Here is a 57,763-nt window from a genome sequence, read left to right as displayed (position 1 = left end):
TGCATTGGAAATACAAACATTACTCCAGTCAATGGGAGGCGTGCTATTTCCTGTTTAACCAACCAGTATTTTCCTAATGCTATTTTATTATTATTATTTGTACCGCACTGGCATATTCAGCAGCACTTTACAGAGATTATACACCATTCACATCAGTCCCTGCTCCCACTGGAGCTTACAATCTATCAACATACTTTTAATGGTCGATTTTAGCAGGAACCAATTAAGCTGCCTGTATGGTTTACAAAGGAAACCCATGCCAACAGTAGGGCCAGATCCCTACCAGGTGTCACCTCAATCTGCATTCAAATTTATACAGAAGAATCGACCACCTAAAAATAAAACCCGATTTCCCTGCTAACTTGTGCTCACAGAGGTTGTAAAGTTGCTTATGCTATTGTGGGCAGTATCCCCAGAGATGTGTGTACCTTATACTGCTCGGCCATGCCCCATCATGGCTTCTTGTACAGTAATTGCAACACTGCTGGGGAGCTAAAAAATAAAATAAGGAAGGCTGTTGACAGATAGTCATAGAACAATGAAATCTGAGTCAATGTTGAAAACGCAAGGTAAAAATGTTCATATGGGACATGGTGGTAAAGACTGGTCTGGGTGCAATAAATACACTAGGCAAATTCTGTTGCTAAATATGGCTAGTTTAACAGGTGGAAGGTGTGAGTGAAAGCACTATGTCTATCTCTCTAGCTCATTTTCTCTCTCTTTCTGACTACATATCTGAGAATTGAGTGATTCCTTATAAAAAGGGCAAAACTAATCTTTTTCATTAAAGAAACAGAGATGGAAATAGAGATGGATTAAACATAACGTATTGTGAAACATCTCCCTTGTAGGCATAGTAAAGTCATTTTTAAGGAAGCTGAGATAGTACAATGGGGAGTATTTTACCATCATGTTTATTTCCTGGCAGGAAGTGCCTAACAGACGTTTATTGGCTTCCTGAAAGGAAATGTGAGGCTTCACTAGAGAAGAATAAATGGTTGACGTAGAAAGATTAAGTAATACAGTGTTGCACCAGAAATATCAGGCCAGCCTTATGCTAGATCTCTACACTACAGCATAGGGCAGCAGTGTCTGAACTTTTTGGCTGGGGAGCAGGAGTAGTGTTAGCAGGGCCCAGCAATCTGTGGGTTCAGGCAAATACTAGAGGGGCTGCTGTAAGATGCCATAGACAGTCACTATTTATTGGGCTGCAGGGCTGTTTGGGCATCTGTCTATTTTAAATGCCAGGGCCTATTTTACATCCCAGTCCAGACCTGCTAGATATTCTTGGAGCTATCACTGATACACCAATCTACTATATGTTGTTGGAGTTTTTATCTTGTTATGGCCCTGAACAAAGGCTTGATCTTGAAGAGGGATTTGAACTAACAAAAAAGTCTGACAACCATTGGTGTAGGGACATCCCGTGACAAGATATGACAAGAGTGCTGGCAAATACATTGCAGCGTTCTATTATTGGCAGAAGCCCCATTAGTACTGAGGCTGAGAAGTGGCACAGTGCCCCAGATCTTTGCTTTATCCAGTAGCTGAAGGCAATGGAAACATGATTCATGATGTAGAATAATACACACCCAAATACACGTAAAAGGCTGAAAGACAGGAACGTGAAAAGATTCATTAATTTTAAAAAAAATCTATATATTTCTGTGGTTTGGCAGAGGAAAAGCAATTCATGAATACACAGTAGGTAAAATACATAGCTTAGCAATGTTTAGTGAGACTTTATGAGACCCACTTTAAGATGAAAATCCCAGTACAGACACAGCCTCACTTGTGAGTAGGGTTGCCACATCACCACTTTTACTGCCAGCCACAAATTGAACCCACAATTTTGATGCATGCTGCATGGCTGCACAAAAATCAGTTCAGTCTGCAGCATGCCTCTAAATTAATTGATATGCAGGACGTGAATTCAGTATTAAAGGGGTAAGGAGGCAACCCTACTTGTAAGATTAACTTCACTTCTAGGGAGGCTGGAGTAGAAGCTTTGTTCTCATTGATGGTTGTGAACATAAGAATTTCTACTAGATTTTATACTACAGTACAGTACTGCAATGGAGGGGTCATTATATATGTGTGCAGTCAGGGTCCAAAGTATATTGGGTGCAATCTGCTGGGTTTTATTGGGCCTTGGGCTCTGTTGGGTTCTAGAAAAAATGCTGTACTTCTCTGTGCTTCAAATCAGATTGCAAAGGCCTTCTCCCATGAACCTAGCATTGCCTGTAGGCATAAAGACATAAACCTCCTGCCTTCTAACTTGCCCATCATTCAGGCAAGCAAGTTATAGAGTGATGCACATGATGCATTTTTATATGTTTGACTCTTGTTCACAGTATATTAAAACAAACAGATGCATGTTTAAGTCACAAAAACACACATAAACCCAATATATGCATTTTGCCATATTCAGCATGCATTAGCTGGCTAACTTATTTCAGATAAGGACTTCCATTACTACCAAATATTCTAGGGCTAATCCATAATTGCAATGTGCAGCACTACGTCCAAAAGTGGGAGCAAAATTGTCAATGTCCAAATACGTTATTTGCTGGCGCCTATATGTGCCCCTATGTGTTTGCACCACACTGTGCACCGATATGTCACTTCTGTCTGGTTTGCAGGATAATGCACAATGTGCAGTGTGTTCTGGCACAAGGAAGCCCCTTACTTCATATCTGTGTTGCTCTGGCAAGTGCACCCTTTATGTGCTGTGACTATAGGTGCTCCCACATCCATCAGTTCCACTGGTACTTTCTTTAAAGGGATACTGTCATGGTTTTTATGGTATACTTTTTATTTATAAATTACACTTTACATAGTAAATAATTCACTCTACCATTTACAATTTTTATCTTGAACCAACAAATGTATTTTGAGTATTGAGTTTTCAGAAGGAACCAGTGCTACATATTAGAACTGCTTTCAGGTAACCTGTTACTCCTACTATCACGTAACTGGAGGAGTCCCAAGACGGACTTGCATTTCTTACTATTGAGTGCTATTATGATACCTACTGGGAGCTGCTATCTTGCTCCCTTCCCATTGTTCTGCTGATCGGCTGCTGGGAGGGGGGTGATATTATTCTATCTTGCAGCACAGCAGTAAAGTGTGACTGAAGTTTATGAGAGCACAGGTCACATGGCTGTGGCACACTGGGAAATTAAGAATATGGCTAGGCCTGTTTGAAACTGTAAAATTAAATATAAAAAAAAATCTGTTTGTGTTTTTGAAAATTGGATTTCAATGCAGGAAGCTCTATTAATCGATGCATTTGAAAAAAACATGTGTTCCCATGACAGTATCCCTTTAACTTACCCACCCATTTAGATTGCAAGCTTCACAGGTACAGGGCCTCCTTCCTCCAGTGTCTCAACATAGCTGTTAATCTTTGCTGTAATTATATGTAATATACTGTAAATACAAGCTACACAAAAAATAAACATGCACAGTATATTGAAGTGAAACCACATTGCAGCATCTTCTGTTGTCCTGTGCTGCCCCCTGATGGTAAATTTGCAATTATTCTCTTCAGGCTGCAGTCACCTGATATAAGACAGCCGTGTTGCCGTGAACTTTCAAAATGAAGTGTTTTCTTCAAATACTCTAACACCACATATTTAATAAGCTTCTTTGATGGATCAGATACTGTAGCAATAATAATAACAAGCAGCAGAGAAACTGACATAGAATCATTATTTTGAAAAAAATTAAAAAAAAAGGGCCTTAACTTTTAGAACAAGGTAACAAAAATCAGTGCAGTCCCACAATGTCTTTTGTGCTCCTTAATTGGTCTTTTAATCAGTGGGCTACATTGTTTCAATAGTCAAAGCCAGCAGTGAAGCAGAGATCAGAAGGCAGATATACTGATGTCAATAGCAATCAAAAAAAAAAAAAAATAGCTTTTAAACCATTGGTTTAATTAGCTTTAATTACACTTCATCTGAATCTCAGCTCCTAAATTGTAGCATGTAAATGGTCTCTGCAATTATTGCTCCTCCTGTTATTATTAAATACACTTTGTCAGAATGTTATTGTTGGGTTTACAACCCCTTTTAAATGCATCAAGCTGTCTGCCATGACTAGTATTACAGTTTTGGTGTTTTAATATGTTATACATAAAGATGAATGACTAATGATTGCCTGCTCTAAATAATGCATCTGTATTACACATGACTGTACAGGTGAGTGGCTTTTATATTTGCATTGATGGGGCAAACAATACTGGACTGGACCCCTGCAGGGATATTTGGGCTAAAGGTAGGGCTTTCTTCTTGATGCCACACTATGGGGCAGATTTATTAAAATGTGAGTTTAGAGCTTAATACATAAAAACTCACCCACAATCTATTCATTCCTATTGGATTTTAGAAGTGTATTCATTAAGTGAATCTCATAGAAATGAATAGAATGTGGGTGAGGTTTTATGTATTAAGCTCTAAACCCACATTTGAATAAATCTTCCCCTATGATTGAGCGGCAGTGGAGCAGGCGGCTGTGCTTGTGACAGCCAGCAGGTGTCACTGTTCCCTTCCTGCTCCAGGCGAGGCAGAGGTAACAGGACAAACACTGAAGGGAGGTGCTAGGCAATAGGCCTATAGCACCACAGCTGGGTTGAAAGTACCATGACTACTTGAAAACTGCTCCCCATTCAGATAAGTAAAAACATGCTACCCTTTGGCAAGCACTAACAATATCATGCAGGAATTCTTGGGAATGTGTATTTGGTATTTTTACCTGTGGATTTCTGTCAGTTCATAGAGTTGCCCTGGCACTAGGCTAAAAAAGTACAGATTTGCCTAGATGGATAAACATAGCTTAGATATCAAGGCCAAAACACAGGAAAATATGTCTAGCCTGCATAGCAGTAGTAAAAGCAGGCACCCCACTGAATGTAAAATATTACAAATAATTTTGTAATTTTTTTAATTTTAAAAACAATATGGAAGACAGGAAACGTTTTAGTAAGTAGCTACCATATACCGGTAAGGCACCTAAAATGTAAATAGTGCATTCTAATTTTTATTTGTCACAGTTTAAAGAAAAACTATACCCTAAACAATGTAGTTCTCTATATTACATAAACAAGCTCATATGTAAAACCCTGCTTCATCTAAATAAACCATTTAGTAGTATGTGCTATTGGGTAATCCTAAATAGAAAATTGCCATTTTAAGAATTAAGGGCTGCCTCCTGGGATCATAGGATTCACAGTGCACAGAAATAAGCCAAGGCACACATACCATGCTAGGCCCCATCAGTCAATGTTGGATTTGGCCCACATTCAGATAAGCTTGACGAACGGACACGTCTATTAGCGTTAATAAATGTGTCAATTCATTATGAATTTTATGTTACATTATAAAATACATGATTTGCTGGGAATTCTATACATAGCATAAATATAGAGGAAGCAGGCCACTTAGCCACAGAGGGCTTGGGTCTGCTTCCTCTGTACAGGGGGGCCAAAGGGGTGGGGCGGGTGATCTATTATTTTGTGTGTGACCCACTTGTGCGGACCCAGAGTCTGCCTCCACCCCCCACCCCCTCCCCTCACTCAGGATCGAGCGCATCCATTTATTTCACATACGGAGCACTGGGAACAGGACGTGCTGTATTTGCTCACATACGGGGCACAGTCCACAGTGCTCCGTATGGGAGAAAAGTCCAGGTGCGGCTGGGTGGTGTGCTGCCCTTAAATTTGTGCCACCCTATGGCCCAGACATTTGTGGCCTCGCTACAAATTGGGGCCTGGTGATGGTATAACCCACAGTCTACTAAGTAAAAGCAGTCCTGTGCTCCACCAAGGAGAAATAGAGTTTAGGTTAATAATATTCCCTAGGCTACAGCCGCATTAGTGTAGGGACCACAACTGGAAAGGTATTCAGGCCATATTTGTTCCTAAGAGGCTGTCACTGAAGGGGATCCACGTCACTGTGGTGTCCATCCTGTTGGTGAGACATGACTCCTATTTTATCCATCTCCAGTCTGGCTGAGTGTGTGAGTATTTTCTCTCTGCCTGCCTTCTGATTCAGAACCACTTGTGCCCATTTCTTCTATTATTTATACTGTCACAACATCAGAGGTTTTGAAGGGAAATCATTTAACCCCGAATATATTGGCTACAAGTGAATACAGGGTTAATGTTTAAAGTAGTGGGGCCCTATACACCTTGCCCACTGGCCACTGCCCACGATCCACTCACCCAAACCTAGCCCCTCTGACTGTAAACCTTGATTGTTTCTTGGTAGTCCAAGCACCTTGAATCCACCGAGCCCCTGACTGAAGTCCTGCCTGTTCCTCCTGCAATGGGCCACTGAGTGTATATGAATTTAAACGAACAGTAACACCAAAAAATGAAAGTGTATAAAAGTAACTAAAATATAATGTGCTGCTGCCCTGCTCTGGTAAAAGTTGTGTGTTTACTTCAGAAATTCTACTATAATTTATATAAATAAGCTGCTATGTAGCCATGGAGGCAGCATTTCAAAGGAGAAAAGGCACAGGCACATAGCAGATAACAGATAAAACACTATTGTATTCCACAGAGCTTATCTGTTATCTGCTATGTAACCTGTGCCTTTTCTCCTTTTTTCCAGCTTGAATGGCTGCCCCTGTGGCTACACAGCAGCTTATTATATAAATTATAGTAGTGTAAAGCTGGCCATACACGCACCGATAATATCGTATGAAACCTCGTTTCGTACGATATTCGGTGCGTGTATGGCAAGTCGGCGAGTCGACCGATATCGCAGGATGCTGCTGATATCGGTCGACTCGCCGATCGGCCCGGTTAAAATATTTTGATCGGGTGCCATAGAAGGCGCCTGACCAAAATCTGCCTTCAGCGCTGAATCGGCAGAAGGAGGTAGAAATCCTATTGTTTCTACCTCCTTATCTACCTGTTTCAGCCCTGAAGGTTAGTGGCGGATCTGACGATCTTTCGTGCGACCGATGGTCACACGAAAGATCGTCAGATCGCCACGTGTGTGGCCACCTTTACTGTAGCAAACACACCAGTTTTACCAGTGCAGGGCAACAGTGCATTATATTTTTATTACTTTAAAGCTCTTTCATTTTTTTGTGTTACTGTTCCTTTAATGGAAGCCAGTGGGCTTATGGCATAAATCCTGTTATGTGGCTTGATTTGTTTCATGCTCCAATATCCAAAATACACAATAAGTTGGAGTGCTCCTGCCATGAGGTGCAGAGCTCCACAAGTTACTATGGGAGACCACTCTACTTATTAAATTAGAAATTTTTATTGCACTCTCTGCACTATTTAATGCAGCCCCCCCAGACCCCCTCTGATGCTAGAAACTTGAGTGCGAGTTGGTGAGGTGTTGGGGTGTCATTGTGAAAGCCGCCTCAGGAGGGCGCAGAAGCAAGAATCTCCCCCACCCCTGACAATTAGGAGTGTTTGAAAGAATCATGTTGTATTTCTAACAAGCTCATCTGTCGTACTATCTGGGTTTCACAGTTTGCAGGTCAGTTGCAGGTGTGCGTAAGGTATACATGGGGGGGTGTTATATGGCTTAACCTATCCTGTATCATAATAGTGGGGAAGTATGAAGATGGGGACAAAGGTCAGTGCAGCTACATTCCCACTGTATTAATGGGTTACTATGGATACCATAAATATTTAAATTTTCTATTGTAATACTTCTAATTAGGAGCAAGTCAGTTGTGCAATAAACAAACAGTAGGTTCTTATGTTACAGCTCAATAGTTTTGAAGAGGAATCTAGGAAACTGCAGCACTGCTGTTAACTATAGCAACCATTCAGTACTCTGGTTTCATTTTCTCCCTTGTAGCAGATGTATCAAAAATTGCTGATTGGTTGCTACTAGTAACTGCAGTTTATTACCAGTGTGAGTAAATAAGCCCCAGAGTCTTTGGGGCACATTTACTAACCCACGAACGGGCCGAATGCGTCCGATTGCGTTTTTTTCGTAATGATCGGTATTTTGCGATTTTTCGGAAAATTGTCGCGACTTTTTCGTAGCCATTCCGAAAGTTGCGCAAAATCTGGCGATTTTTTCGTAGTGTTAAAACTTGCACGAAAAGTTGCGCCTTTTTCGTAGCTATTCCGAAAGTTGCGCAAAATGTTGCGATTTTTTCGTAGCGTTAAAACTTGCGGGAAAAGTCGCGCCTTTTAAGTTTTAACGCTACGAAAAAAATCGCCAGATTTTGCGCAACTTTCGGAATGGCTACGAAAAAGTCGCGTTTTTTCGCGCAAGTCGTAATGGCTACGAAAAACTCGCGTTTTTTCGCGCAAATCGTATTGGTAACGAAAAAGTCGCGACAATTTCCGAAAAGTCTTAAAGGCGCCGAAAAAATCGCAAAAAAATACGAAAAAGTCGCAAAATGTTCGTTTTCCAATCAGAATTTTTCCAATTCGGATTCGGATTCGTGGGTTAGTAAATGTGCCCCTTTATGTTATAATAACATATATCTATTTCTGCTATCTTTCTTCTATTTTGTTTTTTCCAGTAGGCTCTCATTATATAGTTGGAGGTACCAAATGCTTCACGTGCTCCTATTACATGTGTAAAAAGTTTTCCCTTCGGTGGAGGTTTGCTTCCAGGAATCTGAAGCTGGTCAATCGTAATCCTTTTACACAGGATGGAGGAGGAAGTGAACCAATACTTACTGTCCAACAATGATAACAAAATGATAGAAAAAGATATTTTTAAATCATAAAATTTACAACCAGAACGTGGCTGCCCTTTACAGGCACATACTTACTTTCCAGAGCACCAATGGGATATGCATTTTTCATTGAAATCCCTAGTTATGTTTAACCACATCTTCCCATTTTCTAGATACCTTAACGTGGTGATTTACCTTTAAGTTAACTTTTAGTATGTTTATAAAAAAATTAACAGTTGGTCTTTATTATTTATAGTTTTTGAATTATTTGCCTTCCTCTTCTGCCACAAAATCTGACCAAAATCTCCCATGTAGTTTATCCCCAAAACTGCTAGGAACCTTTGAGTTACTTTTTTTTGCTTTCCAGACATTACAAAGAGTGTGTTGTAACTGATGCTTACTATGGTGTATTATGGCATAGAAAAAGGAAGTGAAAATCTTTGTGAGGAAGCACAAAGCTTCAATTTCCATGCAATGCAGCCCCAGGAACAAAAAGTAGGCCTCCTTTATCTTGCTAGTTTTGACAGAGTCCCTACTGCTATCCGTCTGAAAGTGCTGAGAGGGGTCTGTAGCTTTTCTGAAACATGTGGACAATACCCAGTCTACTTTAAGTAGACTGGACAGTTCCTGTGCTGTTTATGGTGGGTCACCATGATCCCCCTAAACAACATTTTGCCCAACAATGAAATAAAGAAATTTAACAAGGTGTATGACAGGTCTGAAATAAAGTTTCTGGGTGAAGCTGATTCTGCAACTTAATTTAGGTCCCCTGAAAAAAGGGTTGAAGAAGGAAAGGGTTAATAACAAGGGGGTGCCAGTTTGTTAGGTGCCCCCTTAAACGGGCCTGTGGATGCAAAACTTCACTGTACAGCAGATCTAGTAAAGGAATTTTATTAAACCAGAAAAAGTAAAAAACGGTGGGTAAATATGTTGCTGTAATAGAAACAGGTTGTACCCAAAAGTGGGAAAAATTCATACAGGCGGAATTTAGCTTTAGTGTCTGCACATAGGCCGACCCAGAGCCTGTCAAACCAGACACAGGAGCAAGCAGATCACTGTTTATTAGGCAGCATTTATACGCAAGCCAAGAACCCTTAAAGGAGAAGGACAGGCTAAGGCACTTGGGGGTGCCAAGTGACTTTAATCGCTTACCTTTTACCCCGGGCTGGGGCCCCTGTTAAGAGAAAACAGCACCGGGGTAGCAGCGAGCGCTTCCTTCTTCTGTGTTGGCGGGCTTGTGCATTAGAGTGAAAAGCGGAACTTTAACAAGAAAGTCGGCTTTTCACTCTAATGCGCATGTGCCGTCCCAGGGATTTCGCCGGCAGAAGAAACGCGGAAGAAGGAAGCGCTGCGCTACAGCTACCCCGGGCTGGTGCGGTTTTCTCCTAACAGGGGCACCAGCCCGGGGTAAAAGGTAAGCGATTAAAGTCACTTGGGGGTGCCTAACATTTTGGCACCAAGTGACTTAGCCTTTCCTTCTCCTTTAAAGCATGGATATCTACCCAACCAAGCGTATGTGCATTTAAAGGAGACATATTGGATAAATGGGAAAAAACCCTAATTTTGTAGGCAATTATGAATAATATATGGTGCTGGTTTCACTTTGTGCTAAAAATTAATCCTATCTGTGAAAATGGGTCCCTATAGATCTTATCAGTTCTCTGTTGGAGTTTGAAATGAAGAGTGGGCGTGTCCTAACGGTCCCTGCCAGAAGCACAGTAGGAGGAGGAGAGCCAATCACAGCCCTGCACTCACACAAGCAAAGACAGGTTTCAGTTCCCTGTCAGGTCAGCCTAGCTGCTGATTGGTTCCTACCCTACAATGCAGTGTACTGAGAGCCACTGGCTACCCTACACATCCAGAGAATTCAACCAGCAGGAAGTGGAACAGATGGGCGGGACTAGTGGGGTTTGGGGGAATTTCTCAATAAATCAGTCTGAAACACAACTTTTTTAAGCACAATCCTTCTTTATTTAGAGGAGTATAATTCACTGGTACATTCATCATTTTTATAGGATATGTCTCCTTTAACAATAACCCTATTTCATAGCTCCCAACATTTGAAAAATAAAAAGAGGGACAAAAAGATTTGGCGCATGCAGCGCAGCAAAATTTTTGACCACGCCAACTTTTGTGGCCACGCCCCAATTACCACACCCCATTTGTTTTTCAAAAAATACTTCTTTAATATAGTTGAATTGGTGGGATCAGATGCAAAATGTGCTATACCCTCATACTGTACTACCTAAGGAAAACAATATAGCAACTCCTACATATAAAATACAAATATAGAGAGAAGGCAGTCGGGTTATAACTATGTACCAGTTTGACCCCCCATACACAGTGCCCCCAATGGCCCAATAGACAGTACCCCCCCATTCACAGTGCCCCCATAGACAGTATCCCCCATACACACTGCCCCCCATAGAAAGTGCCCCCAATTTCCTCCATAGACAGTACCCCCCATAGAAAGTGCCCCCATAGACAGTACCCCCCATAGAAAGCACCCCCAATTGACCCCATAGACAGTGCCCCCATATACAGTATCCCCCCATAGAAAGCACCCCCAACTGACCCCATAGACAGTACCCCCCATAGACACTCCTTCTTCTTCTGCGGCTCCTGCTGCGGTGGCGACAGGCCCTTTTATAAGGTTGCGCCCCGTGGGTACGTGTGATGTCAATTCGCAAGCAAGCGGATCTTAATGTGTATGGCCACCTTTAGAGTGGGGAGTTATTAAGTGGACCTGTAGCTTTAGGATGTATAGAAGCTGATGATACTCAGGGTGGGAAAATAATAAGAGCTGACGTGTACACTACACTTGGTAGGGTTCTTTATGCTTTTGAATAGTGATGAGCGAATCTGTCCCGCTTCGCTTCATCGGAAAATTTGCAAATCTTTCAAAAAATTTGCAAAACGTCAAAAATGTCACACATCAAAAAAAATGTGTCGCCCGCGACTATTCTTTTGATATGCGACTATTTATTTTGACGCGTGACTATTCTTTTGACACCCGTGACTATTTATTTTGACCCGAGACTATTATTTTGACGCCTGCGACTATTTATTTTGATGTGAGACTATTCTTTTGATGCCCGCGACTATTTATTTTGACGCCCGCGACTATTTATTTTCACGGAAGACTAGAATAGACAATTTTTGGACATGTGGAGAATTTTTCCGCGGCAAATTTTTTCATCCGTTTCGCGAAACAAATCATCAGGGGTAACAGACAGTGGTTGCATAACTAAGGGGGGCTGTACAACTGCTTTGTTCCCACAAACCTTACCCGGTTCCATTAGGGGCCTGATGCCAGTGGAGGGGCATTTTTCTGCAGGCCAAGAATATGCCGCTTCACTAGCATCGGCCCCCTAACCTGCAACGCTCAGAACCCCTGTTTTGGCCCAGATGTAGGCACATGTATGGGAGATCAGCAAAAAAAATGCATTATTACAATCTATATAGAAAAGTACAATGATATTATTTACAAAATTTATTGAAATATATAATTTCTTTATTGAACAATGATATAGACATTTATAACAGCATCATTTACAAAATACATGGAAATATATACATCTACATTTTATAAAAATATCATTATAATATTTAAAAATTATATAACAAAATAGAATAACATTTATACTATAACGTTCAAGTTAGGTAGGAACCAGTGTGCGACCGCTGAATGTAAAGTCTGACTCTTATGATATAGCAGGAACTCCCAGCACTTCCCGGTCTTCACCGACGCCCTTTTGGGGCCCCGGAACTTTCTGCTGCGGGCCAAGCTGGGGTCCTGCAAACTTTCAGAGTTCAGATGAAAATACGATGCACGTTACCCAGCCATACCAGAAATACAATTTTTTTTAGAAAAATAGAATATAAATATAATTTCAATTTTTTTAGAAATATATAATTACATTTTTTATAAATAATATGGAAAAATAGACATAAATTTTTTTAAAAAATAGAATAAATTATATGATTTTAAATTTTTTTATACAAAACTAAAATTATATTATTTCCAAATTTTATAGAAAGATAGAATATATTATATTACTGTAACATTTTTTATAGAAAAATAGAATTATATTATTTCCAAATTTAATAGAAAAATAGAATAAATTATATTATTTTAAAATATTTGTTTGAAAAATAGAATTAACAATTTTTTTTAGAAAAATAGAATATATTAAATTATTTACAAATTTTTTTAGAAAAATAGAATTATTTACAAAATGTTTTGAAAAATAGAATAAATTATATGATTTTAAAATTTTTTATAGAAAAATAGAATTATATTATTTCCAATTTTTTTTTGAAAAATAGAATAAATTATATTATTTAAAAAAATTTTTAGAAAAATAAAATAAATTATATTGTTTGAAAATATTTTTTTGAAAAATAGAATTATCAAATTTTTTTAGAAAAATAGAATATATTAAATTATTTACAATTTTTTTAGAAAAATAGAATTATTAAAAAAATTTTTTTATAGAAAACTAGAATTATATTATTTAAAAATTTTTTTTAGAAAAATAGAATATAAATATAATTTCAATTTTTTTAGAAATATATAATTACATTTTTTATAAATAATATGGAAAAATAGACATAAATTTTTTTAAAAAATAGAATAAATTATATGATTTTAAATTTTTTTATACAAAACTAAAATTATATTATTTCCAAATTTTATAGAAAGATAGAATATATTATATTACTGTAACATTTTTTATAGAAAAATAGAATTATATTATTTCCAAATTTAATAGAAAAATAGAATAAATTATATTATTTTAAAATATTTGTTTGAAAAATAGAATTAACAATTTTTTTTAGAAAAATAGAATATATTAAATTATTTACAAATTTTTTTAGAAAAATAGAATTATTTACAAAATGTTTTGAAAAATAGAATAAATTATATGATTTTAAAATTTTTTATAGAAAAATAGAATTATATTATTTCCAATTTTTTTTGAAAAATAGAATAAATTATATTATTTAAAATTTTTTTTAGAAAAATAAAATAAATTATATTGTTTGAAAATATTTTTTTGAAAAATAGAATTATCAAATTTTTTTAGAAAAATAGAATATATTAAATTATTTACAATTTTTTTAGAAAAATAGAATTATTAAAAATTTTTTTTATAGAAAACTAGAATTATATTATTTAAAATTTTTTTTTAGAAAAATAGAATATAAATATAATTTCAATTTTTTTAGAAATATATAATTACATTTTTTATAAATAATATGGAAAAATAGACATAAATTTTTTTAAAAAATAGAATAAATTATATGATTTTAAATTTTTTTATACAAAACTAAAATTATATTATTTCCAAATTTTATAGAAAGATAGAATATATTATATTACTGTAACATTTTTTATAGAAAAATAGAATTATATTATTTCCAAATTTAATAGAAAAATAGAATAAATTATATTATTTTAAAATATTTGTTTGAAAAATAGAATTAACAATTTTTTTTAGAAAAATAGAATATATTAAATTATTTACAAATTTTTTTAGAAAAATAGAATTATTTACAAAATGTTTTGAAAAATAGAATAAATTATATGATTTTAAAAATTTTTATAGAAAAATAGAATTATATTATTTCCAATTTTTTTTGAAAAATAGAATAAATTATATTATTTAAAAATTTTTTTAGAAAAATAAAATAAATTATATTGTTTGAAAATATTTTTTTGAAAAATAGAATTAACAAATTTTTTTAAAAAAATAGAATATATTAAATTATTTACAATTTTTTTAGAAAAATAGAATTATTAAAAAAATTTTTTTATAGAAAACTAGAATTATATTATTTAAAATTTTTTTTTAGAAAAATAGAATTATATCATTTTAAAATTTTTATAGAAAAATAGAATTCTTTACAAATTTTTTACAAAAATAGAATAAATTATATTATTTGAATTTTTTTTATAGAAAAATAGAATTATATTTCCAAATTTTATAGAAAAATAGAATAAATTATATTATTTTACAATTTTTTTTAGAAAAATAGAATAAATTATATTATTTTAAAAATTTTTATAGAAAAATAGAATTATATTATTTCCAATTTTTTTTGAAAAATAGAATAAATTATATTATTTAAAAAATTTTTTTAGAAAAATAGAATTATATACAAATTTTTTAGAATAGAATAAATGAAATTATTTAAAAATTTTTTTTACAAAAATAGAATTATTTACAATTTTTTTTGAAAAATATAATATAAATATAATAATTTTAAAAATGTTTATAGAAAAATAGAATTACATATATTTTATAAATTATATGGAAAAATAAAATAAATTATATTATTTTAAAATTTTTTTTTAGAAAAATAGAATTATTTACAAATTATATAAAAAAAATTGAATTATATTATTTTAACATTTTTTATAGAAAAATAGAATTCAATTTTTTATAAATTTTATAGAAAAATAGAATTCAATTTTTTCCAAATTATATAGAAAAATAGAATAACATTTTTCCAAATTATATACAAAAATAGAATTACAGTTTTTATAAATTATATAGAAAAATAGAATTACATTTTGTTACAAATTTTTTTACAAAAAAGTAAAAAAATTATATATAAACATTTATATAAAAATATAATCATCTTCATAGAAATGAAGGAATTTTTCTTTGAACGTCTTCTTCCTCCGAGAAGATCGGGTCATTATTAGTCAGCTGGGGATCTCTGAATTAGGAGGGAGAGGAGTGTTAAAGAGAAAATACAACCTCTTGAGCCCAATTAGTTGGGCCTATGTAGAAATAGCACATTAACACTATCTCAACAGATATAAATATCAATGTTTTCCCTGATTCCATAGGTTAAGGGCTCTGGCACACGGGGAGATTAGTCGCCCGCGAACAGGGAGTTTTGCCGCGGGCGACTAATCTCCCCGTGTGCCAGAGCCCTAAAGGACACCAAGATAACTCCAACGAGCTGTTTCCCAAGACCCCTTATGCTAAGTGTGTAATGAAACCCCTCCCCTCCCTTTGTTACATTTTTTCTTTTTATTTGTATAAAGGCAAACTCCTTACCTGGACTAAAGAATTCACAGGAACCCAGTTTTCAAGGCAGAAGAGCAGGACAATTCAACTGTTCTAATGCCTCTTCAAATGGGGTCCTGTGGGGTCGTTCTGCTGGGACACCAGCGCCCGGTAAGCGAAGCCTTACTAACTCCACTCGCTCTGGAACACTTATTTGAGGAGTGAATGGCGCCTGCATTTCTTGGCTCAGAAGGGCGTCCCAGTTAAATCCCTGTAAAACAGCAGGAATACTTTATTAGCACTATCTGTTATTTAACATATACACATTCTATAAAATTCCAAGTGATAACTGCCCTGTGAAAGTGCGCAAGAGCTCACACAGGGAATGGAACTCGTGGATCTAAAAAGACCCCCCTGTTAATGGCTGCCACTTAGGAGGAGTAAAATATTCACCTACCCTGAATAAAGAGCTTTCCATGACTTCTTTAGCGTCTGTTTCATGTGACCCGAGGCGAAGTCTGGCATCTTTTTTCAGCAGCTGCAAAGAGAAAAATGTATCATATTGAGGAGCATAAAGCAAACTCATGTACGCAGGTGGGTGTGCCAGAAACCGGTACCGTATAGACAGTGTGGGAGAGAAATTGTACAAAAAGAAATTGCTCAATAAGAAACATTTGGCATTTCTTGAGTGCGCAGTAAAAAATAAAGCCCCAAAGTTTATAAATGGAAGTGCCAATGTGAGCAAGATTACACTAACATTAGGGGGCAGTAAATGATCCCTGGACAGGGTTGGACTGGGCTACCGGTACACCGGAAAAATACCCGGTGGGCCCCAGTGATCCAGACCCGACCCTATTGCCGCTTCATCTGACCTCCGATGTCCTCCTCTGACGCGTTTCACATGTGCGCGTTCAGGGGAGGACGTCGGACAGGGGGCCCGTGCAGGAGGAAGGGGGGTTAGAGGTGAATGGCAGGGGCCCCTGTGGGGGACGCGGTAGCCCCGGTGGGCCCTGCACCCCCCAGTCCGACCCTGTCCCTGGATTAAACATTCAAACAGCAGGCTGCAAAATCTCAACAGGTACTTACCCCTTGTAATGTGACCTTGATGCTCAAAAGCAGATCTGGAGGAATTTTCGGCTCTGTACATATAATTTTGTCCGTCAGGAGCTGCCTGTCTGCTTCGTAGAAAGGAAACTACAAACAGAAAAAAATATTTGTTTTAAAAGCATGAAACAAAAAAATGGCAACAATATCAGTAACTGGGTACGGTCCTGTAATGCTGCACTTTATACATGAAGCTGTAGGCTCAGTCACCATTAAACCCAACCCCAACATGATGAGCGATGTAAAAGGTTAGACTTAAGTACAGGAATAGGACCCGTTATCCAGAATGCTTGGGACCAAGGGTATTCCGGATAAGGGGTCATTCTGTAATTTGGATTTCTATACCTTAAGTCTACTAAAGAATCAATAAAACATTAATTAAACCCTATGGGATTGTTTTGCATCAAATAAGGATTATTTATATCTTAATTGGGATCAAGTACAGGTACTGTTTTATTATTACAGAGAAAAGGGAATCATTTAACCATTAAATAAACCCAATAGGGCTGTTCTGCCCCCAATAAGGGGTAATTATATCTTAGTTGGGATCAAGTACAGGTACTGTTTTATTATTACAGAGAAAAGGGAATCATTTAACCATTAAATAAACCCAATAGGGCTGTTCTGCCCCCAATAAGGGGTAATTATATCTTAGTTGGGATCAAGTACAGGTACTGTTTTATTATTACAGGGAAAAGGGAATCATTTAACCATTAAATAAACCCAATAGGGCTGTTCTGCTCCCAATAAGGGGTAATTATATCTTAGTTGGGATCAAGTACAGGTACTGTTTTATTATTACAGAGAAAAAGGAAATCAGTTTTAAAATTCTGAATTATTTGATTATAATGGAGTCTATGGGAGACGGGCATTCTGTAATTCGGAGCTTTCTCGATAACAGGTTTTCGGATAAGGGATCCCATACCTGTACTGGGAGTGGATGGGGTTCAGCTACACAGAGGGGATACTATAATGGGGCTTATACAGATAAGTCCACCTTTCATCCAGGTTGGACACTAAGGGGCACATTTACTAACCCACGAATCCGAATCCGAATTGGAAAAATTCCGATTTGAAAACGAACATTTTGCGACTTTTTCGTATTTTTTGCGATTTTTTCGGCACCTTTACGACTTTTCGGAAATTATCGCGACTTTTTCGTTACCAATACGATTTGCGAAAGATTGCGAGTTTTTCGTAGCCATTCCGAAAGTTGCGATTTTTTCGTAGCGTTAAAACTTGCACGAAAAGTTGCGCTTTTTTCGTAGCGTTAAAACTTAAAAGGCGCGACGTTTCGCGCAAGTTTTAACACTACGAAAAAATCGCAACTTTCGGAATGGCTACGAAAAACTCGCAATCTTTCGCACAAATCGTATTGGTAACGAAAAAGTTGCGTCAATTTTCCGAAAAAAATCGCAAAATACCGATCATTACGAAAAAAACGCAATCGGACGCATTCGGCCCGTTCGTGGGTTAGTAAATGTGCCCCTAAATGTAATAAATGGAAAAAAATATTGCAGTAACTGAGCTCCTATTATGTTTAGGCCAAGCAGTGATTCCCTGATTCAGTTAATAAATGGGCACTTACCTCGCCAATAGCCATTCTGTAAAGGATCACTCCAAGAGCCCACCAGTCCACCGATCTGGTGTAGTTTCTGGTGAAAATTTCTGGAGCCATATATGGTACAGTTCCACAGTGGCCCCAGATATCGTCCCTGTAGCCAATTCCTTGAATACAAACAGAAACATTTCATTAGTAGATTTGTTGAGATTAAAAGATCATTTATCTAATATAAAGATTAACTTGAAACCTGAACTATTGGTTTTATAAAAAATGAGGAACGTCACCGCCATGTTGGCGTGAAACAAAGAATCTGAGGGCAGGCTCTCATTAGTGAATTTGTATCTGCATGGTGACTGGAGTCTTTATGGGGCTTTAAACATGACTGTAACAATACTAATAATGCTGGATAATATACTCCTGCATTATCCATCTAGTGGGGCCACTATGCTGCGGACCCTGAGAAAGTGCCTACAATATAATGAACTCTATTAATTATGAACATAAAGTTCTAATATGAACCCGTATGTCCAATGTCATTGTACACAGCCATCTTACCTTCTATGCTAAGACCAAAGTCTGCTATTTTGGCATATCCTCGGCCATCCAGAAGGATGTTTTCTGGCTTTAAATCTCTGTATTGAGAGAACAGACACTGTTAGCCGGCCCAATTACCATATCAGACATTTCTAGGACTAAAGGAAATTCTCCACTTACCTATGAACGATCTTGTTTTCATGTAGGAACTTCAGCCCGAGGACAATGCAGGAGGAGAAGAACCTACAAGGGTCAAAAAGAGAAAAGTCACCTTTTTATGAATGCAATATTGAGTATTTATCTATACGGGTAAAAACCGGTAGCAATTGTTGGGCCTAGGCCCTCACTAAGCCTTTGCTTTGTTTCATGGTAATGAAAGCACAACCATGGCAATAACATGTTCCTATATGCCCTCGCTTGATAAAGGAAAAGAAGCAACCGCCCATGTTCACTGTATTGATTGGACAGTAATTACAATACTATTTATGTGCAGTGTTATGGCTACTATAAGGCTATCACTTGTGTGACCCTCTATAAAAGCCCAGTAGTACTTACGTAGTTCTCTCCAGCGATATGGCACCTTGTTTCAGTTGGGACTCCAAGTCCCCTCCCTTAGCGTAATCCATAGCGAAGCAGATATGTTGTCTGGTTATGAAGGAGGCGAATAAACCGACAACAAAAGGATTCTGCTTCTGCTTTGCCATAAGAAGGATGCGCTGCTCCAGAAGAATGCTGCAAAATAAAGCCATGAAACATTTATAGAAGAAAATTACATAGGTGGGACATCTACACCATGAATGTAGTGAATGTAACTCCCATTTATACTAATGGCACTATAACACGTATACAAGTGCAAGCACAGAATATAGTGGCACCATCACCCACCCTGTGCCCAAATACACTAATCAGGCCCTTTGGTTGGTTCTAAGGTTTAGGGTGAAATCATTTCACTTTGACCAATGGGAGGTTACTTGTTGCATATTTATAATTAGCCAATCCTACTAAATCCCTATAGTAATAATTAATTAGGGGCATAACTATCAATATCCCAACAACTTATCAATCAGTGGATTTTTTTTAATACAATTGTGTTTTTTTCCTTGTGTATTTATAAACAATCATCAGTTCTGAAGATCAGATCCCTACTGACTCAATTGCGTCATGGCAGTCGTTAGAAAGAATGGTTTTCTATGCAAAGTGTTGTTTTTTTATGATAAATCTCAACAAGTAAAAGGATAAATTGTGATTATGAAAATCACCTCAGGGTGGCAGATTTACAATTTAAGTTTAAATAAATCTGTTAAAAATAAGCCAATGGCACTTTATGAGAGAATGTTATATCAATAATGGAATCTGTATATCTTCTGGAACAGATATAAAACATCTGCCTGTAGGAATGTTCCAGACTATACACACAAATACTTATTGTTTGCGGTTTCCCCATTTAACTGACCTTCTATATTTAAATATAGTTTTGACTGCAGTCTTTGGTTGAGTCTTGATGGCTACAATTCTCCTGGTTTCTCTGTGTTGTGCCCGATATACCTGAAATAAGAGAGAGACCCCCATTATTATGCCTTTGTTCCAATAACCCCCCACCCCATATCTAGGGGGCCAGTAACTCACCTTGCCAAAAGCACCAGCACCCAGTTCACATTGTAGTTTGAAATCAGCCATAGTTGTCTGATTCCTGAGAGAAAACAAGAATGAAATATAATCTCAGTTACTTTATGGTTGACCTGTGTGTGTCAGGCAAACCAGAAGATAGAAAGATAGAACAAATCTTTATTACATCTTAGATACAGGCCCGCATCTATTTTCTTAATGCATGTGCCCCTGACGAAGGCCCCTCCCTGTGAGGATGAAACGCGTTGGGTTTTTGTATCTAAGATGTAATAAAGGCTTTTCTATTTTACCATAACAACCTCAGTATCAAAATAAAAACCCAATATCCTACCTTGCGTCCACCTTTACGTGTTTTAGTGCTCTATCAATCTCTCTGATCATTTCACAGTAACAATTTCTAGCCTAGAGAAGGAGATGAAACACCATTAATTCAGATAAAAGTCTCACTTGGGCTAATGATACCATACAGTGTAGTCTAATCTTACGTATATCTCTATAAAGGATATTATGTGCCATAATCATTCTTATAGTATATTATTTTACTGCATTTATACACAATACCCTATAAACCCAAATCTAACAAAATCTCACCAGTTCCAGCTTAGGAGAAGATAAACTGGTATCAGAGAAGTAATCACTTGCATCAGTATATTTGGAACTTGGAGCAGTGAACTCGGAATGCGGATCAGTATAGTGATCACTTGCACTAGCATAATCAGAACTTGGAGTAGTGAACTCAGAACGTGGATCAGTGTAGTAACTCAGTGGTTCCACACATCTTAAATTTAAGCTCGCAGATTTCTCATCCTTTGTGGGAACATTCTGAGCAATATCCTCCACGTCAGCAATCACTTCAAAATTCTGTGGCATCTCTTCATCATCCTTCTCTCTCTTTGGAATCAAAGTATTTCCAAAATCTGGGGAAGGATCACTAGGAATACTTGGAGACTCTGGAAAGATTAAAAATATAAAATTATTTTTTAAAAAGTCACCTTTTTAGTCATATGGGGGTCTCTGTGGGTTTAATGGGCATATATGTCCTTGGATCTGTACCTGTAAGGATCTCATTTGGTTTCTCCTTCAGTAGCTCCTTTTCCTCAAGGATCATCTCTGCGTTGCTTACTTCCTGCACAATTTCTGAACATTTCTATAGAAAGCCAAAATGATAAACTCTTGATTAAAAGGCAAAGAATGAATCAGAAACTGATGCTGAAAATTCAGGAGATATTTCTCTCAAGTACTAACAAGGCCATAGCATTGTTAGTACTAAAGCCATCCCAGTGAGACAGGGGAGCTTGCATTGCACTGAATGTTACTTGCCTGTAGCACCGGCACCTTTTTGTGTAATATATACAAATGCTAGCGCAGCGCTTAAAATAAAGCCCTGTTTTACTGTGCCCAGTGGGCAGAGGTCATGGGCAGGGGCGGGTAGGCAAGATTTTTTAGGGGTGGCAACTAGTTACGCCACTGCCCTTAAGCCAAATATATAAGGGGCGGTCCTTCAGGCAGAACATTTTCAATAACTAATCTTAAAATCCTGTTTACACCTTGGTAAACAGGATACAAATGTACAACTACTATATTGGTCAAAAAGGGGAGAAGAGCCTAAATATGCAGAATATGCTCCACCTTCTCCACTAGGTTGGACACACATTTAAGAAGCACTACAGCCTATAGTAACCCAACATAGCTGAGAGAACATTCTTTCCATGTTCTGCTGAGAGAGAACATGAACCAACAGCCAGTGACACTCAAGCCTAAACTCAGAGAGAGATGGTGGAACGTTCCACCTTACCTTCTTTTTACATTGAAAGAGGTTCCTAATTGATTTGCAGAGGCGTCGAAGTTTTCCTTTCTTCGCGCTTGCTTCTATAGTGGAAAATATAGATTAAAATACATTGAGATGATACAGAAACAAATACAATCACTTTCTAATACGGCCTGGCTGCTCTGATTGGTTAATCAGGAGGCCAAGCCGAGCAGTAGACCTATGAAATCAGGAGAATGTGTAAGAAGTCTATAGACTTTTCACCATAGGACAGGGGTGGGCAAACTACGGCCCGCGGGCCACATCCGGCCCCTTGGCCTTTTTAATCCGGCCCGCCGCCGACGCCAAGTCTCATCACGCGAGACTTTGTGTCATTGGCGGGCCGGAATTAAAGAGACGAAGGGGGCGTAACGCTGGCCTGGCCCTGCCCGCCCTGGCCCGGTCCGGCCCGGGGGTAAGTAAATGTGGCCCGTGAGCCAAAAAGTTTGCCCACCCCTGCCATAGGAGGAGGACTAGATCCTTAAATAATCAGGTGTGAGGGAGGGCATTTATATGGAGTGCTAATGGTTTCTCCTGCTTTAGTAAAAGTAGAGGTTGGTCTCTAGGTTTTAGGGATATTTGCCAAATTGGTAAATGACTAAATGCTGTTACATGATCCCCCATAAGCACCCCCTTCAGTTCTACCAACTTGTTCCCCATTGCTATAATATAACCTTGGGTTCCATATAACTTGTGCATATAAGAAGGTTGTGTGTTTCGTTAACCCTGTGAGCTGCGACTAAGGACAAAACAACAAAGTAACGCAGCCGATCCCTCAAATTCAAATACCTGCAGGTTTTTCAGCTTTCAGGTTCGAAGCAGATGAGACATCTGTCTCTGTCTTTTGCAGAGGAATATAAAATACACTTCTGCTTTTAGGTTCCTGTGGGGGGAAAGATTTTCACAAACACCATTAAAAAAATAAAACCGCCAAGCCGCATATAAATATATAGATAAATACACATATAGCCTTATAAACAGTGCTCAGTGATGTCAGCGGGTATAATTATTGCTTGTTGATGTCACTTATGGCTAGGGTTGCCACCTTAACCCTTTAATATCAGTCACATATTGAACCCACATCATGCATGCCTAATTAGCAATTAATTTAGATACATGCTGCATGGCTGCACATAAATCAGTTCAGTCTGCAGCATGCAGCTAAATGAATTGCTAATTAGCCATGCATGATGTCGTATCAATATGTGACTGGTATTTAAGGGGTGAGGTGACAACCCTACTTGTGGCACAGGACTCACTGAAACCCATATGTTATAATAATATAATGATACATAAATAATGCTCCCCCCCAACAGTGTGTCTAATATCCCTGAGCTGCTCATCCCAGTCAGTCCCAGTCCTTCCCAACTCATCCCAGTCAGTCCCAGTCCTTCCCAACTCATCCCAGTGAGTCCCAGTCCTTCCCAACTCATCCCAGTCAGTCCCAGTCCTTCCCAACTCATCCCAGTCAGTCCCAGTCCTTCCCAACTCATCCCAGTCAGTCCCAGTCCTTCCCAACTCATCCCAGTCAGTCCCAGTCCTTCCCAACTCATCCCAGTCCTTGGCACTAAAGCCAATACCAGAGAAACACATTGGGGCCTTACCTTGTTCTTGTGTTTGAATAAATCAGTGAAAAATTTGTGCTTTCGGGCACCCATGCTGCAACTCCTGTATCAGAAAAAAGAGATTTTATGTGAGTTTATGCTAAAATAGAAATGAGCCAGAGATTATTGTTAATTTTATGCAATTGTGTGTTTATTTGTAATTGTCAGTGCATCATTCCTATCAGTCCCTGCCCCATGGAGCTTTCAATCTAAATACAATAATATACAGGTATGGGACCTTTTATCCAGAATGCTATGGGCCTGGGGTTTTGGATTTGGATCTCCATACCTTCTAAAAAATCATTTAACCATTAAATAACTGTTCTGCCCCCAATAAGGGGTAATTATATCTTAGTTGGGATCAAGTACAGGTACTATTTTATTATTACAGAGAAAAGTGAATCATTTAACCATTAAATAAACCCAATAGGGCTGTTCTGCCCCAATAAGGGGTAATTATATCTTAGTTGGGATCAAGTACAGGTACTGTTTTATTATTACAGAGAAAAGGGAATCATTTAACCATTAAATAAACCCAATAGGGCTGTTCTGCCCCAATAAGGGGTAATTATATCTTAGTTGGGATCAAGTACAGGTACTGTTTTATTATTACAGAGAAAAGGGAATCATTTAACCATTAAATAAACCCAATAGGGCTGTTCTGCCCCAATAAGGGGTAATTATATCTTAGTTGGGATCAAGTACAGGTACTGTTTTATTATTACAGAGAAAAGGGAATTCTTTATCCATTAAATTAACCCAATAGGGCTGTTCTGCCCCAATAAGGGGTAATTATATCTTAGTTGGGATCAAGTACAGGTACTGTTTTATTATTACAGAGAAAAGTGAATCATTTAACCATTAAATAAACCCAATAGGGCTGTTCTGCCCCCAATAAGGGGTAATTATATATTTGTTGGGATCAAGTACAGGTACTGTTTTATTATTACAGAGGAAAGGGAATCATTTAACCATTAAATAAACCCAATAGGGCTGTTCTGCCCCCAATAAGGGGTAATTATATCTTTGTTGGGATCAAGTACAGGTACTGTTTTATTATTACAGAGAAAAGGGAATTATTTAACCATTAAATTAACCCAATAGGGCTGTTCTGCCCCCAATAAGGGGTAATTATATCTTAGTTGGGATCAAGTACAGGTACTGTTTTATTATTACATAGAAAAGGGAATCATTTAACCATTAAATAAACCCAATAGGGCTGTTCTGCCCCAATAAGGGGTAATTATATCTTAGTTGGGATCAAGTACAGGTACTGTTTTATTATTACAGAGAAAAGGGAATCATTTAACCATTAAATAAACCCAATAGGGCTGTTCTGCCCCCAATAAGGGGTAATTATATCTTTGTTGGGATCAAGTACAGGTACTGTTTTATTATTACAGAGAAAAGGGAATCATTTAACCATTAAATAAGCCCAATAGGGCTGTTCTGCCCCCAATAAGGGGTAATTATATATTTGTTGGGATCAAGTACAGGTACTGTTTTAATATTACAGAGAAAAGGGAATCATTTAACCATTAAATAAACCCAATAGGGCTGTTCTGCCCCCAATAAGGGGTAATTATATCTTTGTTGGGATCAAGTACAGGTACTGTTTTATTATTACAGAGAAAAGGGAATCATTTAACCATTAAATAAACCCAATAGGGCTGTCCTGCCCCAATAAGGGGTAATTATATCTTACTTTCTGGATAACAGGTTTCTCTATAAGGGATCCTATACCTGTACTAACTTTTACACTTATACACTTATGCCTCTGATTTATCCCACAGAATATAAACTCCTACACCACTTTGTGGCACTGTAAAACCTATTACTTTATTATATATATATATATATATATATATAAAAGTTCCTATCAAAATAGTCACAGTCTTGTCAAATAAATCGCTGTTACATCAAAAAAAAAAAGTCACGGTCGCGTGTTTGCCACATTGGAATCTCTATAGTTACACAGACGGCCCATTCCAGGCCTACAGCCCCAGGCTCACACCCTATTCCCTTTATATATCTGAAATATAAAACCAATTGGCTGACTTACAGATATGGAACCGAGCGAGGATGTGCCGAAGCAATTCGATGGTAAAGGCTTAAAGCCTAAAGCTGTTAAAGTGGCTTTAAGGAGGCAATAACAGCTGATTAGGAGAGAGCAGCTCCCAGGGGATCTGCCCTGCAACCCAACCAGCTCAGCTCTGGCACTCGCTTGGCAGGGAAGCTGCACAAAGGTCACTGCCCATTGTGACATCAATGTTTGTTATGATGCAGGGTGTATTGTTCTACTGCTCAGCTCGTATTCATACAGATAGGGACTGAGCCCCCACAGTCAAATAAAAAAAATCGCAGCTGTGTCAATAAATTGTGGTGACATCATCAAAAAGTTGTGGTCAGTTAACCCTAGGGTTGCTGAATTGCTGGTTGCCTGTTAATAGCAGTTTAAAAGTGCAAATATCTATAAAAAAAAAAAAAGTGCTCTGGGTATGTTTACCAGCAGGGGGCAATTAACCACCGTTTGTCGTAGACCCATGAATGAGTTGTCAAACCGTGTGGCTTATTCGGGAATGGGGTGCAATGAATTTTTTAGGGGGTGGGCAGTTAATTGCCCCAGCAGGGGGCAATTAACCACCGTTTGTCGTAGACCCATGAATGAGGTGTCAAACCGTGCGGCTTATTCGGGAATGGGGTGCAATGACTTTTTTAGGGGGTGGGCAGTTAATTGCCCCAGCAGGGGGCAATTAACCACCGTTTGTCGTAGACCCATGAATGAGGTGTCAAACCGTGCGGCTTATTCGGGAATGGGGTGCAATGACTTTTTTGAGGGGTGGGCGGTTAATTGCCCCAGCAGGGGGCAATTAACCACCTTTTGTCGTAGACCCATGAATGAGGTGTCAAACCGTGTAGCTTCTTCGGGAATGGGGTGCAATGACTTTTCTAGGGGGTGGGGGGTTAATTGCCCAAGCAGGGGCAATTAACCACCGTTTGTCGTAGACCCATGAATGAGGTGTCAAACTGTGCGGCTTATTCAGGAATGGGGTACTATGTCTATTCTGAGGGGTGGGCGGTTAATTGCCCCAGCAGGGGGCAATTAATCACCGTTTGTCGTAGACCCATGAATGAGGTGTCAAACCGTTCTGCTTATTCGGGAATGGGGTGCAATGACTTTTATTGGGGGTGGGCGGTTAATTGCCCCAGCAGGGGGCAATTAACCACCGTTTGTCGTAGACCCATGAATGAGGTGTCAAACTGTGTGGCTTATTCGGGAATGGGGTGCTATGACTTTTCTGAGGGGTGGGCGGTTCATTGCCCCAGCATGGGGCAATTAACCACCGTTTGTCGTAGACCCATGAATGAGGTGTCAAACCGTGTAGCTTATTCGGGAATGGGGTGCAATGACTTTTCTAGGGTGTGGGGGGTTAATTGCCCAAGCAGGGGCAATTAACCACCGTTTGTCGTAGACCCATGAATGAGGTGTCAAACTGTGCAGCTTATTCAGGAATGGGGTACTGTGACTTTTCTGAGGGGTGGGTGGTTAATTGCCCCAGCAGGGGGCAATTAACCACCGTTTTTTGTAGACCCATGAATGAGGTGTCAAACCGTGTAGCTTATTCGGGAATGGGGTGCTATGACTTTTCTGAGGGGTGGGCGGTTAATTGCCCCAGCAGGGGGCAATTAACCACCGTTTGTCGTAGACCCATGAATGAGGTGTCAAACCATGTGGCTTATTCGGGAATGGGGTACAATTACTTTTTTAGGGGGTGGGCAGTTAATTGCCCCAGCAGGGGGCAATTAACCACCGTTTGTCGTAGACCCATGAATGAGGTGTCAAACCGTGCGGCTTATTCGGGAATGGGGTGCAATGACTTTTCTAGGGCGTGGGCGGTTAATTGCCCCAGCTGGGGGCAATTAACCACCGTTTGTCGTAGACCCATGAATGAGGTGTCAAACTGTGCGGCTTATTCGGGAATAGGGTGTTATGACTTTTTTGAGGGGTGGGCGGTTAATTGCCCCAGCAGGGGGCTATTAACCACCGTTTGTGGTAGACCCATGAATGAGGTGTCAAACCGTGTAGCTTATTCGGGAATGGGGTGCAATGACTTTTCTAGGGGGTGGGGGGTTAATTGCCCAAGCAGGGGCAATTAACCACCGTTTGTCGTAGACCCATGAATGAGGTGTCAAACTGTGCGGCTTATTCAGGAATGGGGTACTATGACTTTTCTGAGGGGTGGGCGGTTAATTGCCCCAGCAGGGGGCAATTAACCACCGTTTGTCGTAGACCCATGAATGAGTTGTCAATCCGTGCGGCTTATTCGGGAATGGGGTGCAATGACTTTTATTGGGGGTGGGCGGTAAATTGCCCCAGCAGGGGGCAATTAACCACCGTTTGTCGTAGACCCATGAATGAGGTGTCAAACTGTGTGGCTTATTCGGGAATGGGGTGCTATGACTTTTCTGAGGGGTGGGCGGTTCATTGCCCCAGCAGGGGGCAATTAACCACCGTTTGTCATAGACCCATGAATGAGGTGTCAAACCGTGTAGCTTATTCGGGAATGGGGTGCAATGACTTTTCTAGGGGGTGGGGGGTTAATTGCCCCAGCAGGGGCAATTAACCACCGTTTGTCGTAGACCCATGAATGAGGTGTCAAACTGTGCGGCTTATTCAGGAATGGGGTACTGTGACTTTTCTGAGGGGTGGGCGGTTAATTGCCCCAGCAGGGGGCAATTAACCACCGTTTGTCGTAGACCCATGAATGAGGTGTCAAACCGTTCTGCTTATTCGGGAATGGGGTGCAATGACTTTTATTGGGGGTGGGCGGTTAATTGCCCAAGCAGGGGCAATTAACCACCGTTTGTCGTAGACCCATGAATGATGTGTCAAACTGTGCGGCTTATTCGAGAATGGGGTGCTATGACTTTTCTGAGGGGTGGGCGGTTAATTGCCCCAGCAGGGGGGCAATTTACCACCGTTTGTCGTAGACCCATGAATGAGGTGTCAAACCATGCGGCTTATTCGGGAATGGGGTGCAATGACTTTTCTAGGGGGTGGGGGGTTAATTGCCCAAGCAGGGGCAATTAACCACTGTTTGTCGTAGACCCATGAATGAGGTGTCAAACTGTGCGGCTTATTCAGGAATGGGGTACTATGACTTTTTGAGGGGTGGGCGGTTAATTGCCCCAGCAGGGGGCAATTAACCACCGTTTGTCGTAGACCCATGAATGAGGTGTCAAACCGTGCGGCTTATTCGGGAATGGGGTGCAATGACTTTTATTGGGGGTGGGCGGTTAATTGCCCCAGCAGGGGGCAATTAACCACCGTTTGTCGTAGACCCATGAATGAGGTGTCAAACTGTGCGACTTATTCAGGAATGGGGTACTGTGACTTTTCTGAGGGGTGGGCGGTTAATTGCCCCAGCAGGGGGCAATTAACCACCGTTAGTCGTAGACCCATGAATGAGGTGTCAAACCGTTCTGCTTATTCGGGAATGGGGTGCAATGACTTTTATTGGGGGTGGGCGGTTAATTGCCCCAGCAGGGGGCAATTAACCACCGTTTGTCGTAGACCCATGAATGAGGTGTCAAACTGTGCGACTTATTCAGGAATGGGGTACTGTGACTTTTCTGAGGGGTGGGCGGTTAATTGCCCCAGCAGGGGGCAATTAACCACCGTTAGTCGTAGACCCATGAATGAGGTGTCAAACCGTTCTGCTTATTCGGGAATGGGGTGCAATGACTTTTATTGGGGGTGGGCGGTTAATTGCCCCAGCAGGGGGCAATTAACCACCGTTTGTCGTAGACCCATGAATGATGTGTCAAACTGTGCGGCTTATTCGAGAATGGGGTGCTATGACTTTCCTGAGGGGTGGGCGGTTAATTGCCCCAGCAGGGGGGCAATTAACCACCGTTTGTCGTAGACCCATGAATGAGGTGTCAAACCATGCGGCTTATTCACGAATGGGGTGCTATGACTTTTCTGAGGGGTGGGCGGTTAATTGCCCTAACAGGGGGCAATTAACCACCGTTTGTCGTAGACCCATGAACGAGGTGTCAAACTGTGTGGCTTATTCGGAAATGGGGTGCTATGACTTTTCTGAGGGGTGGGCGGTTAATTGCCCCAGCAGGGGGCAATTAACCACCGTTTATCGTAGACCCATGAATGATGTGTCAAACTGTGCGGCTTATTCGAGAATGGGGTGCTATGACTTTTCTGAGGGGTGGGCGGTTAATTGCCCCAGCAGGGGGCAATTAACCACCGTTTGTCGTAGACCCATGAATGAGGTGTCAAACCATGCGGCTTATTCGCGAATGGGGTGCTATGACTTTTCTGAGGGGTGGGCGGTTAATTGCCCTAGCAGGGGGCAATTAACCACCGTTTGTCGTAGACCCATGAGTGAGGTATCAAACCGTGCGGCTTATTCAGGAATGGGGTGCTATGACTTTTCTGAGAGTTGGGCGGCTAATTGCCCCAGCAGGGGGCAATTAACCACCGTTAGTCGTAGACCCATGAATGAGGTGTCAAACCGTGCAGCTTATTCGGGAATGGGGTGCAATGACTTTTCTAGGGGGTGTGCGGTTAATTGCCCCTGCAGGGGGCAATTAACCAAACTGAAGGAAACATTGTAATATTGGGGCACAAGTTTTGCCACGGTAAGCACCACTCACATTTTCTTCAGGAAATGTACCTCTCTAGTTCTTCTTCTTCCGTACAAAAGTTCGGTACGTAACTAGTCCCGCACCGTTTGTCGTAGACCCATGAGTGAGGTGTCAAATCGTGCGGCCTATTCGGGAATGGGGTGCTATGAGTTTTCTAAGGGGTGGGCGGTTAATTGCCCCTGCAGGCCAACTTTGACGGATTGTAGCGAAGAGAGGGAATTTTTTAGAAACGTGAAATTTACCACATTTGAAGAGGTTTACAACCTGTCAGAAGGGTATAAGTTTTACCCCCGGGGCAAGAGACGTCCCCAAATTTGCCTATTGACTTATAATGGGGATTTTGGCGAATAACTAGTTTGTCGTAGACCCACGAATGAGGTGTCAAACTGTGCGGCTTATTCAGGAATGGGGTGCTATGAAATTATTTGCACAATACTTTTATATTACCTGATCTGATTCCCCTGATCCTGAGGAGGCAGCCATATTTGTGCAGCAGCATTACAAAAATGAAGAATAATGACAATAGCTGGAACACTTTCAGAAATGCAGTTTAGATTAACTGAAATATGGTGAAATAAGCAATGGATAGGGTGTTTAAAGCAAGTTTGGCCAGGTCAGTCATGCTTTCTTTACTAACGTTCCCACAACCCCCCAGTTATTTTAGCATTTGTTCTTTAGGCCTGAGCCCAATGCTACAGTCGGGAGGATAAAAGCGAATGCTGTAATACACAGTGAACTGATTAATGCATAATGCTACATGTACATTCCAGCTTGATGGGCCAAAGCTAGGAATCCCCACCTGCCATTACTGAAACCCTAACTAAACTGACAGAAGCCGGACCGGGCGCGGCAGCCTCGCCCCATAGCATCGCGAGAGTACGATCAAGCCCCAACACAAGGAGCGGCCATTGCTGATTTGGGAATCAATCCCCTTACACTGAGCAGGTAATACTCATCTGATCTATCTAGTGATTAGGGCCAGCCACTGGAAATGAAGTCACTGCTCACATTATATAACTATTTAACATTAGGGGAATACACTAACCCAAAACAAAAGACCAACCATTCAGTTGCTTCTATTTCAACACATTAACTTGCCTCCTGCAACAAATGGTCATTAAGCTTATTCTAATTGGTTTTAGTGAAACTTTGTTCCCATAAAAAAGATGTCCACGGCACCGTTCGTCACAGGGCTGGGGGTTTGGCCTGCCCACAGGTTACGTCTACAGCCTTCGCTTGGTGGTACCGCCTATCTTCTCCGCTATTGGCTGACTTGTGTCACGTGCTGCCTCTTCCCGTAGGAGAAGCAGAAGTGGTGGTGCCTGGGCGGTGGGCGCACTTCCGGTCTATTGACTGACTGATAGATTGCTCTCAGGCTCCGGTGCCGGCGGAGGAGGGAAACAACATAATGGACAGCCAAGGCAGGAAGGTAGTGGTGTGCGACAACGGCACCGGGGTGAGTACTTATGCCCGCCAATTTGTATTGGGTGTTGGTTGTCACTTCCTGTTGCAGTGATAAAGCACAGTAGCTGACACCCACCGGGCCCGGCTGTGAGGTGCTGCACGGAACTGGCTGTGCGCTCAGTAGCGCGGATGTTCTGCGTCTCCAGGGACTGTCCAACCTGTAGCTGTCAAGTTGATGTTGAACTATCACTCACCCCCTGTATCTCGCCTCGGGTTCATGTTGCAAAGGGAAAGTGCAATTTATGTATTGCTATGTTATCATAAGAGAACAGCTTGTCGTTGTGCCTGCTCACAGACATCACCTTTTTATATAGTGTGAATGGGAGTTACCATACAGATTGCTCCCGCTGAATGGACTGGCATAGAATGAATGGCCGTTTTAGAATTAGGGCTGTCAGGGGATCCTGATAAAGTCATTATTCCCAGGGCCACAATCTGCCATAACAGAACCATTGTCATTGAAGTCCCTGTAAAATGTTTCTGCCAAAACGTTTATTTCTTGCACATAAGCTTGTTGTGATGCCAATAAAGGCCTGCACCATATGAGGAAGAGTAAGACAATTGGAGACATGGTGTATAATGAATTTAAAGACTGGCTTGCACAATGACAAGTGTGGGAGTAGTATTACAGGTTTGTAAAGAAGCCAAAGTGAGCTTCTTAAACAGGAAGTGGACCCTGCGACTGGGGGGCCCATGCGACTGATGAGTGGTTTCAGCATCCATTTTTGAAAAATAATGGGGGCTCTAACCTCTAGTTATGAAGCAGCTTGTTGCTACCTACTTTCCAGGACCCGTCCATACCTTTCACACTTCCTGCTGCAACAATTGGCTCATTATTCCATTTAAAACTGTGCTCGTAGTTATAGAAACCCTTGAAATATAGCCACAGCATATGTAGCGCGCCTCGCCAATTTCTTGCTTATAGGAAATTTATTAACTTTGTCACGTAGCCTTTGGGGATCTGCTCCATAGCCAGACAAGGGTGTTCTATGACCTCAGAACTACTAAGATGTCTCTAAATAGGCTCTTGAATATAAATTGTATAGTACTTTTCAGGTTGATATAGGCTGATGCTCCCCTGATCTATGCCCATCATAGCATGCTCTCGTTTGATTATTGCGTTTCAACTGGCTGACTTTCTAGTGATTGCTTTTTACAAATTAAAATGTCTGAAAAGACACCCTGCCGAGCAAAGTGAGCATGCTGCAGAGTTGTACTTTCACACCAGCATCAGATAGTTCTGCTTCTTATGAGGTTTTGCAACAGGGGTGGGGATAGGTTTTCCACCTCTTATGTATGTTGTATAGATGCTACAAACATATTTAGGCTTGTAAAAGTAGTTCTATTTCAACCAGTACTTGCACTACATTACAGTTTGAGTGTCGCTCATGTTTAATTTATTGTATTCGTGGTGGTGAGAGTAAGATTCTACTTTGAACAATAACATGAATGCACAGCTACTGGTATGAGGTCTCTCTGTAGCTGCTTGTTTCACTCCCACCTCAGGCATTCTGGGGTGTGGCGTATTCAGATTAGAGCAAAGGTGTGCATTTTACAAGCGAGTCTTTGATAAGAATGGTTCTGACTTCCCTGTTAGGCTAATGTCATACAAGGAGATACAACACCGCAACATTTCAGAAGACAAACAAGTTAAGAGAGCAGATATTTTGGTCTCCCAGCAAAGTTATTGGGAAGCCATTCATTTTGCAGCTATCGCTCGAGTAATTTTGACTCCAGAATAGCAGTGATGACTAATCCTATTGTGTGACCCAAGTTTTAAATCAAGACTTTTTATTGACTTGACTAATACACTCAAAAATCATTCCCATTGTTTAGCAAAGTAATATGGAAAAAGTGTTAAAGTTTTATTTTTATTAGCTAAAAAATAAGAACTCCAAATAATGTGGTTTTCAGTTTTCTCCACCTCTTCCACAGACACTTCGGTTATGCCCAGTTTCTCCCTGCATGCAATGGCAGGCTTCCAAGCAATAGTTACCTGAAAAATCCATGTGATGCATAAAATCCATAAGTTTTGGATTTGCATGAGTGCCAATTCCTCCACAAAGATTTGGCTGCATACCAAATAGAATCCACGCTTAAAGTACATATTCACATTTAAGATTTTTTTTTAAAGTTTGTAATATGACTTTAAGGATGTGGTTTGTCTGAATCTAACACAAATACTGTATTTGGTTCTTCCCTAGATGTCAACAGGTACAGTGCCCTATGCAGGTTCTCTTGTCTCTTATGCTCATAAATCATCAGAAATATATGAATACTGAATATTATGGTCATTTTCTAGAGAAGCAATTTTTTTTGCTTTTGGAATTCATATTCTCTATTGTACAGTGTTGAGCTGGACACACGTTAAGATTAAGAAGCATATCCTTTCCTACAATAGACACCTAATTCTGATCCAGTCATTTGCCACCCCCGCCCCACTGGCTGGCAATACACTGCGTTTGCTTCCCATTAAAAGGAAGGATATTTATTAAAAAAATATTGGAAATAATGGAATTGTTTAAAAATGACAAATTAAATGTCTTGGCTTTTAGCCATAGTTCTCCTTTAAATAGCCTGGGCTGGTTTATTTTGGGGAATGTGCTTATTCTACATTTGCCGACCACAGGCATGCTTTTCAGAGTGGTCAGATATGCACATCTGGATATTCTGCTCTCACTTTATGCAGATGTGTTCTGTACATGATGCTTATTTTTTCTACTCTTTTAAACACACATTTGTGAAAACATACTGCTCTAGTATGTGGGATTTGGGTTGAAATACACTGCGTGTGCTTGCCCCCAGGCTGAAGCAATGCTTCCGGGTAAAGTCACAATTTTCAGATTTTTAAAATGTAGCATGTGGCACTAGCCTAAAGGTGGCCATACACTGGCGAGGTCACCAACCAAGCGCATCTTTTCCCAATATTCCCAATTTTCCCATCTACAGGTGGGGGATATCAGCCTAATTTGATCGTTTGGCCCTTTAGCAAACGGCCCGGTCCCCTGTTGGTTCTGGGAAAAATTTGATTTTTCCATCGGATCAGGGACCGAATCAGTTCGTTGGTGTGGTCCCCGATCCGATGGAAAAATCAAACCTGCCCGTTCGAGATCTGGGCTGAAATCATCCAGATGTCTGTTGGGGAGGCCCATTGTTGGTGCCCATACACAGGCAGATATCGATCTAAAGGACCGATATTGGCAGCTGAAATTGGCCTGTATGTAGCCACCATTAGAGAAGGACTTATCTTGCCAAGGACCTTTTGACATGCCTATAATAGGTAAACTGCAAGAAGCCAGGATTAAATATTTTGCCTATTTAAGTGTCATTAAAAATTCCACATAATAGTTAATTGCAATAGCAATTAGTTTGGCACATCATTTGCAGCCATACCTCAAATAATTATACCTACACTTTAGGCAATCTAAATAATACTAATGATATTTACTATAATTATAAATGTTTTATCACTGCATCTTTTGCTGGAAACAGCACAAAACTAAACTAAACAAGACATGGCTAGTGTTTTTTTTCTTTTGCCAGGAAGGAAGTACAGAGAGATTAAGGAAGCATAGCCCCCAATGCAAACACATGCTGGAAAAATCAGATCCATAGCAAATGTTTTTGGGGAACATTTTTTTTTTTTTTGCCCAATTAAAGAAAACATAATTCTTAGGAACTTATACTTTCTAATATAAATTTTTAGGGCTTTCAAATTTATTTCTAAATGTAATTGCTAAAGCAGCATTTGTTTAAAGGGGAACTCCAGCTTCTGAACCAAAATTGGTTAAAGAGCCCCGCACAGCACCCCTAATACTTCTTCAAAATGTATGAATAAATGTCATTTTATATGCTGAAATGCAGCTGCAAAACAGTTCTCTTTCTGCAGAACTTGGAATCCTGGCAGGGGAGGAGAGACTAAAACATTGATGTTAAAATTGTAATGATTTTTCCATAACGTACAAACAGCATGCAGGAACATACATAGCCCACAATGTATGGAACTGTAATGTTCCTTTCCTTACTTACATCATGTGTGCAGGGGACTGTGGGATTTGGAGGATGCAGGCTCCCATACGGGAGTAAAAAAATGTCAAAATGTTGTTGCTGTGGAGCGGCGTGCCGCCCTAGGTCTAGGCCTTTGTGGCCTTGCCACAGATCTGGGCCTGTGAACAGCAGTTCATTCAGTTACTTTCTTGTCTGGCGTGAAACCCCACCCTCCTCTCTTCGACTATGAAGACCTCAAAAAAGTGCTACTGGGCATGCTCACTGCCTCTGAGATCATCATAGTTGGCGAGAGGAATCAAAAGGGGCGGAGCTTTATGCTAGATAAAGAGGTAAATAAAACTGCTGTTAAGCTGCTTGTAATAGGGAAACAAAATAAATCTGTGTGCAGGGAGAAAGGTATGTTATTCAAGGGGCTGTACAGAGTAATTTTAGAGCTTTAAAACAAAAGCAATGGTTTATTTATTCTTTAAGTTGTGTTTGGTGGAGTTCCCCTATAACTCCTGGTTATGACTTTTTACACAATGTTGCAAATGCCAGGCTCCTCCAGTAAGACAAGTCTGTCAGTCTGTTGCCTTGTATTACATTGTTTCAAATGACAGATCCTCCAGGGCAGAGAACAGAAAAGGACACTGGAAAACACTGCTTTTAATAGCAATATATACAATTAACTTAAAAACCATTACACATTATTGCAAAGTTGCTTAGCATTGTTTTCTTTTATTAGAAAAAATAAAATATTTTTTTGGGGGGTTGACAAAAAGAAAAACAACAAGGAGCAATAATATGTGAAGTGTCTGGAGCAGTGACTGAGGGGGATCAAACTTAAAGCCACTTAGTGTGACATTTTTGGAGAATGCCTATTTGCTCTTCTAGATACTCCTGGCAAGTTAAAGTCAAATTGAATGGGATTTTGGGCTGTAATGTATATTGTTGGAACTACAGCCTGAAGGCCTGATATAGCAACAGTTTTGTGTATCTGTAGTGTTGTAACTAAGGGGGCCCCTCATCAAAGTTGGGGCATCCAAGGAGGCTTGAACTGAAAAGTCGACCAACGCCTAAATAACTGCATTGTTTTTGTCCATCTATATTATAGACCAATATGATTTAAAGGAGAACTAAAACTAAATAAAGTAGTTCAGCAATATTGTACATTATGTTTGGGGTGCTGTACCAGCCCAAGGCAACCCTGGCTCTTTAGCAGGGAAGATCTGTGCCCCCAGTAGCCCCCCATCTTCTTTTCTGCAGATTTACTGCACATGCTCTGTGCTCCTGTGGCTGTTAAAGCCCAAAACTGAAAAACCCTGGACTTTACCATTAACTAACACACTGTTGAAATGGAGGCAAACTTTAAATGGTGATAACAAAGACAAATACACTTAATTAACCCTCTCGGCACAAGGCATGCCATTACGTTTTTACACCTAGAGGCAAGACACATTTTTCCCATTCCTCTATTCACCTGTTAAGACATGAATCCTTTAAGCATTATGGACATTACACTTGGAAAACATATACACTTTGTTAGGACATCATTTATCATAGGCTTGGTTTTATATTTGAATTGTTTTGCTAAATATTAGGACCCAATTTTAGCTCCTGACCTATAGCAAAGGAACACATAAGGTATAAAGAAAGTGCTTAAATGTTTATTTGTACCTTATCATTTTTGGCAGTCCCTCAAGCTATTGAAGCAAAGGCCCCCATTCTGCCTCTCTCTTTACCTGTCCTTGTTCATTCCATTGGCAAGTGATTCTGAACATTTTGTTGCTTGTCCGTAGAGTTGAATTATAAGACGTGTCTGACCAGCTTCATTTTTTGTAGGTTTTAAAAGATTTTCCCTCTTCTTTCTGCTTTTTTTTCCAGCTTGCAAATCGAAGTTACTTTTTTTTTTTTTTTTTTTTTTTACTTGTATTTTTATTGTGTCCCTCTCACATTTATATTACAGTCTTTCATTCAAATGACTGCCTCATTGTTAGGGTAAGTTGGACCCTAGAAACCAGTCAGTTAGCTGCTGAAATTTCTGAATAGAGTTCTGCTAAAAAAAAGTTAAATAACTCAAAAACGATTAAAAAAAGACAACTGCAAATTGTTTTAGAATACCACTGTCTAAATGCTAAATTAAAGGCAAACTACCCCTTTAAAATTGTATCTGCCATGTTAATATTTGACTAATGTTTCTGGCCAAGAATTCCCACTTATTTGAAATGATCATTTGAAAAAATGAGTAATATATCTCCCATTCAGCTGGGATTGTTAGCTTGCTTTAGTCATGCTTTGCTGGGACATGCCCTGGTAAGAATCCCGTGGAATGTACAAATGGGACCTCATTTACTGGAGCACAGTTTTTTCATGTAAATAGCAGACTGGAAATTTTTTATTCACTTTTGGCACAAAATGTAAACTGTTAGACACTTGGGGCAGCCCTCCCATGGAAACTAACTGCAAAAGAGAGTCCCCTGAGTGTTACAAATTGTCCCCTGTGGACCAAGGCAAGGCTATAATCCTCTGAATTTAAACAAGGCATGGTTGCAAACTGCTTACATTGATCCTACTGTGAAGTTAATAAATTGTGTACTATGATTTGTTAGCAAGGGTGGGTGGGCATGGCTGGGTGGATTGTGGTGCCACTATATGCAAGCTTCTGGCATCTCAGTTGCATGCAAGGGGGCTCAGCACTTCATAAACAGGCACTCATTTTGCCCATTTGGCAGGAGAGGATTTGATTTATCTAACACTGTTGCAGAATCAGAGCCAAAATGAAACCCAAATAATGTAACCATTTTTAAATGCCTTTTAATAGAGGCCTTTGTCACTGTACATGGGATAGTTCAGCAAGCTTATGGAGCACATGTATCTGCATATATTTTATTGTCCCTCTAGTTCTAGTGATTTCTGAGCTAAGTATAACCATTTCCAACAGTCACTGAATTGTCCAGCAGATACTGCTACATCCTCACAAATAGCCCACAGTCCCCTACACAGCTGTGGGTATATTCCATTTATCTACTATTTCCAGATATCACATCTGGGCCTCACTTTAACATCAGTTCTTCTTGAACATGATGTTCATGGTTGGTCATGTATGTATGTGTATATATATATATATATATATATATATTTATTTTGCAGGAATCATTGGTAAACCCCCCCCCCCTTTTTTTTTGAGCACACTGTCATTTGATTAGAAAATGCCTCATTTAAAAAAAATAAATAAAAAAAAATGTTTTAACATCTATAGAAATGTTTCCTCTAAAATTAGCCATGTATCTGTTTTCCCATTTTACAGTCGTCTCCCCTTGCCTTATAATTCATCTGCTGAAAGTCCATAATCTGTTCTGTTAATTTGCGCAACCCTTGGATTATTTCTGGCATATTGCAGACTGTAAGGCTTTACTGTGCCTGTGCTACTTTTGTCCCTAGCAATCACACATTTGCTTGTGAAATAAGGACCTGATTCTAATGTGAAATCTATGCAGTAGCTCTGTTTCTTCTGCTTCGTGTGCTGTAGCCGGGCATGACTCAATAGGAAGTTAAACCACAATTTTCTAAGGTCTATATATGGTAAATAGCTGCAATGTGCTGAATGCTTTCTGCCTGCTAGCTAGCAAGCTTGTTTAAATATGATGGCTATCTAGTCAGCTATCTGTAAATAGGAAAGAGCTGAATGCTAATGTTCTATATTACATGGTGCAGTAATTATACCTTTGCTGCGCAGAATCTTCCACTTGAAAGGAAAGGCACACATGTTTTACTGCTCAACTACACGTTTAAATTCCACAAAACATGTATATATGTACTGAAAGTTTGCTTTTTATAAGTGACTGTTAATCAAGGGTTAAAAAAATACCCCCACATTTATATTGAATAATTTTTAGATTGTGCAGTGTTACTAACATGCTTTTAGAAGACCTGTTTCTGTAGGAACCTCTACTACAGTTGGATGAACTGGCAATAAAAGGAAACTATAATTGAGGGATACAAATATAATAATACAAAATGCATTTTGTCTTTTTTTGTGTGAAAGTGTGGATAAATTAAGGACAGGCAAGCTTTTATAGGATAGTTTACCTCCTTTTTTAACATGAGGGCATTGTTCTTGAGCTACACAGGGCATTGGTAATCTCATTATCTCTCATTATCAAACATGGAATAGTTTCAGTTTCCTCATTTGTCCTGTGTAGCTCAAGAAATAATAAAACAAAAAACATTTTTGTGATTTAATTAAGGGCATATGTTGAATATACATGTAGCCTATTTATAGAGCTTATCTTAAGTTTTTGTTATGATAATGAATGGTAGCTTTCCCCTCATTATTTAAACACAAATGTTACTAATGATTACTGGGAGAACACTAATGCGCATCTGTTTCCCTAAGCATTTATAGTCAACCCTACTTGTAAGTAGATTTTATGTACTCTTTACTTGCAGATGTATTTGTTTATACTTTGTAATGGATTGTGTTTAATTGGTACCTTTTTCCTTTTTATATATTAGTTTGTAAAATGTGGATATGCCGGCTCAAACTTTCCAGAGCACATCTTCCCGGCTTTGGTTGGGCGACCTGTGATCCGATCTACTGCCAAAGTGGGAAACATTGAGATTAAGGTAACTATATGCTATTTAAATTGCTAATACCCATTCCCTCCCAACACCTGTTATGTTGATCAGTACTCATTGTTTTTGTTATCTGATTTATATAAATCTGAGATTGCATCAGAGGCCCATTATTATCACCAAGTGTTCTTAAAGTCAGACATATACCCTCCCATATAATTTAATAACTTGCTCATTTGCAGTTTGTTTTTAATCCCTCTGCATATTCAGTTCCTGCTAACAAAACAGTTACAACAAAGGGGAAAGGGAGGGGGTTGTATACTGGTAATGTAATTATCTAAATACTGTGGATAACAGTCCCCATAATCCAACTGAAGGTTCTGATGTTAAATGGTATGCAACATTCATTATTATAGGCACTTTTGTGCTAATTTTGATTATGTTGTGATAAGTTAAAAGTTCTTTCTCAGTAGTATTCCCATCAGGAAACCAGATATACCCTTTCAGACATTATCCTTAAACTGTAGGCTCAACCAAAATCAAACACAACTATGTTCTATATTCAGGTTTATTAAAATATAATATCAAAATGAATTCCTCTGCCCAAATATGCCAGTCTGTAAGCAGCTGCATGGCATAGCCCCTGTTCTGTAGAAGTGATTGTGCTATTGCCCGTTTTAGTGTAATCTTGCATTCTGCTGACAGCATTCCCTTTGCCTTCTTTTTCCTCAAATATTGACTCCTTCAAGTAGGATAAGAAAAAGATGGTAAGTGGGTCCTTTTTGGGCCTTTGCATATGGTGCTTGGTGATGACATTTGTCATACATGTGCATCTTTTTGTTTGGAGGATGCATATAGCCTTTTATCTAACCAAACAGTTTTGGTGTTTTATATTGTGTCATCCTACCTGTTCCTGCACGCTTGGGAACTGGGCGCAGCATGTTATTAATTTGCACACAGTTCAAGCCATCTTGCAGTTTAGGGTAATGCACTTTATTTAAACGCCAGATACTTTGTGCACAATTCATACCGTACAAATTGCAGCTTTCAGTGCTTTGTAACACTGTTCATAATGCATTGTAGCCTTTGCCAAAGCAAATATCTTTACTCATAATCACGGGATGCAGATCCAGAAAACTGCCCAGAGGTGAATCATTTTATTTCAACTGAATTTGCCTGTAATCAGTGCTGCTGATGTGGAAACAAATCAAAATTTTGGTCAGAAGCATCCGTTATATTACTTTGGGAAGTGCTTATTTTATGGATTGAGTTATACTGTTTATCATATTGCTTCAGTCCTTAAGGGGCGCCTGTTGCCCTAAAATTGTTTCCCCTGGAGGTGTGGGCTCATATAACCCACACTCTGAGGGAAACAATATTTAAAACATAAAAATAAAAAGCCCCCTGCAGATGGCCATGTTTAGCACATTCACATATTGAACACGACTTGCAGTGCACTTGTTATGTGCGTGACACTACATAAATTTAATAAGCACAAGTTGTGGCAAGCACAAGTTCTCTGTGCCACAACATAGCCACCCGCACCAGAAACTTCCAGTACTCCCCTACCACTGATGGGGCAAAAAAAATGCTTCCCCCAACCAGAGCGTGGGAGCTCCCTCTGGTGGGTGAAACAATTTCAGGGGGAGAGGTTCCCTTTAATTCTGTCTTATGGTTTGCATCATTTCAGGTTTTCATTTTAAATATTGTTGGAAAACTAATGCCTTCATAATATTTGTACTGTTCAAAAACTCTTCTTTTGCATAATGAAAGAAAATTTAATTGCAAAGAGCGTTCCAATATACATTCATTAAAGACGTGCAGTGGTTTTAGGGCTCTGGCACACAAGGAGATTTGTCACCTGCGTTTTTTCCCCCCGGCGTTTTGGCGACAAGTCGCCACGACAATACACACGAAGAGATTTCATGCAAGTTTAGCTCCAGGCGATCTGCTACCCATGGTACCACTCAACAGTTACCCCTCCCACATGTTTACTCAAGTCGCTCAGAAAAGGGTCTGTGTGCGATTTGAAACAGCAGGCGACTTGAAGTAGCCTCGTATGTTTTGATGCTGGCGATTTCCATTGGTTTAGCATTGGTGTCTTGTCGCCAAATAGTTTTCTTAAAAATCGGCGACAAATCTCTTTGTTTTGCCTCGCGAGGCTTTTTCGGCGATTTGCCGAAATCGCGCCGCCGTGTGTGCCATCCCACCGGCGACTTACACTTTCGCTGGTGGGATGGCAGGTGATGACAACTCGGGGAGATTAGTCGCCCGCGAACAGGGAAATTTGTCGCGGGCGACTAATCTCCCCGTGTGCCAGAGCCCTTAAGACTCGCGAGTCTTTTTCGGCGATTTGCGCGAAATCGCGCCGCCGCGTCTGCCATCCCGCCGGCGACTTACATGTTCGCCGGTAGGATGGCGGGGGAAGGCAACTCGGGGAGATTAGTCGCCCGCGAGCAGGGAGTTTTGCCGCGGGCGACTAATCTCCCCGTGTACCAGAGCCCTTAGGGTGAAGGCACACAGAGCTACTAGTAGCAGCTACTTGTCGTGGCTACAGAAATAAACAATGCTGATCATTTACTGATACTTGTCTGTACGAGGGTTTTAACAGAGGCAATTCTCAGTATTGTCTATGGCAGAGATTTTCTGGCGTTTAGTAGCCGTGACAAGTAGCTGCTACCAAGTAGCTCCGTGTGCCTTCACCCTTTAAGGGCTCTGGTACACGGGGAGATTAGTCGCCCGCGGCAAAACTCCCTGCTCGCGGGCGACTAATCTCCCCGAGTTGCCTTCCCTCTGCCATCCCACCGGCGAACATGTAAGTCGCCGGCGGGATGGCAGACGCGGCGGCGCGATTTCGCGCAAATCGCCGAAAAAGACTCGCGAGTCTTTTTCGGCGATTTCCCGAAATCGCGCCGCCGCGTCTGCCATCCCGCCGGCGACTTACATGTTCGCCGGTGGGATGGCAGAGGGAAGGCAACTCGGGGAGATTAGTCGCCCGCGAGCAGGGAGTTTTGCCGCGGGCGACTAATCTCCCCGTGTACCAGAGCCCTAAGAGCAGTGGCACATGGAGAAATCAGTTGCCCGTGATAAATCTTCAGTACCACAGGCGACTAATCTCCCAGTGGCCATACGCATCACTTCAGTTTTTCGAAGTTTCCTTGAGAGGAAACTTCTGGCGACTTTGGGAAACTGAAGCAACGCATATGCCATCCCATCGGTGATTTACATTCTTGCCAGTGGGATGGCATGTTGGGGAGATTAGGCACACACAATAGCGAAAATTAATTGTGCGCGACTAATCTACCCGTGTAGATTCAGAAATGCTCTCTCTATAGCAAGGGCAGCTTGCCCTTTTGTTAGTTATTCTGATTTTATATATAAACAGATGCAGGTACTGCTTAGATCATTCAAAATAATGGCATCTGTTAATACAAACAGGTTCCCTGTTAGTGCTAAAAATAATCTGCCAGTAATAGTCTGTTCCATGAGCACGCAGAGCTGTGCAACTTACATAAAGCCAGCCACTTTAGCATCAAAGAATTACATGTAATACCTAAAGCTTCTTGCTGTTCATGATTGTGTGTTGGCATTCGTAGGCGTGATTTTTAACAATTACCGGTAACTTCCGCTGAAATGTTGTTCCTAGTTCATTAACATGCATGAATTCTTTGGAACACATTTGCAATCGTAACACTTAATATTGTTTAAAATTTACTAATATGTTTGACCATGTTTTTTATAGAACAGTATGTGCTGAAATTTACAGAGCAGAATACGTATTTCACAATAAACATATTAGTGATTTAGGTGCATGTGGTGCTTCTGCATTACCTTTGCAAATACTCAATGCCCAGTTTAGTGGTAAGGAGAACATCTCTAACATGTAATGCTTTGTGGGATTCTGCTGCCTGTCTTTAGCTGCCCTTTGCCATTTAGAGAAATGTGCTCATTTTATAATAAACCAGAGCTTAAAATATCTGTTTTCCACCCACATTGATCTGCTAAACAGTTTGCTATATAACTGAGTAGGAGGAACTGGAAGCTAAGCAAATGTGTTGGTATGCTAAAGGCCTTATCAAGGTGATTTCTTGAATCAGGTTTGTTAGCATAGGCTGATAGGTTTGATAGGATAATCAGTCTACCAGGTACACTTACACTGTCAGGGTACTGTCAAATAATATTTTATTTAGTATTTACCAGTTGCATTCACACACAAACTAGACCACATTAGTATTATTGTGTATTTATAAAGCTCCAATATATTCTGCAGCGCTGTAAAAAAAAAAAAATAATGTGCTGTCAGTAGTATATTGGCATGTATATGTGGCCAAAGGAATGGCATGATCAAATGATATCTCGCAAGTTTAAAAACCTCATAACGCAAGGACTTCATCAACTGGTTATGAAGTGTTTTAGTGTCAATGGTAAACAAAAAAACCCTAGGGGGGCAGTTAGTTACTCTTTTACTGGTAGTCCCTTTAGTGCAGGGTTCCCAAACTTATTATACCTGTTTGCCTTATTCAAATGGAAAAAGTGTCAGGGAGCAGCACAAGCATGGAAACATTTCCTGGGGGTGCAAGCAAGAGCTATAATTGGCTATTTGGTAGCCCCTATGTGGACTGGCAGCCTACAGAAGGCTCTGTTTGGCATTTTGCCAGGTTTTTATGCAACCAAAACTTGCCCCCAAGCCAGGAAATCAAAAATAAGCACTGGCTTTGAGGCCACTGGGAGTAACATCCAAGAGGTTGGTGAGCAACATGTTACCCCTGAGTCACTGGTTGGGGAACACTGGTTTAGGGCCTCGGTCTCATAGAGCTGAATCTTGAGCAACTTTGCCATAAGTAGAATTTTTCTTTATAGTATGTGTTGCCATGCATAAACATGCAGTTGTTTTATGGTGGGCGTTAAAAGTCAGAAATTGAAAAAAGTCAAACTAGGAACAAGATGAAGTCCAAAGTTAAATATTTTCAACTATTTTTTTCATTAGAGGATTTTTATTACTAGAACTTAGTAAATGTGTAAATGCTTTACCTTTCTCAACAGTTTTGTTTTAGCAAGGAATCCTCTAAAGCTTTTCAGGATGCAGTCTAATGCACCTCTAGGCCTACAGCTAAAATACAGTATGGTAATGAACCAGTGACGTGCAGTCTGTGGCTATTCTTATACCTACTCCTGGGACACACACAATCATACCACCCTGAACTGCTGCCATTTACTGGTTGGCTGTGGGTTTGTTTCTTTTGTTCAGCACCAGTAGTTGAGGGTGCATTAGATTGATCTAATTTTCAAAATTTAAAAGGCCTATGCGAATATATACCCACCAGTATCTGAATGTGGCTATTTGATACCCAGTTACAGGGAATAGGCTGCTGAGCTTTTGTGCTCTTCCTGGGCAAGTAATTTTATGCAGCATCTTAAATGGCATTACATTTCATTTTTATACACACATTTGAGAGCTATGTTTGCTATGATTTTTAGGATCTGATGGTCGGTGATGAAGCCAGCGAGTTGCGTTCAATGCTGGAAGTGAACTACCCCATGGAGAATGGTATAGTGCGGAATTGGGATGATATGAAGCACCTTTGGGACTATACCTTTGGACCAGAAAAACTGAACATAGACACCAGAGACTGTAAAATCCTGCTTACAGAGCCCCCCATGAATCCAACTAAAAACCGTGAAAAGATTGTTGAGGTATGTTATCCCTTGTACATTGACACCATTAAGTGACCAGAAACATCAAAAAAGTATCTGAGTAATTAAAATATAATGTACTGTTGCCCTGCACTGGTATAAGTTGTGTATTGGTTTATAATAAAGTATAAATAAAGTCTAATAGTGCTTCTTAAACAAAGCTGCTGTGTTGCCATGGGGGCAGCCATTCAAGCTTTAAAAAAGGAGAAAAGGCACAGGTTACGTAGCAGATATCGGGTAAAAAACCATTGTATTTTACAGACCTTTTCTGTTACCTGGTATTTAACCTATGCTTTTTCTACTTTTTTGTCAGCTTGAATGGCTGCCACCCAGCTTATTTGTAGTAGTAGTTTTGTAGTAGTGTTTCTAAAGCATATTATCCCCCCCCCACATTAATTATTATTGCTTAGCTGTGACCTGGGCTAGTGCTTGTGTTTGTGGAAATCTTCACTGCCTTAGGAGCTCATTTTTTGCCATCTTCTGTTTGGCCCCATTCAGGGCACGCATGGGTAGTACTCTATGGTACAGATTTTGGCAAAAAACAGGCATTAGGAAAGTTTATAATTGAGCTTATACTTATACTTATATGATCTTTATAGCACTTAGTATAAAAGTGCTCCTGGTGCCTATTTAGTCATATTATCACTTATTTGTCTTACTCCATTAATTTTTTCTTTTTTTTTCTTTTATTTAAGCAGTATAATAACGAAATGTATAAATTCTGTTTACAGGTAATGTTTGAGACCTACCAGTTCTCCGGTGTGTATGTAGCAATACAGGCCGTACTCACATTATACGCACAAGGTGGGTGATTTCTGAAGTTTTGTCTGTATGTATGAAATATTGTCAGAATATTTTCCCCTTGTAATCTTTTACATGAGCCGTAGCAGTGTGTACTTAACGCTGATTACCCATTTTCACACAAGTTTCACAAACAAATTCTGCTTGTAATTTATTTTACTTGGAAATGTGAATTTACAGGACTGCAATGCACAATACTGAATCTTGCTTATTACATTGGAGAGACTGCGCTGTTTAGTTTCTCTTTGCTCAGGTTATGAGCAAATTCAGGAAGTTGTTTCAACATGGCTGCTATATTATACCTGCTGATGGCTGCTGATTACTGGTGGCAACACCAGTAATACATTCATAGAATTTCCAGAGAGCCTTTCACCTTCTAATATTTCTGTTAGACGAATATAGTGGTAAAATAAATTATAGTCACACCCTTTAAATTACTTTTCTGTGTTACTCCAATAAATAACAAATGGCAGTCGCTGGTTTTATCACTACAAAGTACTGGCCACATACCATAAGGCTTATGTCCCAAGAAGCAAGTTAGATAGATCTCTGTTGCCATGGGCAACTAACCTCTCGGTAATGGCTTTCCACCGGCAGCAAAAGGAGTTATTCACCAATGGTAGCAGAGATCTATCCTGGGCAACTAACATTGGGACATTAGCCTTAGTGCCCCATCCTCTCCCTTCCAACAAAATGAGAGGGGGCAAAAAAAGATCAAGCTATCTCCTTTAGTTAAAATAAAGGATAACACAAATATTCAGTTCTGTTACAAGCATGGAAACTGTTTTATAAATAAAACAAATAGTCCATCTTTGGGCTTCTTAGATGCTGGTTCAGTTTATTTGATGTTATGATCTATTGCAGGCAAGTGCTTAATGTAGCTGACTAAGTATAGGTACATCCTTTTGTTGTTTATGCTGTTGGTACAAATTTCTGTAAATTCAGCATGAGCCATATGTCATTTCACACACACGGGTAAAAGCGTTACCGCACTTAGATAATGATCGACACTGGAGGCCTCATACCTGTTGCCAGTAATATGTCAGTAACAAATTGGATCTGTAGGTGGAACTGAAGCCGGTTTATTAATGTTGCATGTTTGTTCACTTCAACTTCTTTCTAGGTCTCTTGACTGGTGTTGTGGTTGATTCTGGAGATGGTGTCACACACATCTGCCCTGTGTACGAAGGCTTCTCTCTGCCTCACCTCACCAGGAGACTAGATATCGCAGGCAGGGATATCACCCGCTACCTTATAAAGGTAAAATTAAAGAAGGTTTCATTTTATCACTCCTGCCTGTCATTGTTGCTAAAAATGGGTAATCTGAGAGATTCATTTATATAAGTGCTGTCCTGCTGGATTTTATTTATACTGCAACTCGAATGATATTTTTGATATTTCTAATGTGAAGTCAGAATTGCCCTCAGAATTGTGCTAGTACTGTTAAACCATTCCTATTTAAGTTAATGTAGTCCCTTCCAATATCACTGGACTTTAAAAATATATTGTGCTGCCTGGTAGTTTAGAAAAACATGCATTACATGGCTGCGTATAACAAGGGTACTCAAGTGTCTTAGTGATTTTTAACTTAATAAGCCCTTTATCCATGATAATTTCTCCAGTATAGTGTGGTATACTCGTCAGTAGATTTACGCTGTATTTTGACTGAAAATAAACCTTCTTGTATATTAGACACCCTTCCTAACAGTAAGGATAAGTAAAGCAAATGCAATGCATGCTTAGGGTTCCCCCGCTAATATAAAATATAAATTTAATGTAATCTATTGCATGATTGCTATGGTAAATGTCACTAACAATCCAGTTAGACTAAAAATTTCTTCTGAATGCAGTGTTTAACCACACTAAATGGGGCGAAAAAAATAAATCCTAATAATAGCACTGTATGCATCGAATGTAAAATTTAGTTGTGTTAAACCTCTTATTTAAATTTAAAAAGCTTTCATTTAAATTTGAATAAATACATTTTTCTGTTACAAAACACTTTCACAAGTGAACATATAGATAAGCTTGTATAACTGTTTCCAATGATGTATTTCAATCTGACTCCTGCAGTTGCTCTTACTACGAGGGTATGCTTTCAACCACTCTGCTGATTTTGAGACTGTTCGTATGATCAAGGAGAAGCTTTGCTATGTGGGATACAACATTGAACAGGAGCAGAAACTTGCGCTAGAGACAACAGTCCTTGTGGAGTCTTACACAGTGAGTACCATACTCCTCTCCCAAGCATTCTGTAAACAAAGTGTTTGTGTTTCTTTAAAGATATGAAAAGCATTCTCTCTGTATCAGTGGTGTAACTAGATGTTTTAAAGCCCCCATCCACTGCCATCTAAAGAGACCCCTCCCTGCTCCTCGCAGAGTCTTTCAGTGAACAGTGTCTCTGATAGTAAAACTGCTCTATACAAGCAGAACAGTGCAGCGGAGCTAGCAGACAGCATCTTCTGAATCTTCGTGTTTTCTTCGGATCAGATCGGCGACACAGAGCTTGCTGGTGCATGCACGGTTAGAAATAGTCTGGGCTTTCCGTCAACTATACATGTGCCAACAAACTCTGTGTCGCCTAACTGATCTGAAGAGCACTATTGCACAGTTACCAGTGCAGGGCAAAAGTACAGTATAGTTTAAAGGACATGTAAACCCCACACACAAAAATGTAATCAGTGAACAGCCTCTTTGAAATCTTTCAATACCTGCCACACTGGTTGTCCAGAGGTTAATAGTAAGGCTGCAACATCTCCTTAATCACTTAGATTTCCTTCTCCTCCTGTAACCCAATTGGCCCCCTCCCTCAGGAACTTGCTTTGACTTCTGGCTTGTGGGCATCCTCAGTTGTTCTAAGCTCAGATTACTAAACACGCCCCCAGTCTAGCAGCCAGTGAATAGATGGCATTGCTGGTTCCCATAGAAACTCGGCTCTAGCTGTCTGCTTCAATTTTTTTTTCTCCTAACTTTCTCTCCTGAGCTCAGCTCAAACAAAGCAGATCTTTTATCAAAGACAGTTCTGCCTGTGTGAGCTTGTATTCTTGATGAAATGTATGCTGAAAAAGGGTCTGTGTGTGTGTATGCTGCTTGCAGATTTAAATGTGTCTGATTATGTATCAGAGGAAAAATGGCCACCGGGTGAAAGCTGCTATTTGCTTTAGGAAAATGTGATGATGCTGGCAAACGGAGGGGATATATGCAGTACAAATAATGCCATTTGGGTGGGGGAGACGTGCCCAACTGATATACATTATAGGCAAATGTAGGCTTTACATGTCCTTTGATTACTTAAAAACATGCCACTAGAAGCCATAATAAAGTGCCACTTTCTGTGGTGTCTTGGGGGGGATGAAAGGTAACTGTAAATGTTCCATTTTTATTTTTATTGCACAGCTTCCAGATGGCAGGGTTATTAAAGTTGGTGGAGAGCGTTTTGAGGCACCAGAAGCTCTGTTCCAGCCCCATCTTATCAATGTAGAAGGCGTTGGCGTTGCTGAATTGCTGTTCAACACCATTCAGGCAGCTGACATTGATACTCGGTGAGTCTGTTGCTCTCTGTGCAGTGAAGTATAGCTAATACTGAAATATTTATGTACACTACTCACTAAAAGTGGGCGGAACTCGTAATATAAAATTCTTATAGGTGCTGGTAGTGTGTACTTTATACTATGTTCTGTTGTTCACCATGCTGGGAGAGCTGTATATAGGTCTGTAAATATTCTTTATGTAGGCTAGTGTCACCGCCTAGATATAGAGTAATATGGCAGAACAGTGGCTACTGACCACATAGAACTTTACACATGAAGAATGATGGTTTTGCCACCCCAGTCCCACCTTCTTATTACAAAAAAGTAATGAAACAAAATGAAACAAAAATGCAAATTTTCAGGAAAAAATACAACCATATCTAATATATATGAATTTTACAAGATACGTTAAGTGACTTATACAATTGGTTGGCTACATAGAGCTATGCAGTGTGGATCATCTCTTATCTATTAAAGGAACAGTAACATTAAAATATGAAAGCGTATTAAAGTAATTACAATATAATGTACTGTTGCCCTGCATTGCTACAACTGGTGTGTTTGCCTCAGAAAGACTATTATAGTTTATATAAGTAAGCTGCTGTGTAGCCATGGGGGCAGCCATTCAAATGAGAAAAGGCACAGGTTACTTAGCAGATAACCGATAAAATGCCATTGTATTCTACAGAGTTTATTTGTTATCTGTTATGTAACCTGTGCCTTTTCTCCTTTTTTCCAGCTTGAATGGCTGCCCCCTTGGCTACACAGCAGCTTATTTATATAGACTATAGGAGCGTTCTGTAGCAAATACACCAGTTTTACCAGTGCAGGGCAACAGTACATTATATTTTAATTACTTTAAAACACTTTCATATTTTGGTGTTATTGTTCCTTTAAGTGTGTCCATTAAAGGAACAGTAACGCCAAAAATGAAAGTGTATAAAAGTATTTAAAATGTACTGTTACCCTGCACAGGTAAAGTTGTGTATTTGCTAGAGTAACAGTACTATAACTAATAAATAAGCTGCTGTGTAGCCATGGGGGCAGCCATTCAACCTGAAAAAAAGGAGAAAAGGCACAGGTTACATAGCAGATAACAGATAAGCTCTGTAGAATATAATGAGGCTTTATCTGTTATCTGCTAAGTGCCTGTGCCTTTTCTCCTTTGAATGGCTGCCCCCATGGCTAGACAGCAGCTAACTTATATAAACTATAGTAGTCTTTCTGAGGCAAACGCACCAGCTGTACCAGCACAGGGCAACAGTACATAATATTGTAATTATTTTTATACGCTTTAATTTTTTGATGTTACTGTTCCTTTAAACAATTGCTTCAGGTTTTCATTTAAGCAATTACTTCCTTTATACAGAATAAAAAATACTGTGCAATATATCCGTCAGTGTATGCCAGGCATTAGTGGTGAAGAACCTAGTTACCGGTTGTAAATAGCAATATACACTACATTTAGTTTTTTTGGTCATTTGCCTCATAGGAAACATGATGTTGCCTTATTTCCCCTTTAAAGTGATAACGACATTTGGAAGTTCTCAGTATCCTTCAGCTGAGAGGTTCCCAAATTTTTGGACTGCTCCCCTAGGGAGTCCCAACCTCAAGGGCACCTATGTTATGCATTAGGTATAGCAAGGTAATTGCTGCCACTTTTATTTTCATGTATTCTAATGAATGGGAGGGCCAAGCAAATATTAAAGAAATGAAGTGCGCTTAAATTTATGAATTTTAAGGGAGCAGTATATCCACTTGAAGTAGTAGTTGAAGCAGCATGGAAAGCATTATTGGCAGAGTTTATATACAGGAATATAAAGGAATTGACCATCTTAGTTCTAGTAATATCTTCCCTTTTCGGAGGTGAGAGACAACTTCCTGTTCAGCACAATGAGACGTTAATGAGCACCTTTTGATATTAGCTGTAGTTAACAAATGTTCCAATCCTTGAATACTGTGGAGTAGTATATGCAGACAAATACAGCCCATTCAGTGGTGTGCCACCTTGTATTTTGGGTCTCTGACCTAGAGCTGTGAAATGCTATGAGATTATACAGGCCATTCAGCCTCATTTAGAAAGAAACGGCGTCCTTTGTTTATATGGTATGTAATTTGAGCTGTTACAGTATGAATACTGTTTCATGTCCCAGCTTTCCTCGGACGCTAATAACAGCACGAGCAACTTCCTGTGTCTGTGTTTGAACTAAATATGGAAACGGGTAAAACAAAAAAAGGCAAACAACGTTAAAGAAGATAAAATTGTTAAAGACAATTGAATTTAAAAACACATACCTGTTAAATCTTTCACCTCCCAGCATGTTTCTATAGATGTTTGTTATGGATGGAATTATTGTTTTTATTCTGCTCCTGCACTCCTCTGCAGTACATAGTAAATGCTGACATCTGTCCCTTTGTTTGTTTCCAGGCCAGAGTTCTATAAGCACATTGTGCTGTCAGGGGGCTCCACAATGTATCCAGGATTGCCCTCCCGTTTAGAGCGAGAACTGAAACAGCTCTATCTGGAGCGAGTCCTGAAAGGAGATGTTGAAAAATTATCGGTAAGGCTTTCAATTCTTGTTTTCTTTAAAAAATAAATTATTTTGTTAAAAGCGGTGTGCTTTCTTTCTGTTTTACAGTCTGAGTGTTGTGCTGCACATTACAACCTGTGGCACGTAGGCTTAAAGTTGCTTGTTTTGCTTAGCAAATTATAACTTCATCTTAACCTGGTACTGATTGTTCCCAAATCAACACAGCATCCTGAATTGCCATACAACATATTTCAAAGCCAAATGTGTGTTCTAGATAGAAATCCAACCCACAAACTGCATTGCCTGTTGGTAATTGTTCCGTACATTGTGGCGGCTCAGTATATGGAGTGTGGGTGCCTCTGGGAGCTTGGCAGTAGGCTGAAATCCAGTGTATGTGTTCCCCATCCATGCTCTGCTGACAGAGCTTTATATCATCCATTTTGAGAAACATATGATTTTAACAATAGGTGATACAACATAAATTTTGTTTATACCCCCTCAGTTGACCAACATTTGATGAGGGTCTCCTAGGCTTACAGATCAATAGAAAAAAATAGTAATAACACTCATTCTGTTGTCCCATACTTATCAAGGACAGCAAATAAGCAGTCACCCTAGGTCTTACATGAAATTGCATTGAGACTGAGCATGTAGCAATTTAGTTAGCAATTAAGCCTTCATGTTTAAGGTCCAACATTTGGCCAAGGCCCTCTATAGCTCCTTGTAAGGTCACAGATGCAAACATCAATGTATGATAAATTTAGCATACTTAGTATAGAGTGAGCTATGGGGGTGAATACTAAGTTTTGAGTGCTGTCTTCAGGGGTATCCTGGGCCACATTTAGGCATTTGCCACAAATCTCATACTAACTGGCCTTATGAACAGCTCCCAAAACTGTGATACCAGAATGAATCAGGTGCTGTTAGATTGAGCCAATCCATTACACTGTAGTAACATCAGAATGTATGCCACTTTGACTTGTGTAGAGTTATATGCTCAAAAATTAGGTTGTGTTTCAGTGCATATCATGTTTTTTCTTCATCTTTTTTTCTTCTCCTTATTCCAGAAATTTAAGATCCGCATTGAAGATCCTCCCCGCCGCAAGCACATGGTGTTCTTGGGTGGAGCAGTATTAGCTGACATCATGAAAGACAAAGACAACTTCTGGATGACGCGCCAAGAGTACCAAGAGAAAGGCACGCGTGTTCTGGAGAAACTTGGTGTGACTGTACGATAAACACAACTGCCATTTCCCATCGCTTCTCTAAAGCTTTCCTTGTTTCCTTTATTGCCAATCTCTGAACTCATTCAGTTCCATGACTTTCTTGGAAAGGCCTGTCTGTGTCCTTTTGACCTAAAGATGGGAGTTTTTTTTGCCCTGTTTCCTGAGGAGAGCTTTGTTCCATGTTTGTTAATGTACCTCGGTTTGACTATTTAATATGCCGTGTCTTTACAAACACAAAGCTCTAACCACAGAGCCTAACTGCTCCACATTGTCCGTTCTCGTTAGACATTTGGCCAATCACAGTAGGCTTTTCCATCTAGTGTACTGCTCTAAGGCTGCTAGCTTTATCTTCTACTCACCGGGTGGTTTGCCTTTTGTTTCTATAAGAGAATCCTTTAAAAGCAGCTTTTAATACCATATCCTTGGGATGGACCCTTTTTTTTTTTCCTTTTTTTCCACATTAGCCTTCTCGTACACAAAAAAAAATCTAGATTTTTTTTTTAAGCAGTTATCGGTAATTGTGATTTATTTTGTACAACAATTTACAAATCCCTCTGCTGCTTTCTGTCACTTTAGTTATAAAATCTAAATTTTTGTTTTAATTTTTTTTGTTTCCATGTTTCATTCTTAGAAGGTACACTTCTACACAGTCATGTCTGTTGTTAGGGCGCAGCATTAGTGTGAAGGAGGTCCTTTGCCCATATTGTGTGATAATCATTGTTAGGCATCACTTACATATAGTAACTCAGTGGCCCTCCAGCTGCTGTTGAACTTACCCAACTGCTAAAGGCTGCCAGGGTTTTGTGGGGATGTAGTTCTTCAGCAGCCAGAGGTGCCCTGATTTAAATGGTTTTATCCCCCCTTCTTTGCTGTGGGCCTCATCCAGCCCTGCAAACAGCACCATGTAACATGGGAATTGCTGGACTTTTTTTCTTTTTGCCTTTTAATGAAGCACTTGATCAGGTGACCCATTCCACTGGGAACAAGCTCATTGACAAGAAATTATCAGAACAGTTAAAAAGTTACAAATGTGTTTGTGATTATTCCAACAAAATCTAGAGAATTCCTATCTATCTATGAATTTCTTTTGTTTTATTGTTTTCCTTTGTGCGCTCGTTTCTATAGAAGCGCAGTGAATAAATTTGCTGTTGCTGTAAGACAGTGCCAAGTGCGATTCTTCCAAGAGGAATGTTCCCAAGACAAAATAAATGACATATAATGGTTATCTAACCCACGTCTCTGCTAACGTCTATCCTTTCCACAAAGCGACAGTTGCTGGGGAGAGCGATTTTATTTATAAATGCTTGTTTTTTGGGGATAATTCATTGATTGTATGGTGATAGCTTGCTAGGATTTGTTTCGTTGCACTGCTCTCTAACGCACTGAGGGCTTTTAGTATGTGTGTGTTGTGCTACCTTCTGTATCGCTGCACGCCCACTGTTATTCACTTGCAAATGGCTGGAACCATTCGCTGAGTGCCACCACTGAATCCAATCTGACACAAGACCTGGGTCCGGATGTTTAACTATAAATGTACAGGCTGCTGTCTGTTATAAAGGTCTATATTATCCTAGGAACTGAGCAACCGCTTAGAAGTCAGAATGGAAGATAAATAGTAGAGGGGCAGCATATAATCATAAGGAGTAACAAAAATAATCTAGGCATTTAAACTCCAGTCAGTCTGTGAATTGATTACTAGGGTCAGTGACCCTGGCAGTTTGGAAAGAGGCAGATTAGGAAAGCAAATAGGATTTTTAAAATATTCAGTTTGTCAACATTGATGAGTAACCTCAAACGCAATGAACTTATTAGGCATTCAATAGCAAATACACATAATTAATCTGGACATTATGGTAACATGGAATTCCTTTATATACACCAAGTGAGCATGATACTGTAGCTTATTATGCACCCAGCCCAGAGTATTGTTTATTTTAGGGAACTATTGTGTTTCTTTATCCTAAGGGGAAGATGCTGTGCTCCCTTGGGCGCAGGGCGAGAGGTGCCGCGCTCCCTTGGGCGCAGGGCGAGAGGTGCCGCGCTCCCTTGGGCGCAGGGCGAGAGGTGCCGCGCTCCCTTGGGCGCAGGGCGAGAGGTGCCGCGCTCCCTTGGGCGCAGGGCGAGAGGTGCCGCGCTCCCTTGGGCGCAGGGCGAGAGGTGCCGCGCTCCCTTGGGCGCAGGGCGAGAGGTGCCGCGCTCCCTTGGGCGCAGGGCGAGAGGTGCCGCGCTCCCTTGGGCGCAGGGCGAGAGGTGCCGCGCTCCCTTGGGCGCAGGGCGAGAGGTGCCGCGCTCCCTTGGGCGCAGGGCGAGAGGTGCCGTGCTCCGCTAGGATGATACATGTCAGATAATGTTGAAATTGGCAAACTGCATATAAGAATTCCAATGTGTCCCTGCACATTGATGGTCCTGTAGATATGTGCAGTATTCTGCTTGTCACATCTCACATAGAACCAGCTTTCACCTTTAGAGCATATGTATTCAATTCAACAATAGGTGGGTTAAAGCAGGAGCTTTGTACCTAGCTGGCATACATACCTTCTAGTTCTTGCTATGTGCCTGCCTATTCCTGTACTCTCTATACAACACGTCGGAGCCTGAGAATCACTGCAGTAGAAAACAGGCTTCCTATGCTAAGCAAATGCCTTTCTCTGATCTATCAGCAATAATGAGCCTTCTGGGAATAGACGGTATATACTGTACATTCCTCATGCTACACACACAACTCACATGAATAAAGGCTGATATGTCTACATGCTGCTGCATATGGCAGAACTTATGGCTTATATGGTCAGTAGCCAGACACGTGTATTCAGAATTGGCTACCATGCATTTTTAGACCAAATTGCAACATGACATGCAAAAAATGGTGATTTATTCTACAGCAGGGGTGGGCAAACTTTTAGGCTCAGGGGCCACATTGACTTTTAAAATTTGACAGACGGGCCGGGCCAGCACCAGACGGCGTCTCCGCTCGTCAGTCCCCTAGGTTTTGTGTCGCTGCACTTGCATGCAGTCTTGACGCCAAGTCTCTTGTGATGAGACTTGTGGGGATTACTGAAGGCATGACTAGTGATCTGGGACTGCGGTCTCTGTTAGGAAAAGCGATAAAATGAAAAAACAGCAGCACTTCGGAAATGTTGTAGAAAAAAGTGACTTTACTCAAGTGCACACAGCAACGTTTCGGGCTTAAACCAGCTCTTTATCAAGAGGCTTAATAAAGGGCTGGTTTAAGCCCGAAACGTTGCTGTGTGCACTTGAGTAAAGTCACTTTTTTTCTACAACATTTCCGAAGTGCTGCTGTTTTTTCATTTTATCCTGGATATTTTACCCTGGCTGAGGGTTCAGCTTGCACTTG

At 39.9% G+C, this 57,763-nt stretch overlaps 1 protein-coding gene and 2 long non-coding RNA genes across 4 annotated transcripts; 1 reads left to right on the top strand and 2 right to left on the bottom strand.

Moving 5' to 3' along the window:
- Window positions 1–15,342: 15,342 nt before the first annotated feature.
- Window positions 15,343–16,280, bottom strand: LOC116410803. Its single transcript, XR_004222642.1, has 3 exons — window positions 16,153–16,280; window positions 15,747–15,966; window positions 15,343–15,399 (listed from the first exon to the last, which is right to left on the bottom strand). It is a non-coding gene; the product is annotated as an uncharacterized LOC116410803 (long non-coding RNA).
- Window positions 16,281–18,500: 2,220 nt separating this feature from the next.
- LOC105947326 lies at window positions 18,501–20,828 on the bottom strand. Its single transcript, XR_001924533.2, has 3 exons — window positions 19,453–20,828; window positions 18,919–19,140; window positions 18,501–18,527 (listed from the first exon to the last, which is right to left on the bottom strand). It is a non-coding gene; the product is annotated as an uncharacterized LOC105947326 (long non-coding RNA).
- An 11,078-nt stretch (window positions 20,829–31,906) lies between these two features.
- On the top strand, window positions 31,907–55,638 carry actr2 (ARP2 actin-related protein 2 homolog). 2 transcript variants are annotated; one of them, NM_001030398.1, is given in 9 exon segments: window positions 31,907–32,056; window positions 40,567–40,677; window positions 46,105–46,320; window positions 47,052–47,124; window positions 48,245–48,381; window positions 49,195–49,344; window positions 50,518–50,663; window positions 53,080–53,212; window positions 54,250–55,638. In NM_001030398.1, coding segments are annotated over 9 exon segments (1,185 nt in total). In that variant the 5' UTR covers window positions 31,907–32,008; the 3' UTR covers window positions 54,421–55,638.
- Window positions 55,639–57,763: the final 2,125 nt, after the last annotated feature.

The sequence above is a fragment of the Xenopus tropicalis genome, chromosome 5, assembly GCF_000004195.4.
Source record: "Xenopus tropicalis strain Nigerian chromosome 5, UCB_Xtro_10.0, whole genome shotgun sequence".
Classification (NCBI taxonomy): domain Eukaryota; kingdom Metazoa; phylum Chordata; class Amphibia; order Anura; family Pipidae; genus Xenopus; species Xenopus tropicalis.
The sequence above is the reverse complement of the archived record's forward strand: the minus strand, read 5'-3'. Positions and strand labels throughout refer to the sequence as shown.

What these genes read in the sequence shown, in the direction of transcription:
- actr2 (XM_031901736.1), top strand. An exon ending in TGGGAAACATTGAGATTAAG is followed by an intron (nt 40,678 to 46,104) that starts GTAACTATATGC and finishes TATGATTTTTAG; the next exon opens with GATCTGATGGTCGGTGATGA. An exon ending in GAGATGTTGAAAAATTATCG is followed by an intron (nt 53,213 to 54,249) that starts GTAAGGCTTTCA and finishes TCCTTATTCCAG; the next exon opens with AAATTTAAGATCCGCATTGA.